At 43.5% G+C, this 60,647-nt stretch overlaps 2 protein-coding genes across 2 annotated transcripts; one reads left to right on the plus strand and one right to left on the minus strand.

Moving 5' to 3' along the window:
* Positions 1–10,778: 10,778 nt before the first annotated feature.
* On the minus strand, positions 10,779–11,737 carry LOC132020344 (gametocyte-specific factor 1-like). The gene is made up of 3 exons (XM_059404522.1): positions 11,645–11,737; positions 11,059–11,179; positions 10,779–10,792 (listed from the first exon to the last, which is right to left on the minus strand). The coding sequence occupies exons 1-3, from the start codon at positions 11,735–11,737 to the stop codon at positions 10,779–10,781; spliced, it is 228 nt and encodes a 75-aa protein (XP_059260505.1).
* A 5,712-nt stretch (positions 11,738–17,449) lies between these two features.
* On the plus strand, positions 17,450–57,201 carry NCKAP1L (NCK associated protein 1 like). The gene is made up of 31 exons (XM_059403329.1): positions 17,450–17,594; positions 18,631–18,741; positions 19,670–19,762; positions 23,401–23,457; positions 23,921–24,063; positions 25,059–25,149; positions 25,240–25,377; positions 26,176–26,224; positions 26,324–26,480; positions 29,550–29,606; positions 29,875–29,971; positions 30,545–30,654; positions 30,815–30,947; positions 31,335–31,416; positions 31,598–31,656; positions 32,112–32,257; positions 33,366–33,498; positions 33,785–33,904; positions 36,230–36,375; positions 36,706–36,837; positions 38,392–38,610; positions 40,457–40,587; positions 43,725–43,822; positions 43,944–44,037; positions 44,194–44,276; positions 44,546–44,626; positions 47,186–47,279; positions 48,153–48,269; positions 48,653–48,762; positions 50,741–50,830; positions 54,312–57,201. Exons 1-31 carry the CDS (start codon positions 17,493–17,495, stop codon positions 54,441–54,443), a joined length of 3,405 nt encoding a protein of 1,134 aa, XP_059259312.1. The 5' UTR covers positions 17,450–17,492; the 3' UTR covers positions 54,444–57,201.
* Positions 57,202–60,647: the final 3,446 nt, after the last annotated feature.

Here is a 60,647-nt window from a genome sequence, read left to right on the forward strand (position 1 = left end):
CTGAGGTGCTTAGGAAACTAGGCCTAAAGAGGATGAAAGGCGAAATGGCAGTATAACATGCCAAAAATGTGGTCACGACTGGAAACTTACGTTAGGAAGAAATCAGTGGGGCCCCACGATGAGCTGGGAAGGATTTATAGAAAAAAGAGACCGTGTCCTTTGAAAGCTAGACAGAAAAAAAAAAGGAAATGTTGAACTACGGATAGATCTGGTGATACTGTTTTTCAGAACCAAGAAAATAAAATTAAAATATGAAAACAAAATATGATAAATTTTTGTACTATCCAAGGTGCAGGAGGCAGTATGGGAGATCAGTCTGAGTGCTCAATTATTGAGACTTTTGGAACATTTCAGTGGTTTCTAGAGCCTAAATGTGACTTCGGAGAACTTGTCCTGATAGCAAGAACTGAATATAACTTATGAGACTATTTAGTAAACATAGATTGTTACCTTTTCTTTTTCTTTTTTTAAGATTTTATTTATTTAGGGGCACCTCGGTGGCTCTGTGGTTAAGCAGATACCACAGTCACCCAGGTGTCCCTACCCAGTTGGTGGTGGTGGTGATTGTTTTTAAAGATTATCAGCCCTTGGGCTGAGGAGATTGTGCTTCATAGTATTTGGCTCATATTAAGACCCTAAAAAGAAATGTGTTGTTAGATGCCCTGCCCAAGCCATTCATGTAGGCTAGTGGTTTTTAATCTTGTCTGTACATTAGAATCATCTGGGGAGCTTTTAAGGCATACTATGCCAAGTTCCTTTTCCAGACCAATTAATCAGAAAGGGCTGAGCATAGTTATTTTTAAAAAGCTTCCCAGATGATTCTAATATGCAGTCAGGGCTGAGAACCACTGACCTAGGCACTGTTTTGAATTTAGGAAATCTATTCTTTCACCCGAGTAGCCTGCATAATTCCTGTGAAGGAGGATCAAGCTGTTAAAGTGCTTCTTGAAAGATAATAGCTAAGAACGAAAACTTCATTGCAAGCTTAGCACAAAGCATTTTAGAGAAAGCTGCTGTTTTGGTAAATCAGTTTCAGATTGTTAGGAATATCTTAAAGTAATCTTTCTGAAATCCTAAACCTCTGAATTTATCACATCATTCATGCAGATTGGTGCAGCCAATGTGATTTGAAGTGCAATGTGATTTTTCAGGCTTTAAATTGCAGTAAGCTGGTGAAATTGTTGACACTGTTACTGTGACCCATGCATACTTTTCAGATACCTGCAGACTGAAATTTCTGGGCTTGAAAGGATGGAGGTGGTGGGTACCAAACTAGAACCCAAAGTCAGGCTTCACTGCATTTAGTAATGCCTTGTCAGAGTGACAGGATCCTCATTTGAAAAAGCTGTTCGATTTAGCATGAGGGAACAAGCCCACCAACTTTTATTTTATTTTATTTTAAGATTTTATTTATTTGGGAGAGATAGCATGAGTGGAGGGATGGGCAGAAGGAGACACAGAGAGAGAGGGACAAGCAGACATCCCCCCAACTGGGCAGGGAATTCTGATGTTGGGCACCATCCCAGGTTTCTGGGATCATGACCTGAGTGGAAGGAAGGTAGATGCTTGACTGACTGATCCACCCAGGCACCCCATGCCCACCAGCTTTTAAATAAGTAAACAAACAAAACAAAACCCCCAAACTGTCTTTCAGTGGAGACTTTAAAATTAAAATGTGCAAAAAAAAAGAAAAAAGAAAAACGCACCACACATCTATTCTTTCTATTCTTAAATGCTTTGTTCATTCATCTCCAACCAGGAAAGTTCCTGCTTTATCTAAGATCCCTGCTGAGCTTTCTTTCAGCCTGGCTTTCAGCCAGGTTGAATATATTTGAAAAGGGAAAAAACAATGAGACCAAGGCATTCATAAAGAGTCAATCTAGGTGCTAGCCAGGATTAATACCCTGGACTGAATCTGATCCTTGCTGGCTCTATCTGAGGATATGCTAGCATTTATCCCTAAATTATAGATTGTTTTTTTTTTTTTAAAGATTTTATTTATTTATTTGACAGAGATCACAAGTAGGCAGAGAGGCAGGCAGAGAGAGAGGGGGAAGAAGGCTCCCTGCTGAGCAGAGAGCCCGATGCGGGATGCGGGGCTCGATCCCAGGACCCTGGGACCACGACCTGAGCCGAAGGCAGAGGCTTTAACCCACTGAGCCACCCAGGTGCCCCTATAGATTGTATTTTTGAATTAATAATTGTAAGTTAAAAACAGAGACTCTGGACTAACAAGTAAAAAGACAGACCAGTGCCCTAGTGATTAAAAACAAACACCTTTTTTTTTTTTTTTAAAGATTTTACTTATTTATTTGACAGAGAGAGACATAGTGAGAGAGGGAACACAAGCAGGGGAAGTGGGAGAGGAGGAAGCAGGCTTCCTGTGGAGCCGGGAGCCTGATATCCCAGGACCCTGAGATCATGACCCGAGCCAAAGGCAGACGCTTAATGACTGAGCCACCTAGGCACCCTTAAAAAAAATTTTTTTTAAAAAATGGTTTATTTACTTGAGAGGGACAATGTGTGGAGAGGGGCAGAGGAAGAGAATCTTCAAGCAGATTCCCTGCTGACCCATGAAATCGTGATCTGAGTCAAAACCAAGAGTCTGGTGCTTAAGCAACTGAGGCCTCAGGCATATCCCCCAACCCCATGCCCCCTCAAAGATCTTTGTTAGAAAATGGGTTTTCCCAGCTTCTAGGATTGAAGGAATTCCGTAGTCTTTGAGATTCCTTAGGGATTTTCAGTGTTTTAGATAGCCAATAAAACTTAAACTTTGCTCATCAGAAGACTAAAATGTTAAATTTCTTTATTTTTGGTTTGAATGTCATCAGCAAAGTTCTGATTCTCTCACCTAATTATAAATTCTGATTGGTAGTTAAATGCATAATTAAAAATAGGAAAATTATTCAATAAACACAGTTGCAAAATATTTCAAATTGAAAGATCTAGGGGATCGTAATGGATAGTGTTACTGATGAGGATAGATTGGGAAGTACTGCTTTAGAGGAGGGTGAAAGGTTGGTGCTGGTTGTAATTTTTTAGGCAAAGTAGCAGGGATAGGTGCTGCTACCAGAAAACCAAAGAAAATAAATTTATGTTTGAAGAAAGAGTCCTTAATGGGAGTTTGGAATAAATAGCCAACATTTAGCTCTAGAAACACAGGCTAATACAAGATGAATGAAAAAACTAATAGTGATTTTTAAAAATTTATACTTTAAATTATTTCTGTGTCTTAATATGTAAATGTTATATACCTGTGTAATCCATATCGCCTGTAACAGTTATGAGTGGGTTTGAGAAATCTGTTCTCTATGTTTTTCCTTGACTTCTAGCTAGTTTCTTTTTCCAAGAAGTCAGCAACAAACAACCCTTCACTCTCTTTCTGGTGTTGATATCTAAAATGTAAATTGTTAAGTCAGAATTTTCAAATCATTGTTAGTATCATGTTGGCAAGGCTTTTATGAACAAATAGATGAAGAAATGAAATTTATTGAAAGAAGATCGTTGAAAAGATGGTAGAATGGCAGAATAATACTAAAGAAATTTTACCTACTAAAAGTTATGCCAAAGACTTGTCTTGCACAGAACAGTTCTAAAATTATAAAACTGCCATTCTTCTGTTATTTAAAAAAAATGTTAATGGGTGCTTGAGTGGCTCAGTGGTTTAGGCCTCCAGCTCAGTCTCAGCTCAGATCTTGATCTCAGGGTCCTGAATTCAAGCCCTGCTTTGGGCTCCACCCTGGGTGTGGAGCCTACTTAAAAAAGAGAGAACAGCAGCAACAACAACAAAGCAAAAATTTTAAAAATGTCAAATGTTTAAACCCAAGGGTCATTTTTTTCTGTAAAGTTTTCTAACCTCTAGGGGCACCTAGGTGGCTCAGTGGGTTGGGCCTCTGCCGTTGGCTCAGGTAATGATCCCAGGGTCCGGGGATTGAGCCCCTCATCAGGCTCTCTGCTTGGTGGGGAGCTTGCTTCCCCCTCTCTCTTTGCCTGCCTCTCTGCCTACTTGTGCTCTCTGTCTGTCAAATAAATAAATAAAATCTTAAAAAAAAAAGTTTTCTAACTTGTGTCTGATATTAGGTTCTTATGTTTTCTTGTAATCTCTTTTCATCCTCCTTCCCTCCTAGCGCTTAAACTGTGTTCAGGCCAGTGGTTCTCAAATTGTGGTCACAGACCACAGCATCACTTGGGAACTTGAGAAAATGTCAATTCTTAGGCCTTACCACAGTCCTGTTGAATCAGAGACTCAGCGGTGAGATGTCCTATCATCTATTTTAACAAGGCCTTCAAGTGATTTTAATTAAAAAAAATTTTTTTTTTTTTTAAGATTTTATTTGACAGAGAGAAACACAGTGAGAGAGGGAACACAAGCAGACAGAATGGGAGAAGGAGAAGCAGGCCTCCTGCAGAGCTGGTAGCCCCATGCAGGGCTCGAACCCAGGTCCCTGGCATCACGGCCTGAGCCAAAGGCAGACGCTTAATGACTGAGCCACCCAGGCACCCCCAAGTGATTTTAATTTTTTTTTTTTAATATTTTATTTATTTGTCAGAGAGAGAGAGAGAGCACGAGTGCCCAAGCAGAGAGAATGGCAGGCAGATGGAGAAACAGACTCCCTGCTGAGCAAGAAGCCTGATGTGACTTGATCCCAGGATCCTGGGATCATGACCTGAGTCAAAGGCAGACCTTAACTGACTAAACCACCCAGGCATCCCAGCCTTCAAGTGATTTTAATACCCACTGAAGTTTGAAAACCATTGCCTTATACTATAGTTGTCAACACTCCTCCTTTATAATGGACCAGAGCTGCTACAATTTTTTTTTTTTTTTTTTTTAAATTTATTTGACAGACAAAGATCACAAGTAGGCAGAGAGGCAGGCAGAGAGAGAGGAAGGAAAGCAGGCTCCTCTGTGGAGCAGGGAGCCCGATGCGGGGCTCGATCCCAGGACCCTGGGATCATGACCTGAGCCGAAAGCAGAGGCTTTAACCCACTGAGCCACCCAGGCGCCCCGAGCTGCTACAATTTTTAAAGAGACTAAAATATTGGAGGTTTTTTCCTTTTCTCATTTTATACTACAGCTGCTTGGGAAACCTGCACAAAAAGGCCATGTAGTATGGAACAACAATAGGATAAATCTGGGGAACCAATGAATTATGCTTTGGTATGTTATTTATGATATGAGTAATGAGCCCTAGTGATTTTTTCCCCATGGTTCATCATATTGTGAATGTAAAAGTGGAAATCTTAAACTTGATCATAGGGAATAACCTTCATAGCTACAAAGTCTTATTACTACTACACAAATATAGTTTAAATTGCTTTGATAGGACTTTTTGGTGAAGATCAGTGAATTTGGTTACCAATGTTTTTGAAAGGTTGATTAATTCAGTATAAATATTTAAGCCAGGTCACTGAGTTTCTTTCTTTCTTTCTTTCTTTTTTGTCTTAATTATCCTTTTTAAAAAAGATTTTATTTATTTATTTGAGAGAGAGAGCATGAGAAGGGAGAGGTCAGAGGGAGAAGCAGATTCCCTGTTGAGCAGGAAGCCTGATGTGGGACTTGATCCCGGGACTCCAGGATCATGACCTAAGCCGAAAGCAGTTGCTTAACCAATTGAGCCACCCAGGCGCCCACAGAGGCTCTTTTTACCCTATGTCTATGTAGATTCTTCACATTTAGCAACTTTGATTTTTTTGTGTGTGTGTGGGCACAGGACTATAACATAGTCAAGATCATGCCTTTCCTAAAACATCTTATAGTTTATTAATAGTAAATCACAATGAAGGGATGTTAAATGGAGACATAAACTACCTGTTATGGGAATATGGGAGGAATAGTTAAGACTTTGGGGAATCTAGGCAGGCTTTGAGGCAGTAACTTTGAAACTTTGTTTTTGTTTTTGTTTTTTTTAATTAAGTATTTTCTGTAAGTTTTTTTGTTTGTTTGTTTGTTTTTGTTTTTGAAGCTTTGACCAAACGTTATGTCAAAGGCCAAAAAAAGGTGATATTTTAGTTATTATTGTGCCTTCTTCTAAGAGGCTCAAAACTTTTTTTTCTTGATCTCACCTCCCTGAGACCAGGACTTGAGTCCTGTATATCACAAAGAATTGGATGTTTAACCAACTATGTCTCCCAGGGATCCCTTAAAACTTCTTAAAGTGAGTTATGAATAGATCTGGCACACGTATTTTGAATGACAACTGCCTAATTAGTGATGTTTTATCCCTTAAGACTAGGATGGCAACCTAGTTTTTTGTTTTTCTCAGGATAATTATTATTATCCTTTCATGGTCAAGAGTATCCTGGTTTGAAGGAAAAATTATGTAGTCACCCCAATTAAGACTTTTTGAGGGGAAGATTCCATATCCTGAAAATATGAGTATGGAAGACATCTTTATCTTTTTGGGCCATTTTTACTTGGACACCTTTTGATTTTCATATCGTTTGGTATTAATATACAAAAGTTAATTTAAAAAATTCAAAATATATGTAAGGCCTTAGTCAGGAGATAAAAATCTTTTTTTTTTAAAATTTTTTATTTTTTATAAACATATATTTTTATCCCCAGGGGTAAAAATCTTTTTTATATTATGTAAATATAAGGGAACAAGTCAGTAACCCTCCTTTGTAAAAGTATACTAGAATGTGTTAGACACTAAAATTATCTAGTTTTTCTCCCTTCTGTTTTCTGCTTTAATTGAAGGGGGGAAAAAAGATGATTTTAAAAGGATCTAGAAAATACTTAGGGATAAGACTTCTAAGGGCAGAAAATATCCATTTGGTTGTAACTTCTACTTTTAATTTTAAGTCTATATATACCTGAACCAGTCAGTAAACTAGCAAAAAACCAAGGTCATTAAAATTAGCTAGCTGAAAAAAAATTACAGCTAAAGTGGAACAAATTTTAGCCTGTTGTAAGTTGGGTCTTGGTTCAGTTTAAATATCACGTATGTGAATATCTACTACATGCATAGCACCGGGCTAGTGGTTTATGGTATAGCAAATATGAAGTAGCATGTGATTCCAGCTTCTCTTGGGAAGGTTTGTGAAATCCCTAGAAAGGGATTTTAATGGTTGAAGGGCAAGGGATGACATTTTTAAATGAACGGAATGAAAAAAAAAAGTGTATTTACGATCGGAATAAACTGCTGCAGAATTAAAAAGGGAGATTTGGAGACAGGCTCCAAACTCAGCTTGTCATAAAAACTATAGCTTTTGTTCCGTTTTTTTGTTTGTTTGTTTTTTAAAGTAGACTCCCCATCCAACGTGGGGCTTGAACTCACGACCCTGAAATCAAGAGTCACATGTTCTATTGACTGATCCAGCCAGGTGCCCCCCAAAACTGTATCTTTTTTTTTTTTTAAGATTTTATTTATTTGTCAGAGTGAGCACAGGCAGACAGAGTGGCAGGCAGAGGCAGACGGAGAAGCAGGCTCCCACTGAGCAAGGAGCCCAATGTGGGACTCGATCCCAGGACGCTGGGATCATGACCTGCACCGAAGGCAGCAGCTTGACCAACTGAGCCACCCGGGCATCCCCCAGAACTGTATCTTTTAAGCATGGGAGATTTGTACAAAACTGTTTGAAGAAGGTTGATCTGATGGTCACATAGTACATGACTTGGAGTAGGAGAAAAATAATTGGAGGATGAAGAACCTGATTAAGGAATAGCATAGCTTACATTGATACCTGTATTTCCTCTACTAATAAGGGAAATAGGCAAATAATCCCTCTAGGCTTTTGGTTGACAAATGGGGATATGAAAACAAGGAAGAATTAAAAAAAATCCAGTGAAGCTTGTCATAGGAAAAATATTCTTTATTTAAATAAATAAAAACATTTTAAGATGCCAACAATGACTGGAGTTGTTACCTAAAACATGACAGTTAAGATTTCCCCAAAGTTTAAAAAAAGACAATTAATTTTCTGCCTGCTGGCTCTTTAATCCACAGCTTCTCCATCAGTTTTTCTGACCTATGGGTAGAAAAAGAACATTAAGGTAATGTCATTTTGTAAGTGTTTTATTGGAAGGCCTAAGCTTGATGAACATTAGTTGCATTTGAAATAGAGCTCTAGATAGCTTTTTCTCCACAGTCTGACTTAAAGCCTCTGGGACTTTCGCTGCTTTCTATTATGGGGAAGAAGGACTTAGAATAGAAAATAGACTTATTATTTATTTTTAAAGATTTTATTTATTTGAGAGAGAAAGAGCATGAGAGGGGAGAAAGTGAGAGGGAGAAGTAGACTCCCCATGGAGCTGGGAGCCCAATGCGGGACTCGATCCCGGGACTCTGGGATCCTGACCTGAGCCACAGGCAGTTGCTCAATCGACTGAGCCACCCTGGCACCCATTAAATAGGTTTCTTTTCTTTTTCTTTTTTCTTTCTTTCTTTTTTTTTTTTTTGTTAAGATTTTATTTATTTGACAGACAGAGGTCACAGGTAGGCAGAGAGGCAGACAGAGAGAGAGCGGGAAGCAGGCTCTCCACCAAGCAGAGAGCCCGATGCGGGGCTCCATCCCAGGACCCCGAGACCATGACCTGAGCCAAAGGTAGAGGCTTAACCCACTGAGCCACCCAGGCGCCCCTAAATAGCTTTATTTTCTTAAAGAATAAAAGTTTGTCTAAGAATCTTTGAAGATTTAGGGGGCACCTGAGTGGCTCAGTGGGTTAAGCCTCTGCCTTCGGCTCAGGTCATGATCTCGGGATCCTGGGATGGAGTCCCGCATCGGGCTCCCTGCTCCGCTGGGAGCCTGCTTCCCCCCTCCCTCTGCTGCTCCCCCCACTTGTGCTCTCTCTCCTTCTCTCACTCTCTGTCAAATAAATAAATTATTAAAAAAAAAGAATCTTTGAAGATTTAGAATACATTAGTGGTATTAGTTAAAGCTATGTTAACATTGTAAAACTAGGATATTCGTTTTAAAAAGTTACTCTACCTTTTCTCCAGGACTTATAGTTGTTAGGATGTTTGCCATCCATAGACTGTTTTTTAATGTCTCTTGAGTCACTGTAGGAGATGGCCAAAAAAGAAAAGTTAGTTGGAGACCAGAACTAGAGATTTAGTCTAGATAACCATTCTATCTAGGAGATTTAAATTACTTTATCAAAAATAGCTGACATTGGGGCACCTGGGTGGCTCAGTGGGTTAGGCCGTTGCCTTCGGCTCAGGTCATGATCTCAGGGTCCTGGGATCGAGTCCCACATCGGGCTCTCTGCTCAGCAGGGAGCCTGTTTCCCTCTCTCTCTCTCTCTCTCTGCCTGCCTCTCTGCCTACTTGTGATCTCTCTCTGTCAAATAAATAAATAAAATCTTAAAAAAAATAGTTGATATTATTAAAGGTCAGAGTAAGAATTATTGATTTTGTGCAAGCTTCTGTTTTATATAGTTCCTTTGTACTTCCTGTCCCCCTATGTATGTGGTGGGAAACTCCACTGATGGCTTCTCTAACCCTTAGATGTACCCTTCAATCTTGTTAGGTTATTTCATGTAGAGTGTAGTAATTATTTTCCCTTCAAAGTTTTAGGAATTGAAACTCTTACATAGAATTGAGAATCTTATGTAATCAAGTCCTTAATGGATTAAAGTCCGAAGAGAGTCTTATGGAGGGAATGGAAGTACTCAGATCCCATGAATGCAGATCTTTCGAAATTCAAGACTGAAGTTTAGGCATTTGCCACGGCTATGGCCTAGTGGCCACTTCACTTTAAGAGTCAAACTTAAAGGTATTTCGCTCTCTATTCCGATAACTTCTATAAGATGATTTATCTTACCTTTCACAGACCAGCGTTTTTGGAGCAAATGTCTTAAGAACAAATGAAGGAGAATGATGTGTGTTATCTAGAAAGAAAGAGAGATGATGGAGATGTGATACCAGTACTATAGCATTTTTATATTGTTGCAGAGAAAGCCATCGGCAGTAGAGATTTGAATCTCCCATCCATAGTTGTTGCTGGGAATTAGCTGCTTTGCAAGGACTGCATTCTTATCCACTTGTCTGAGTATGGTCATATGACTGGTTTTGGCCAATGGAATGTGACTGGAAGTATTTTCTTCTGGGCCAAGATGCTTAAGGGGGACCTGGACCTCTGTTCTCTTTTTGTGGCAGTTTGGGAAGCCAAGTGTGGAAGGTGACAGCCACAGGATGAAAAAAGCCTGTGTTCTCAAGGCACAATCTCCATGGGATTCTTGCTCTGGGCTTATATATAAGGAAACATCTGTTATGTTAAACCATGATATCAACACAATTTGAACTTTGTTAAAGGAACTTGCATTACCCTAGTACACATATACATCTTTATTTAATATTAATCTATCTTGTGAGGTAGGTATTATTCATTTTATAGGTGAGGAAGAGGTATTTAAGAAGTAACTTTCCTTAAGGACTGAGCATATAGTTGAACCTCGATCTGACAGAAGAACTATTGAATTTTCTGTTTGTTATAACACGCTACATTTTAGAGAAAAGATATCACTTGAGATAGGATAAATCCAAACCTTTCAGACTACAAGTTTCAATTTATACCAATACTTTTTTTCTGTGGCAAGTGGCCAGATAGTAGTAAGATAAGATTCTTTAAACTGTTATAAGTGATCTCAGGTTTAATTAGACTCCCTTTTTGCTGGGTTGCCTCTTTAGAGACAGAGGAAATTCTCAGATTTATTTGATTGTTCTGAAGGATCTTGTGGGAGGAGTATTAAGACTTAATTTACCCAGGACTACAGTACTTAGCTACGAAGAACTTAGGATCCAAGCCTTCATTTTAAAACTGGGTTCACTGATTCACTCATGCTCACCTATGTTCCAGACATCAGGGTCAAGAATCTGATTGGCAGCATTAGAAAGTTTTTCATTTGGTTCCAAACTTGGAGAAATAACCTTTGGAAGATTAAATGGCTCTGAAATAAAACAGACCAGAAGTTACAGAAACAGAGTAGAAACTTCCTTTTGTTTTTCCTTCCTCTCATTTGGCTAAGACTTCTGTACATATGAAATATGGGGGGCAAGGGGCAATAGCACTTGATGTAACTTATCTGCCCCTCAAATTAAAAACAAAACTTACCATCATCTACAGCAGTTCTATTGACACAGTTAGCCTCATGTTCCTTGAGCCTTTTGATTGGGACCACATGGCAAGCATTATATTTGCAGTTAGCCATTTTTTTAGCTATCTTTGGATTTTTCTAAAAGAAAAAAAGCTCTTGTTAAATGCCTATTATACAATGCCTGTATTCCACCCTCCATTCCCTTCTGGAAATACTTAAGACAAACAATTTCCAACACTAAGAACTGCTAGTGCCTGGGTGGCTCAGTGGGTTAAAGCCTCTGTGGGTTAAAGCCTTCCGACTCAGGTCATGATCTCAGGGTCCTGGGATGGAGCCCCACATCGGGCTCTCTGCTCAGCAGGGAGCCTGCTTCCTTTTCTCTCTCTGCCTGCCTCTCTGCCTACTGTGATCTCTGTCTGTCAAATGAATAAATAAATAAAATCTTAAAAAAAAAAAGAACTGCTAAGTGCTACATATAGTCAGAAGCTTGTTCTTGAAACCAAATGAACAAACAAACAAAAACTTTAAATTTTATATTCTGAGCTTATTTTTCTCCCTCCACTGACTTAACTTTTTTTTTTTTTTTAAATCAGGAAAACTTACCTTTCTACATGATGCCAGGTGATACTGTAACCTGCTGGCTGGCATCCTGTGGTTTGGGTCATAAGGACATATTTCTAAGTCTTCTGGCTCCATGAGGCCTAACTAGTAAGAACTAAGGGTTGGAAAAGAAAATATTGACATTTAAGATCAGGTAATTTTGACATAGGCCTTCTTTCTGTTCTCAGAAGAGTGAGAGAGATGTGGGTATCTTGCTATGAAAGTTTGGGATGACTAAAGCAATAGCCTCAACAGTTAGATAATAGGAGAACTTTACTTCTTACATGCCTTGGAAAACCAAAAATTAATGTTTGCACAAATATTTTAGTCTTCTAGGTTGTTTTGAATAGAATCCTTTGCCCTCAAAGAGAGTATTATACAGGCAGGGCTCCTTGGAAAGCTCAGAGTACTGGGGTATGATGAAGTTTAACACGATCAACTTGAGTGTTGAGAAAGCAAGCCTGGGGCAGCTGGTTCTTTTACTGTTCAGCACTGCTCCCTCACATCTCTTTGCCAAATCTATCTAAATTAAGCTCTTTGTTAGGCAAGGATGCTACTTGTCAGATCAGCGTAGCCACTTTGGGGGAGTGGGGCTTGGAAGAATGAATAGTACCATGTTCAAGTTCAGGCTACTTTACAATTATCTGAGAATGCCAGTCTGAAATCTCTAAAGTTGTAGGTATTAACATATGAAGACTCTTAGAAGAAAACTAAGAATATACCATCTCGAATCTGCCACATTTCACTGCCAATAGGAGGCCTACTTTCCCTTATGGCTAGCTGTCTTTAGCTACCCAGCAGACATTCACTTCAAGGACTCCCAAGTTTCCAGGCAACAGCTACAGCTGAGATTTCTGCAAAGCAGGGACAGACTAGTCTGATGGGGGAGGGAGATCAAGGCAGACTGGCAGAAGCAGTAAGGATAGAAAAGTGCCTGGAAGAGCCCATTTCAATTCTGCTTTGTATCATGCCTAGGGCATAGACAAAGGGCACAGAGATAGACTGTTAAATGTCAGATTTTCCTGAGGGCATTTAGATGATTAAGTCTAGGGATTTAGACTCAGTACCTTTCAGGAACGCAAGCCAGGGTGGCCCTTTAAAGCTTACACTGCATATTAATGATAATATTAGAGCCATGAACACTTACTGTAAAGTAAATTGGCTTTCTGGGAAATAAAGGTTGCAGTATAATCCAATATTGTGTAGTTATCTTTAGATTCTTAAAGATAGTGGAAGAAGAGCTTTAATCCTGATACCTAACTATTGATAGCTGAATATCTCATGTTGGGAGGCCAAGATTATAATGGAGGCCAATTTGGTTTAATACATGTTGGATTTGCAAGAGGATTCCAGCCTCAATGCTACCTTGACAGTTAAACCGAGTCTAAACGCTCTTGAGTCCTACCTTATTCTCGAAGCAGTGACTCTCAAGAATCTGAAGGGAACTGTCTGAATCTGAAGAGGCAAACAGTCCTTCTGGAGGTCAAAACAAGGCAAACAGGTGAAGTTTGGGGAGAAGGAAAGCAGAGTGAATACCTTTGTCAAGTGATGTGAATCAACTTTCTGTTCAAGCTACTCAACTCCTCTTCTCCCACCATATGGTCGATGGTTTCTCAGAGGTTTGGAAGTTTTTGATGTCATAGTTAAGTCTTGAAGAAGTGGTTTTCAATCTTGGTTGTGCAAGAGAATCAGAGTAGTTTTAAAGTGACAGAGCTGCCAGAACTCTTGGACCAGAATCTTCACAAATGGAGTCTGGCTAACTGTGGCTTTAAAAGAGTTCCACAGGGGATTCTGATTTGTAGCCAGGGTTACCAGGCTGTGCTCTGGGGTAACTAAGCTGTCCACAGGAGGGTTCTTCCAGTTTCCAGGGGGAGCTGCTGCATAGCTTTTCCAGTGAAGTTTCTCTCAGGACTACCAGTTGGAATGATTGGTCCCATCTTTAAACCTGGCCTTTTTTGGGGCGCCTGGGTGGCTCAGTGGGTTAAAGCCTCTGCTTTCGGCTTGGGTCATGATCCCAGGGTCCTGGAATCGGGTCCTGGGATCGAGCCCTACGTCAGGCTCTCTGCTCAGCAGGGAGCCTGCTTCCCCCCACCCCCCACCTGCCTGCCTTTCTGTCTACTTGTGAGCTCTCTCTGTCAAATAAATAAATTCTTAAAAAAAAACAAAAACAAAAACAAACCTGGCCTTTTTCTTTATGGGGTGCCAAGTAGAATTTCACAGAAAGTACATAAGCTCACTATATCTTAAAAATCCCTAAGTTTTACTTTCTTTCTGGCCTTCTTAATCCAGTGTACAAGGTCTTGAGCCAAATGTTTACAAACACCACCATATCATATAACTAACCACTTCTACGGGTCTATGAGGGATGACCACTGTTTTATAGATCAGGAAACCAACTCAGTGGTGATAGATATCCTAAAGTTACAAAGCTAGTGCATGTTTGGTTGATATAATTAATATTTTTGAGGTAATACATGTAAAGCCCTTAAAGTACCTGGTACATAGTAAAGAATGAGGTTATCACTTCACATGTAGTAACTTCTTTTTTTTTTTTTTTTTTTTTAAAGATTTTATTTATTTATTTGAGAGAGAGACAGTGAGAGAGAGCATGAGCGAGGAGAAGGTCAGAGAGCGAAGCAGACTCCCCGTGGAGCTGGGAGCCTGATGTGGGACTCGATCCCGGGACTCCGGGATCATGACCTGAGCCAAAGGCAGTCGTCCAACCAACTGAGCCACCCAGGCGTCCCTAGTAACTTCTTTAATCCACAAAATATCTACATTTGATATGAATGATTCTTAATATCCTCTCCACTTGGCAGGCAGGGAGACTGAAGCTGCTGAGTGATAGAGTTGAGATGTGGACTCAAGCTTTCTGGCTCCAGACCTGGGGTCTCTGCCTGTAAGTCATAAGGCTTAGGCCACTGGACTCAACAATATTCAAGCCCAAAATTCTGTCTGATGCCAAAATGTAGGCTTTTCTCCAAGTACAAGTGATTTCCAGGCTCCAGCAATCTTAGAGTTAGCTGAAGTGGCAGGGTAATAGGAAACAGGCATATAAAGGTGGGACCTAATTTAGATGTGAAATACACTATAGAGACCAAGTTGAAGTTTAGCAAGGGCTCAACTTAGGACTCTTTGAGCCAGCTTCAGAAGATTGACTAGGATTTGGGTCAGCAAGAGGGAAAACATACATAAGTGTGAAAGGTAGAAATGAACATGGCACATGCACAGTAGACTACTGGGTTGGTCCCTGCTAGGTTGGGAAGTATACAGTAGGGAACAGGAGAAAACTAGATCAACTTTGTAAGGAGACTCTTCAACATATTTTCAAGAGGGTAAGGCATACGAGTGAAAAAGATCCAGTAGAACTATACTAACCTGTAAGAAGGCTGCTGCTGTCCTAGGGCTGAGCTTCCTATGCTTTGGTACCCCACAGCCTGCTCTTAATCTCCCCCATCAAGGTGAAAGACCAATAGAAATCCTGCAAATGACTCTAGTAAATCCTGGGTTTCTTTGATAGCAGCAGGTGATTCAAATCTTCTGGGGGTCAGTAGTACCTTATGCCGGGTCTCTAGCCTTCTAGGGACTCTAACCAGTCAATAAAGTGAAAGGCAGATTCTATTTTCTAAGTGTAAAGTTTCCATTAGAGATGTTTGAAATTTCATGTGTTAAGCACTGCTGTCTTTTTGCTTCTTTAAAAAATATATTTTTGGGGCAGCTGGGTGGCTCAGTGGGTTAAGCCTCTGCCTTCAGCTCAGGTCATGATCCCAGGGTCCTGGGATCGAGCCCCACATCGGGCTCTTTGCTCAGCAGGGAGACTGCTTCCCCATCTTTCTCTCTCTGCCTGCCTCTCTGCCTACTTGTTATCTCTGACTGTCAAATAAATAAATAAAATCTTAAAAAAAATAAGTATATTTTCTTGGGAACAAACATATTAAGTTTATGTATTTAAGTTTATTTAGGTTTCTGTATATAATAATACTAATCAGCTCTCCCCCATCCCTCCACCCCAGGATTTACTGGGACAATGTAAGAGCCCGGGATATGGCAAATGAGAGTGATTGAAAAGCGGAAAAAGTATTGGAAAGGAAGAAGACATTATGGCAACTCCATATAGAATTTTTCTGAAGACCTTCTGCTTTTTGCCTTGAAAGAAACTTGAAAGTGAGTCTATTTTCTTGAGTTAGGGAGTTAAGGCCCCGTTGGAATGGCAAGAATATTTTAGTGTTAAAATTCATTCAGTCTCCTAACATTTAAAGTCTGCTATTAAAATCTGCTGTTAATCTCAGTTAATTTGGTTCTTCATGGGGCCTATTTCCCAAGTTAGTCTTAATAATTTAACAAATAAATCAGCATATTTACTGAGTGGTTACTGGCTCCAGGAGGTAAGTGTTTCTCAGCATGTTTCTGATAGAACATTTGTCTCAAAACTTTCCAGGGTACTTACAAATGCAGATTTCTAGGCCCCACTGCAAACCTCCCAATTCTGAATCTCAGAGGATAGGGATTGATCTCAGTTTCTTAAGCACCTTTAAGAAGGTCAGGCACTGGGATGCCTGGGTGGCTCAGTTGGTTAAGCAGCTGCCTTCGGTGCAGGTCATGATCCCAGCGTCCTGGGATCGAGTCCCACATCGGGCTCCTTGCTCCGCAGGGAGCCTGCTTCTCCCTCTGACTCTGCCTTCCACTCTGTCTGCCTATGCTCGCTCTCGCTCGCTCTCTCTCTGACAAATAAATAAATAAAATATTAAAAAAAAAAAAAAAAAAGAAGGTCAGGCACCCATTTGTCAGATGGGTGCCTGGGTGGTTCAGTTAGTTAAGTGTCTGCCTTCGGCTTAGGCTCAAGTAATGATCTCAGGGTCCTGGGATTGAGCCCTGCATCAGGCTCCCTGCTCAGCGGGCAGTCTGCTTCTCCCTCTCCCTCTGCCCCCCCACCCCTGCTCATGCTCTCTCTCAAATTTAAAAAAAAAAAAAAAAAACCACACACACAACAAACTATTGTATTAGAGCAATGGTTCTCAAACTTGAGAATGCATTGGAATTACCTGGAAGGCTTTCTGAAACACAGAGTGCTGGACCCTACCCTAGAGTTTTGGATTCAGTTGGTCTGGGGTGGGTCCTGAGAATGTGCATGTCTAACAAGTTTCAAGGTGATGCTGATATGACTACACTTTAAGAATCACTGTACTAGAGTATTGTGAAAGATATGAAGAAGTATTAGATACAATTCCTATCATTAAGGAGCTTATGATGTAGTAGGGGGAGATAAGATATATACTTGAGAATATAGCGAAGAATATGGTGTTCTGTATAATAATTGACACTAGATGGGGCAATGAGGAAGAGTTAGGATTTAATCTGGGCCTTAAAAGATGGTTAGGCCTAAGGTTCAGCTGAGAATAACAGGCAATTTCAATGGGGGTATATAAAAGAGGAAGTAGTATAAAGGTGTATGGGCGTGGGGTGGTCGATAGTTTTTTTGTCCGGTTGAGCTTTTTATAGGATGCTAGTGAAGGGTTAAGGCCAAAAAGGTTCGTACCAGGCTGTGGAAGAGCCTTCAAAGCCTGTTCCTTTCCCTTGCCTCCACCCGCTTCATAGTTTTACCAAAAGTGCTGCACCGCTAAAAAGAGGAAATGTCTGCTGCTGAGTGTGCAAGAGGAAGCACAAGAAGATTCTGAAGGTCTGTGAGCTGTAATGACTGCTTTTACCCATGAGCCAATTGTAGAGGCAACAGGAAGACCAGCGCACCAACCAGGCTGTGTCCCTCCGCCCAGGGGGTGTCACCACCCAAGCTGAAAGTGTTTGGGGAGATTCGACATTGCTGTCTGGATACTCCTCTCTCTCGGAGGCCATCATGTCTTTGACCTCTGCCTACCAGCATAAATTAGCCGAGAAGCTCACTATCCTGAATGATCGAGGTCAGGGGGTTCTCATCCGCATGTATAACATCAAGAAGGTAAGCATGAGCAACTGGACTAGTGCCATTTATTCCAGCAATAGTAGGGCAGGGGACTCTGGGGCCGGCAGTTCCAGGGGTTAGACACCATCTTCTTTCCCCACTGGTTTAACTGGCTTTCAGTCACTTGGATTATGTAGGCCAGCCTATGAGGCGGAAGGGAGGCTTTTTCTAGGTATAATTCTTGCCCCAGTGAGAGTCTGTTTTCTGCTGGGTATACGGGGATAGGAAATAATTTTGTTCTGAGTCACTTAATAAATGTTTGGGGTCTAGAAGTCTGGGTCTCATTGTTTATTGCTGATCCCCCATACTCTGAAGATATCCAAAGTTGTTCTATGGCAAAAACTTTTCCATGGACTTTCCTACAAGGAAAAAATAGATACAATATTTCAATAAAATATGGGTTGGTGCCTTCTGAGGTACACAGTGTCTGAGAGTTCATGCTGTAGTGTGTGTGTGTGTGCTTAGGATAGGAATTCTGGAATTGAGAGATGCTGGGGACAGGATCAGGCTAGGGGGCAAGGGACTGGCCTAGGGAAGTAAAGAGATAAAGATGGGCAAGAACAGGCAGTTTCTGGAAGAGAAAATAGAGAGAGGGAACTTTCATGCATTTTGTAATAAAAATCACCAGGAACTTGGTTTCTGTGACACAACATCCCCCACAAATGCCATTTGGGATGAGACACTTACATATGGACATTGTGACACATTCACCCATGAAGTCTAACTCCCAAGCAGCTGCTTTTCTCACTCCTTCCGGCTTTAGCTGGGGGGCGGGGAGAGAGTTTCCTCTTAGCACTGGGGCCGAGCAGACACTGAACTCCTCTTGGTAAGACAAGATACCCAGGTTATTTAGCTCTACTGATAGTTGGCTTCATGCCCTGACACTTGTTTCTCCTCTACTGTTATGCTTTTGTAATGAATTCCCAGATTCTCTTTCCATAAGAAAGACTGTGTGAAAATGAATGCATCAGGAAGAAGTATGTTTGGAGGGGAGGGAGAAAGAGTAAAAATATGGTGTGTTTTATTGGTACAGACTTGTTCAGACCCCAAATCCAAGCCACCTTTCTTACTGGAAAAGTCCATGGAATCTTCTCTCAAGTATATCAACAAGAAATTTCCCAACATAGATGTCCGAAACAGCACGGTGAGAACCTGGTTCCCCCTGTCCCTTTCTCTGAAATAACTCTACACTTGGGTGGCTTAAACTTGCCTCTTTTGACTGCCTTTCTTAGAAGTTGGCAAGGGATGGAGTAGCCTTCTTTCAGTTTTCTTGGGCTCAGTCACAGAGCTTCAGGTTCTTGTAGTCTTGAGAATTCTGAGATAAGTTGGGATCCTTGCAGGGTAAGCTAGAGCAAAGCATTTCCCCTTTCTCCATTGCAAGCTTCATGAGAACACTCTGTTCTTATAGAAGAAGACAGTTTGATCAACCCAGCAGGGTGCATATATTTTCTGCTGTTTCTCTTTCCAGCTGTTTCTTTGCTAATTACCTTAGAGTTATGCCTCTCTTGAAATATCCCTTACTTCTCCCTTACTAAAAGCTCTAGATTTCTTATCATTGTACCTGTAGCATTTTCTCACTCTGCCTCTTTTGACTTTAATATAAATGGTAAGCCTCTTTGACTAAAAGGGACCTTGAAATTTCCTCTCTTTTAGCACTCTGTATCTAGTCAGGATCACATGCATCATTCTTTCTAGAGAACCTCCCCTGTTCAAAACCTTCAGAGCATCGGATATTTTCCAACTTTGTCTGTCAGTGTACTTCAAGCCTCTTCAAGACGCTTTCTGTAGGGACGCCTTGGTGGCTCAGTCGATTGAGCATCTGCCTTTCGCTCAGGTCTCGATTCTGGATCTTGGGATTGAGCCCTGAATCAGGCTCCCTGCTCAGCAGGGAGTCTGCTTCTCCCTCTCCTTCTGCCATTTCCCCTGCTTGTGCTCTCTCTCTTTCTGTCGAACAAATAAATAAAATCTTTTTTAAAAAGTGTTTTAGGTATAACTCCTATTCTTCTTGGGTTACTTTGATCAATTGTCTTCTTATTTTGTGTTTTAAAATTTTTGTTTTGTGTTTCTCTCAGCAACATTTAGGACCAGTACATCGGGAAAAAGCTGAGATAATTAGATTCCTTACCAACTACTACCAGTCATTTGTGGATGTCATGGAATTTCGGGTGAGCTCTACCACTCCAGGTCCCCAGTGTAGGCATTATCCTTCAGAGGTTACTCCTTCTTTAGTAAATGTTCATTTTTTTATTAAGATTTTATTTATTTATTTGACAGAGAGTGATCACAAGTAGGCAGAGAGGCAGGCAGAGAGAGGGAGGCAAGCAGGCTCCCTGCTGAGCAGAGAGCCCAGTGTGGGGCTCGATCCCAGGACCCGGAGATCATGACCTGAACCAAAGGCAGAGGCTTAACCCACTGAGCCACCTAGGTGCCCCAAAACATACTTTTGATTTACTAATTTTACTTCTAGAAATTCTTTTTTTTCTAGAAATTATTTTTAGAGAAACAATCAGAAGTGCAAAGATATGTAAAAGAATATACTCTTTAAAAAAAGAATGTATTCTGCTACGTTACAATAGGGACAAGTTGAGGGGTACCTGGGTAGCATTGTCGGTTGGGCTTCTGACTCCTGATTTTGGCTCAGGTCTTGATCTCATGGGCCCTGGGATTGAGTATGGCTTTGGTTCAGTAGGGAGTCAGCTTGGGAATTCTCTCCCTCTGCCCCTCCCCGCACTTGTACATGTGCATGCATGCATACGCACACACACATTATCTCTCTCTCACTAATAAATAAATCTTAAAAAAAATGACAAGTTGATAATTGATGTATCCAATATATAGAGTATATGCCTACAAATGAATATACAGCTGTGAAAGATGATAATATATATTTATGTCAATTGGCATAGAAAAATGTTCTTTGTATATTCGTTTTTTATTCTTCATATGTTCTTTAATGTAAAAGCAAATTATAATACAGTAAGACATAAGATGTCCCTAATATGTATATTTACCTGGATAAACATGCATATAAAGAAATTTGAACTTCTAATTGATGGAATTTTGAATGGTTTTAAACATTAATTAAAATTATGCCCGTTTGTATTTTCTAATTTTTCTGTGAGCATGTATTGTTTCTGCATTTAAGAAATGACACAGGGGCGCCTGGGTGGCTCAGTGGGTTAAGCCGCTGCCTTCGGCTCAGGTCATGATCTCAGGGTCCTGGGATCGAGTCCTACATCGGGCTCTCTGCTCAGCAGGGAGCCTGCTTCTCTCTCTCTCTCTCTGCCTGCTTCTCCATCTACTTGTGATTTCTCTCTGTCAAATAAATGAATAAAATCTTAAAAAAAAAGAAATGACATAAATTTTAGCCATTTGAGCAATCCAAGTTTGTGATGGTATCATAGTATTTCTTCAATGATGCAAGAGTATGGAACCCTGCTTTGGATGCCCTATATCTACCTGAGGGGGCTAATCCAAGCCACTCAACACATAATGAAAAGAGAAGTGGGGCCACAGAAAACTGTAAAACCTGAAGGAAGTTCAGGTCAGAAGTTATTTATTTATTTATTTATTTGACAGAGAGAGAGAGAGAGATCACAAGTAGGTAGAGAGAGAGAGATCACAAGTAGGCAGAGAGAGAGGGGGAAGCAAACTCCCCGCTGAGAAGAGAGCCTGATGTGGGGGTCGATTCCAGACCCTGAGACCATGACCTGAACCAAAGGCAAAGGCTTAACTCACTGAGCCACCCATGTACCCCAGTTCAGAGGTTATTAATCTTGGAATTGAGAGTAGTGGTTAGGAAGAAGGTAGGCATTGGTGGGGGTGGTTGAAAGAAGGCTGGATTCATATGAAAAAGTCTCTCACTAAGAAAAGCTGGAGTCCAGAGGGGATTTCAGGACACTGTTGCATTGGTAAAGTTCTGAGGCCAAGGTGTATGGTATGGCTCATTTAGGGCAAGAGGGATAATAGAGACACTGAGATGTTGTGCATTGTAAAGTAGATAGGCTCTGAATTATCAGATAGACCCGGTTTTGAATTTTAGCTTTAATACTTACTAGGGGGTGCCTGGGTGGCTCAGTAGGTTAAGCCTTTGCCTTCAGCTCAAGTCATGATCCCGGGGTCCTGGGATCAAGCTCTGTGTTGGGCTCCCTGCTGAGGGAGCCTGCCTTTCCCTCTCCCTCTGTGTGCTGTTCCTGCTGCTTGTTCTCTCTTTTTCTCTGTCAAATAAATAAGTAAAATCTTGAAAAAACAAAACAAAACAAAACACTTACCAGGTATATGATCTTAGACAAGAAACTCTTTGAATCTCAGTTTCTTTGTAAATTGGATTAAGATTTACTATGTGAGGTATTTGTGAGAATTAAATGAGATAATGCATGGAAAACATCTAGCTCAGTATCGAGCATATAATAAGGTTAGAGGCCAACAAATGTTAATTCCATTAACATTAACTTGTGGGAATTGAGCTGCAAGAAGTTGCAGAAAGGCCCTCCTAGTAATTGAGGCCACATAGAGCTAGACAGGTTCAGAAGTCATGTAGTATAGAGGGAAGATCATGGGCTCCATGTTCTAATTCTGATACTATCCCTCACTAGTTTGTGATCATGCGTAAGAATAAATTACCTATTAAGTACTTAGCATATAGTAGGTGGTCTATAAATAGAAACATATAGAGAATTGGGTAGTAGTTCCATTTGTTAATGATTAATGAGAATAGGAGATGGAATCCAAGAAAAAACTGGGTCTGATTTCTGGTATCTTAGAAAGAGCCTATCAGAGAATGGGGAGAAACGGGAACCCTCTTACCCGGCTGGTGGGAATGAAGCTGGTGCAGCCACTCTGGAAAGTAGTGTGGAGGTTCCTCAAAAAGTAAAAAATAGAGCTACCCTATGACCCAGCAATTGCACTACTAGGCATTTGCCCCAAAGATATAAATGTAGTGATCTGAAGGGACTCCTGCACCCCAATGTTTATAGCAGCAATGTCCACAATAGCCAAACTATGGAAAGAACCCAGATGTCCATTGACAGGTGAATGGATAAAGAAGGTATATATATATATATGAATGAATGGTGGAATATTTTGCAGCCACCAAAAAAATGAAATCTTGCCACTTGCAACAATGTGGATGGAACTAGAGGGTATTATGTTAAGTGAAATAAGTCCATCAGAGAAAGACAGTTATCAAAGATTTCACTCATATGTGGAATTTAAGAAACAAAACAGAGGAGCATAGAGGAAGGGATGGAAAAATAAAGCAAGATGAAATCAGGGTGGGAGACAAACCATATGTGACTCTTAACCATAGGAAACAAACTGAGGGTTGCTGGAGGGGAGAAGCGTGGGAGGATGGGGAACCAGGTGATGAACTTTAAGGAGGGCTTGTGATGTAATGAGCACTGGATGTTATATACAACTGATGAATCACTGATCTCTACCTCTGAGACTAAGAATACACTGTATGTTAATTAACTGAATTTAAATAAAAGAGCCTATCAGATGATCTTCATTTTGTAATCCTCTTTTGTGGAGGAAGGGGACATTGGGATGATAAAGTCAGAGTGTCCATAATCTATTGATGAACTGTGCCTGTGGAAATATGAGCATTTGGTAGGGTAAGTTTGATAGGGGTCTACTGCTGGCTTTCTGAGAAGGAGCTCCTTCTATTCAGCAATGCTTCCTTATGTTATTTGGTGGCTGTTTAGGACCTATATAAGGGAAGAAACTTTCCCTTAAAATTCTAGTATTACAAGTCATCTTCTCTTTATTCTTTATTCATTCTCTTCTCCAATTCTACCCCCAGGATCATGTATATGAACTTCTCAACACCATTGATGCCTGCCAGTGCCATTTTGATATTGTAAGATTCTTTTAATTCTCTCCTATCCTCAGAGCCATAGAAAAGGTCTTGGTTGGGACAGTGTGGGTTGGGAAGGGACTGGAGGAATGGCTATTCCTTCAGGATTATAATTTAATATACTGTATTATTCATACTAGGATTGTAATTCTTTTATATCAAGTGTTAAAGCTAAAGTATATTTGTGTATATTAAGTAAATCAGCCATATGATTTAATATAAAAATGACAAAAATATTCTTATTGCCCTTCTTCTAACCTCCAAATGCTACCATATCTCCTGGCCTTTTTGTGTCTTGAGCTCACTTTTAACCCTTGACTATTATTCTGATTTTCTCCTTCTCATCCTGCCAGTCTTCCTTCTAAAGAGACCCTCTCAGAGTCTCTTTGGCACTCTCTGGAATGGTTGGCGAATTAGGGATTAATTGGCATTGCTGTTCTTGGGTTCCTATGTATTTTCCTTGTAGAATCTCAACTTTGACTTCACTCGGAGTTACCTGGACTTGATTGTGACTTACACCTCAGTTATTTTACTTCTGTCACGGATTGAAGACCGCCGAGTCCTCATTGGCATGTACAACTGTGCCCACGAGATGCTGCATGGGCACAGGTGAGTGAAGGGGGTACAGGAGATGAAGAATCTCGTACATGGTGGTATGAGGTACAAGGATATAAAGGAAATAGAAGCCATGTTTTCTCATTTGAGAACCTGTAATCTACGTGATGACCCAGGCCAAAAAAAAAAAAAAAAAAAAAAACCAAAAAAACAAACAAAAACCACCCCCCCACACAAAAAAATACTTTTAATGGCATACTTCAACAAGTGTACTGCCTGTTTACATATAGTTAACTCTTGAATATCTGTTAGTGGATTATCCAATTTGCATTGTCTCTGATCAGTTTTTAATCCTGGTCTGGCTTCCACCATGCTTTTCAGGTTATTGCAAAAGGAAATGAAAGTTGTTTTTTTGTTGTTTTGTTTTTTGTTTTTAGTATTGGTAGGAATAATATCAGCAAGGTAAGGCCATTAGAGGTAAGTAATATATGATAATACATTTGAAGCCAAGTATAAATGGATTTTGGATTATCTGAAATTCTGTGCCCCTCCATTAGTGCAAATAAAAGTACTTGAGGGCTAAAAAAATGAAAACTAGAGGGATCAGAGGAGGCTGTGACACATTGTTCTATGTATGATGTGTATTCCTATTTGTCTACATGAATACCTAGGCACATGCCTTACCCATTAGCTTGAATAAATATATATCTTTTGGGGTTGCATACAAATTTGGGTCTAGGCATATCACTTGAATTACAACTAATCAACATGAATTTATAGAGTATCTATCCTATGTTCAACACCATTTTGGGTGCTTATAAGAAACTTTCAAGGACCTGTCCCAAATTATATAGTTCTTTCGAATAGCTTAATGCACCTGGGCCTGGAATGGGTTATCTATGTATGTAATTCACAGTTCAGTATATATATCTTTGGAGGTAGAGGGGAATGTTAGCCCAGGTATGCATCTTTATCCTACATGCAAACACGAGAGTTTATATCATGGTTAAAGGAGACCTGTAACTCTTCTTTCCTATGCTTTCTTCCAGTGACCCCAGTTTTGCCCGTCTGGGGCAGATGGTCTTAGAGTATGACCAACCTCTGAAGAAGCTGACAGAGGAGTTTGGGCCTCACACAAAGGCAAGTTCCCTAAGAGAGTGGGGAATTCCTCCGGTGGAAGTATATCGTCCTCATCATTGACACTAAGGATTCATTTGTTTCTCCCCACAGGCTGTGAGTGAAGCCCTCCTCTCTTTGCATTTCCTTTTTGTCCGGAGGAGCCAGGGGGCTGAGCAATGGCGCAGTGCCCAGCTTCTGAGTCTTATCAGCACTCCCCCGGCCATGATCAACCCTGCTAATTCAGACACGGTAGGTTCCCTTCTCCTCTTGTCAGGGATGGCATTCTTTTTGCCAAGGCCATCTCTGTAGAGGGTGCTTCTTTCAGGAAATATCACCTCTAAGAGTGCTTTAAACCTCTTCTAGGATGTGTATCTAAATTGATCACCTCTTGTAGCTAAAACTCATGGTTGGGTTGGAGCTTTTGTTTGGACAGGGATTAGTGTGTGCTTGCCCATAGAAAGAATTTAATACCTAATCATAGAGTGAATGGGTAGATGAAAGTGAGTCATTAGACACTATTCAGCCTAGCAGGAACTTGAACATCAATTAACACATAGTTTTGTTCAATTACTATGGGCCCAACAGCCGTGCTTAAAGAACTTAGTGTCTTGTAGGGGAACATATGCCATACAGTCATAAAAAGACAAGGGATGGTACAAGATGAATGAGAAATGTCAAATGAGTGATTTCTACTTGAAGTGGTAAAAGAATCCATAAGAGGGAGAAATCATGTGAACGTTTTGAGTATTGCTTTTATGAACTGTTGAAGAGAAGTTATGTTAAACCTTTTATTTGTCCTGACTTCCAGCCTAACCTCCTCTTTTTTTTTTTCTCAACTGTATTTGTTTTTGCTTCTGGTTGCCTCACTTCCATTATTGGGAGGTTCCCCAGCTTTTGGCTTATCAAAGTACCCTGATCCAGGCTGGTAAAATAAAAGTTGGTTTTGGTACTTAAATTTAGTTTGACGCCCTTATCTTGACAGCCTCAGTCTTTAGGGAAAGACCGAGTTCAATAATGGCTTGACCATCTCTGCCTCTCTTCTCATAGATGGCCTGTGAGTACCTGTCTGTGGAAGTAATGGAGCGCTGGATTATCAGTAAGTTTTATGGGATGAGTTGGGAATCAATTGTAGCAGCACATTACATGGATAGAAAATTCTAAAAGTCTTCCTCTGCACTGTTCTACCCACCTGCAGTTGGGTTTCTTCTTTGTAATGGCTGCCTCAACTCCAACAGCCAGTGCCAGAAGCTGTGGAAGCTGTGCCTACAGGGCTCCCTGTACATCACCCTCATCCGGGAGGACGTGCTCCAGGTGCACAAGGTCACCGAAGACTTGTTTAGCAGCTGGAAAGGGTGAGATGTGGGAGCCAACTAATCTTATTTTAAGATTTTTTAGGGGTCTTGGGAAGAAGGAAGACAGAAATTAAGGGAAGAAAGCATTCTTAGGAGGAAGGATCAGTTTTTTACCTTACATAACATTAACAGGTCAGAAAAAAAGAAAAAGAGGGCTGAAAAATGTTCATTGGATCTGGCTATAAAGTTGGTCTTAGTGTCCCTCCGGCGGACTTCAAGTTGAGTACTGAAAGCTGGGTTGTGATAGGTTTAGAAGCAAATGGGAGATAACAAATTTAGCAAATAACTCTTATTTATTTATTTTTTATTTTATTTTATTTATTTATTTATTTGACAGAGAGAGATCACAAGTAGACAGAGAGGCAGGCAGAGAGGGAGGAAGGGAAGCAAGCTCCCCGCTGAGCAGGGAGCCCAATGCGGGACTTGATCCCAGGATCCTGAGATCCTGACCCGAGCCGAAGGCAGCGGCTTAACCCACTGAGCCACCCAGGTGCCCAGCAAATAACTCTTTGAAGAAGTTTGTATAAGGAAGAATAGGGAACTATAAAGAGAAAGAGGTGTTGGATTGAGGAAGGGGTCAAATACTTTTATTGTTTTTTTACAGTTGTAAACTAAAATTCAAACATGCACAAAATACAAAGTGGAAGTTGTCTATAGTCTCATCTCCCAGAATAGTTTGGCATATGTCCTTCAGATGCTTCTGTGTATATATAAACATGTAAAGCTGTGCATGTGTTTTCAACCTTATAGAAGCAATATTTAAAGAGCAGAGGATCCACACTCTGTTTTACATTCTGCAGTTTGATTTTTTTCACTTACTCTATTTTGGGTATCTGCGCATATCAGGCTGTAGACAATTATCTTATTCTTTTTAACAGTTGCATAGTATTCTGTTATGAGGTTGAAGCATAATTTATTTACCTAATCCCCTATGATGCACATTTGAACTGTTTCCACTGTTCTTTCTTTGTGACATAGTTGAGACTGTTTCCTTTTTTAAAAATATCGTTACAAAAAATTCTGTAATGAACATTCTTAGACATGTATCTTTGTGAACATTTCTATTAGGTAGATTCTCAGAAGTGGAATTGCTAGGGTAAAGGGTATGCATATTTCAAATTTTATTTTATTTTATTTTTTAAAATATATTCCATTTATTTGAAAGAGAGAGAGAGCATGTAAGCAGGAGGAGGGGCAGAGGGACAAGCAGACTCCCTGCTGAGCAGGGAGTCTGGTGTGGGGCTCAATCCAGAACCTCAACATCATGACCTGAGCTGAAGTCAGACACTTAACCTACTGAGCCACCCAGTTATATTTCAAATTCTAATAGCTCCTACCAAATTGCCTTCCAAACAGATGTATTATCTACAGTCTGTGAGAATACTTATTCCTCATACACTCAACAGATGGTATAATCATTAAATAAACCATTCTCAGCGTTAAGAGAGAGTAAATGTAGGATTAATAATTAGAAGTTACAGGAGTGGTTTTGGGTTTGTATCTGCATCCATATCTACATACCTATAAAACTTTTTTTTTAAAGATTTTATTTATTTATTTGACAGAGAGAGAGAGAGAGACAGATGACAAGTAGGCAGAGAGGCAGGCAGAGAGGGGGAAGCAGGCTCCCCACTGAGCAGAGAGCCCGATGCGGGGCTCGATCCCAGGACCCTGAGATCATGACCTGAGCCGAAGGCAGAAGCTTAACCCACTGAGCCACCCAGGTGCCCCCATACCTATAAAACTTTCTAATGATTATTGCTTTTAAGAAATGGAAGACATGTTTGAAGAACAACAACTAAAATGTTAAGATTCATAGCATAGGGAGTTGTTTGGCATAAATGATCTAATTTGATATTCATGTTACTTATATTCAGGTATAAGTATTAAATTTTATTTAGTAGATGAGACAATGGAGCTCAATCTAATGTCACTCAGTTAATATGGAATTACGAAATAACTCCAGATTTTTTTTACTCTTAATCCTGTTGCTTTCCATCATACCATGTAGAGGTTGAAATAAATATCCCCCAGGAATGCCACGGAGTTGAATCCTGATTTAATTAAGATACTTTCCAACCCTACATTTCTTTGATTCTGTGCCAAGGTCAATAGAGAGCTGTTTGGAGAAGGGAAAAGACAGGTTATGATGTTTGACTAATGCAGTGGCAACAGTGATGCCCACAAGAGGAGACAGATAGAAGGAACATAGGGAAAACACAGAGCCTAAGGTAATGTGGGAGTTTTGAGCATGGATCACTAGGAGAAAAAAGAGACATGGTCAGGAGAGTCAAACATAACAGTGAACAATGAAAAGGCCATTTAGTGATTCAGCTGTTCACATGGACTTTAAAGAGAGCAGTTTTTTAGTGTCAAAGGCCTTGTGGGATTCAGGGGTCAGTGAAGGGTGACGAAGTAAAAAGCATTTAAGGATCTCTTTGGAGGAGTTTGGTAGTGTGGGAGAATGGGAAAGTTCAGGAGATGGTTGGGGTCAAGTGAGGGTCTTTCAGGATGAGGGAGGATTTGAACTCCTGTGTTGGAAGAAGAGGATCAACCAGCCAAGACAGAGAGTTTAAAGTGACAAAGAGATCACTGATAAAGGAAAATTCTAAGAGGAGATGGGTGGGACCCAGCAGAGAGCTGGAGTAACTGTTCTTACTTAAGGACAGGGCCCATGTCATATTTATGCTCGGCCTCTTTTATTTCCCTCAAACCTGGAAGAGGACTTTGGCCTGACAATAAGGCAGGAGCACGGGACGAGAAGTCCAGTCCCAGCTTTGCCACTAAAACCCTGTGTAACTCCTGGCAAGTCATTTCTCTTTCCTAGAGGTGATTTTCTTCATCTGCAAAACAGTGAAGAGAACAGGATAATCTCTAAGCTCTGTGAGTCTCTTATCAAGGGGCGGGGGGAGGGGGGGCACAGCTGGGTTTGCACAGATCCTGTCAGTGAGGGCTGCCCTTGCTTGCCCTACATAGGCTGTGATTTGGAATCTCTCAGGACTGGGAAGGTGAGACAAGGCTTCTAATCAGTGGTGTGGCCCACGCTGCTGTGTTTGTGTCAATCCTCAGGTATGGCAAGAGAGTGGCAGACATCAAGGAAAGCAAGGAACATGTAATTGCGAACAGGTAAAGGTGGGGAATGGGCCCTCCAAGAGGGGATGGAATAGGAATCTCTCTGGACTTTTGTTCTCACTTAAGCCACCCCCAGGTTCTGTACAGCTTTATTGCTTCAACCCAAGAACTTGCTGCTGCCCCACAGATTCTTATGTTTTCTTACGAAGTCTAACTGTGGCACTGAACGTTCTTCCTACCTGACCCCCCTTCCTAAATGCCTTAGGAAGATTTTTAAGGATGGGAGAGGCATTAGTCTCTAGCTTCCACTTTCTTTTCTTAGTGGCCAGTTCCACTGTCAACGACGCCAGTTTCTGCGGATGGCCGTGAAGGAGCTGGAGAGTGTGTTAACTGATGAGCCAGGACTGCTGGGTCCCAAGGCAAGAAAGAGAAATGTTGACTGGGGGATAACAGCCAATGATAAAAGTCTCTCTGTGTGGGGGGGGTTGGGTGGCGGTGTGGAATGACTTGGCATTCAGGAGTTTTTGTATTTCTGAGGCTTTCTTGATCTGTTTGTATATGTATATGCTGATTCATTTGAATCTTCTGGGAGTCGCCCAAAAGTTCTTGAATCTCTTTTTGGGGCACCATCAGGGGGTAGTATATCATAGCTATTTGTGTACTTGTCTTATCCTCTATTTGAACATGAACTAATTGAAGACACAGCTTGCTGCTTTTTTTTTTTTTTTAAATCTCATAAATGCCTAGTAAATATTTCTAAGATTTAATAGGATGAAAAAGAATCGGCTGTGCGCTAATGTCAACATATGACCATATCTGATTCTGTTTCCTATGGGTTTTTTTTGCGGGTCTCTGTGTTCATTATTGGACACTATTGCTGGGGTTGGCTACACAATGGTATCCATCCATCCATGTTTTGTCATGATAGTTCTTTGTGCTTTGAAATCTGTTTTCCAGGTTGAAAATTCTCATAGACCCTGTCCTCTCCTTAGGCCCTTTATGTTTTCATGGCCCTGTCCTTCATCCGTGATGAGGTAACCTGGCTGGTTCGCCACACAGAAAACGTCACCAAGACAAAGACCCCTGAGGACTATGCTGACTCGTTAGTACTCAACATGGTTAAGAATCTTGACCTTAGATGGCCCAGGGAAAGGGACAGGGAGACATCAAATGACCTGGGAGGTCTCAGTGTCTGCATTGCCTTTGTCTCAGTTGATATTTCTAGTCTCTTAATCTCCCTGTTCTCACCCTTGACTTCGTAGGAGCATTGCAGAACTGCTTTTCCTGTTGGAGGAGATCAGGGCTCTGGTCCGAAGACACATCAAAGTGATACAGCAATACCACCTTCAGTACCTGGCTAGATTTGATGCTCTTGTGCTGAGTGACGTCATTCAAGTAAGTTCAGTTGCCTCTACTTTGGAAAGGTCAAGGCGATGCCCAGTCATTTCCCCTTGGGGGCCACCCTGGCTGAGTCTCATGCTCTGTAGATTGTGTGTCAAAAAGCCCAATTTTCTTCTCTACATTTGGTAAAAGAGGAAAAAAAAACCCACGAATAATCTCCGCAGTCTTTTTTTTCCCCCTCCTACATGAAGCTACATAGAAATAGCAGAGAAAAATAAAGAGAAATTGGGTTTAGCAAGACAGGGAAGCCTCTTGCTTAGCTCTTTCTCTGTGGTGCTTAGCAGCTCTTGTATCTGCATGCACGGAGTGAGAATTCTGGTTCTTGATTCTATCCTGGTGGAAACTCTACCTGCTTCATGGCAACTCCAACTTCTCTTTTAGAACCTGTCTGTGTGTCCTGAGGAGGAGTCCATTATAATGTCCTCATTCGTCAGTACTCTCTCCTCCCTGAATCTCAAACAAGGTAACTGGAGGGTCGTGGAGGAGGAGAGGTCTATATAAGAGCAAACATCTATTGTTCTAGAAATATTGATCCCAAGCCAGGGAATGGGACAATATGACTTTGAAAAGGACCTACCATTCTGTGGAGTTGGATATAGGGTGCTGTTTTCTTATTTTCTTTTGAACTTCTGTTTTTCTTGCAGTTGAGAGTGGAGAAAAATTTGAATTCTCTGGTTTGAGGCTGGACTGGTTCCGTCTACAGGTAGGTCTATTCCTGCTAATGGTTCTCCATTCTGAGAGTTCTCCCTCCCCAACAATCCCTTCTATTTTATTTCCTAATCTCTACTGTATAGAGTGTTTCAACATTGAAAACTGCTGGTTGAAGGGCACCTTGGCTCAGTTGGTTAAGCATCTGCGTTTGGCTCGGGTCATGATCTTAGGGTCGCAGGATCAAGCCCTATATCAGGCTCTCGGCTCAGTGGGGAGCCTGCTTTTCCCTCTTCCTCTGCCTGCCACTAACCCTGTTTATGCTCTCCTTCACTCTCTCTCTCCATTTCAAATAAACAAATAAAATCTAAAAAAAAAAAAAAAAGAAAGAAAGAAAGAAAGAAAACTGCTGATTGGCAGGACAAACCCTAGCCAAACTGTAGTTCCAAGGTGGACAGTTCTTTTCATTGATCTTGTTCTTCTTCATTCTTTTCCCAACACCAACCATAGGCATATACCAGTGTGGCTAAGGCTCCCTTGCACCTGCACGAGAACGCTGACTTAGCCAAGGTGATGAACCTCATTGTCTTTCACTCCCGAATGCTGGACTCAGTAGAGAACATACTGGTGGAAACTTCTGACTTGTCTACTTTCTGGTATGTCCTTCCTCCAAGCTCTTTATCGTTTGACCTGATCTCTTCCCTGGCCTCTGTGGAGAATAGCAGTTCCTTCCTATAGATGGGAAAACCTTTTATCTTTGGGGCCTCCTTACAGACAGATGCTCCAACTCTCTCATTCCAGCTTCTACTAAGTGATAGGAATTTGAGGATGGCTTCTTTTTGTTTTGGCTTTCTTCAGGATAATTACTTGGGATAATTCATTAGTGTGGCTTTTCCCACATTATTATCTTTGGAAACTTCTTCAGCTTCTTTTTATTCTTGGGACATTGTGATTTAAAAGAGACATGGAAAATGTGGAATTTTAGTAAAGAGAGCTGAAAATAATTGAGAGAGCTGGAGAACAGGGCCTTTGGAGGATGAAACTTAGTTTGCCTTCCTAGGTATCATTCAGCATTTATCAAGTGCCCACTGTTGTACATAACTGTGTCCTTTGGCAGATCAAACAAGCAGCACAATATGTTGACTCTGCTTTCTGCATTCCGTGTAGGTGGGGAGATAAACACTCAAATGTGAAAAGGACATCAACATATTAATTGCAAACATAAGAAAGTGTATAAAGAGTGCATGACGTTGAGAGGATATAGGGTTGAGGAAAGATTAGTATCACCGAATTAACCTGAGAAAGTTTCCTGAAGCCTGATTGGGCAATTTTTGGGAGGGATGTGGATTAATATTACTGAAGGATTTCTAAATTAGGAAGAATGGCCCAAATTGTACAGAGGTTCTGAGGGAAGAATAGCAAATTTTGTATAGGGGAGCGAAGATCCGCTCTAAACTGCCATGGGGTCCAGAATAAAGGTCTAAAACTGTTAGGTTTCTTGGTTTCCTGTCGATGTTAAGAGTAGGGAAATTGTAGGGCACCTGGCTGGCTCAGTCAGTAGAGCATATGACTTGTTCTCCGGTTCATGAGTTCAAGTCCCATGTTGGGCATAGACCTCACTTAGAAAAAACAAACAAGAGTATGGAAATGAAGGAGGGAGGGGTAAAGATCAGTAAATATTTGCTGAAAGAATGAATATTCTTTCTGGCTGGAAGGGATCAGCACCTAACCCTGGTTCTAAGTCTCCTTCCCCTTTCTCTGCAGCTTCCATCTCCGCACCTTTGAGAAGATGTTTGCCATGACCCTGGAGGAGCCTACCATGTTGCGTTATGCCATTGCTTTCCCCCTGATTTGCGCTCATTTTGTCCACTGCACACATGAGATGTGCCCAGAGGAGGTGGGTTCCCTGGACTCCAAGCTCTACCATTCCTCTAATCACATCTCAACCTTATTCCCCAAAACATAATTCCAAACGCTGGTTTTGGTCATAAGAAGGGCACATAGGTATGTGACATGTGTCCCTAAATATCTCAGCTTGATGTAGAATGTGTCCTATCTCTGGGTCTGAGTTTCTTCTTCTGTAGAAGGAGTGGCAGCTCAGGCCAGGGGATCAGAGCAGATTATGAGGAAGAAGTGGCTGTTTTGGTGATGACAGTTTCTTCCTTGCTTCCTTTTTCCCAAAGTACCCCCACCTGAAGAACCACGGCCTTCATCACTGCAACTCCTTCCTGGAAGAGCTGGCCAAGCAGACCAGCAACTGCGTCCTAGAGATCTGTGCTGAACAACGAAACCTGAGTGAGCAGGTAGGCTCAGAGTTCTGTCTCTATTTCAGTTTCCCTCTGTTTCCCTTGTCTTCCTCTCAAACACCCAAGTTCTCTAGCCCTGTCTCCCAAGTAGGGCTAGGGCTTTTGTGTACTTGAGTTTATGGCAGGTTTCTTTTCTTGGTGTAACCCTTCAGTCTTTACTCCTTTACTCCCTCAGGACTAGATAGAGGTGTCTAAAAAATACTCTTATTTGAACAGCTGCACACCAGCAAAATCTGTGCTCTCATTTGAAGACTTCTGGGAGATGAGTTAACGTTCTGACTTCGTTCCTCTCCTCTCTCTGCTCTGTGTACACATAGTTAGGACAGTGGCCCCTGACATCACATCTTGTCTCCCCTTTCTGTCCATCTGCACCCTAATCTGGGGCCCTGTGAACATTTCCAGGCCCCTCCTCTGTGTTTATCCTCAGGACTACTTTCTGGTCCTTATCTGCTTGTTTTCCCCTCTCTCCCTTTCCTTGACTGACTCATACATAGCACCTGGTCATGCTGAACTCAATCTAAATCTCAGAAAATTTGAAAATGAGGAGCTTCTTCTGCTGTTGCCCTGGAGTCTTCTAGGTTTCCTAGACTACCCACCCTTCCTGGGTTTGAGTCAGGTTTTGTAGCAACTTTGGGAGAAGGATGAGCCAGGATGTGTGTGTGTGTGTATGTGTGTGTGCATGTGCGTGCGTGTTGTGTATACATACGGACAGTTAATATTATTACTTACATAACCTTTCCATCTTCTCATATGTAAAATGTGCATAAAAATAGTTCCTTCATAGAGATATCCTAGAGATGAAATGAAGTTGAGCATGTTAAATATTTAGTACACGGCTCTCAGTAGATGTTAGCTGCAATATTATTTGGTACTTACTGGGCTCTAAACTCTGTGCTGGGTTTTAGGATGGGCCCCAGAAGGAGGTGACACAATCCCTGCCCTTGGGGGAATGTCCTGATTTAAGGGAAAAAGGAATGCAAATACATATTAGAAAGAAATTTAAATAAGGAATGCAAAGAAGATAGGCAAGTAAGTAAGATTATGAGTATATTCATCACTCAATTTGAATACCTACTACATGCAAGGGACACACTTAAAGAGATTTGCTCAGTGCTCCATCAAGGATGACGAAAACATGATTGAGTAATTGTTTTCTCAAACACCAGAACTTTTGCAACCAAGTGAGTGTTGCTCCCTCCGTAATTATCGTTTCCAATAAGTAATTGGTGATGTTGCCATTACTAATGGGGTTATGTCTTTTACTACATTCAGAAATGACTGCAGATATTTTGGCACCATTTCAGGGTTGACATATCTTTAGTGTCGCATCTTTTAGTGTGCCTGTGAAGTAACAAAACCAGTTTTCTCATGGCTCTTATGTTGTTCTGAGAGTAATCCTGAGTGGGGAGTTTCCAGACATGTTCTGCACATGCTCAGCAGCATTGGGTTAAATGGAGAGGGTTCTAAGATGATTACCTTGAAGAAGATACTGGAATATATAATGCTGTCTTACGTTTTCTGTGCAGTTGACTGGGTTGGTTGAGAGAAGGGATACAGAATTGGTGTTTAAACTATCCAGCAAGAGGGGCGCCTGGATGGTTCAGTAGGTTAAGCCTCTGCCTTTGGCTCAGGTCATGGTCTCAGGGTCCTGGGATTGAGCCCCGCATCGGGCTCTCTGCTCAGCAGGGAGCCTGTTTCCCCCCTCTCTCTGCCTGCCTCTCTGCCTACTTGTAGTCTCTCTTTCTCTGTCAAATAAATAAATAAAATCTTAAAAAAAAAAAAAAACTACCTAGCAAGAAATATGCTATTTTGTTAAAAAAAAAAAAAGGAAAAAGAGTTCAGGTCATGTTGTGAGCTCTGAGTCTCTGGAGAACGGCGGTAGAATGGGTGGCTGACTCCATGGGATGGAATATATGGAAATGTAGATGGTCATTCCATACAAGCAAAAACAACTCTCTCCTCAGGTTGGAAGATTCAAGAAAGTGCAGTTGAGTGGAGCTCTTAGATCCTATTCTTTTACTTGAATTTTTTCATAAGGAAGGACTCTTTCTCAGGATGTGGGCAGGGACTTGATGATCTGATCCATAAAAGACACTGCCATTTTGAGCCGTTGAGCCCTAACCATGAGGGATATTTAGGAAAAACTGAAAGAAGAGTGTGCAGTTCAAGTGGGCCCCCCTTGGAGGAAGAGATGCTAGAAGCAAAGAAAGAGAAAGGCAGAAAATGAAAAAAGAGAGCTTAGTGGAGGGCCTGTTAGATGAGCTTCTTGACAGTTCTAGGAAGGAATCTCATTTCTCTACTCACTTGTGCCTGTTCCTACAGCTCCTGCCTAAGCATTGTGCTACTACCATCAGCAAGGCCAAGAATAAGAAAACAGTGAAGCAGAAGCAGAGCCCCAGGAAAGGAGAGCCTGAGAGGGACAAGCCTGGAGCTGAGAGTCACCGGAAGAATCGCTGCATTGTCACCAAGTGAGGATCTGGGCCCTTGAGGGCCAAGGTGGCACTCCTCAAAGAAGGGAGAGCAAGGAAGAGGGAAGGACGTATAGCAAGGGAACGTGGAAATGGTGGTGAGGAACGACAGAGAGTGGGGAGAGTACTTACATGTGAATTTTCTCCTTTGCCTTTGAAGGCAGCATCGGTGTGTACTGGTCTAGGAGTCCTAGAAGATGAAAGGGTCTGAGGGTCACATATCCTTCCCAGATATGAGCAGGTAGTGCCAGACCCTGGCGCTCATCAAGGCTCATTTTGACGGGCCTTTGATTGGTAATCAAGGCTCATTTTACTTTCTCAATTTCCCAGCATGGACAAGCTACACTTAAACTTGACAGAATTGGCACTGACAATGAATCATGTACACAGCTTCTCTGTGTTTGAACATACCATCTTCCCTTCTGAGTATCTCAGCAGCCATCTGGAGGCCAGACTCAACAGGTACCATTCTTTCCTTGTCTTCTATGCTGGCCTAGTAGGATCATTCTGAAAGCTGGATTCTGTTCGATTCATCTTGGTGGTCATTCTGATGTGGCTGATCTGGCATAGGCCTCAAGTATCTTTATTAAAATCCAACTAACGAAAAGCGTCTGAGACTTTCTACAGGCAGTTTTGGGGGACAACCAGAACTGATCACCACTGGCTTAGTAGAGTGAGAGGGGTTTTTGCAGTCAGCAGACCTGTGTTGACATCCTGACCCTCGGGAAATACACTGGAGCAAGGATTCTGACTTTTTTTTTTCTTTTTCTTTTTTTTTTTTTTAAAGAATTTATTTATTTGACAGAGAAAGATCACAAGTAGGCAGAGAGGCAGGCAGATAGAGAGAGAGGAGGAAGCAGGCTCTCCGTCGAGCAGAGAGCCCGATGCGGGACTCGATCCCAGGACCCTGAGATCATGACCTGAGCTGAAGGCAGTGGCTTAACCCACTGAGCCACCCAGGTGCCCCGGATTCTGACTTTTTGAGCCTTAGTTTCCAACCTTTTATTTTTATTTTTATTTTTTAAAGATTTTATTTATTTATCAGCGAGAGAGAGGGAGAGAGCGAGCACAGGCAGACAGAATGGCAGACAGAGGCAGAGGGAGAAGCAGGCTCCCTGCTGAGCAAGGAGCCCGATGTGGGACTCGATCCCAGGACGCTGGGATCATGACCTGAGCCGAAGGCAGCTGCTTAACCAACTGAGCCACCCAGGCGTCCCAGTTTCCAACCTTTTAAATAAGGATAATGATATTTACCTTATAATGAGAATTACCTTGTAATTGAGCATTGGTATAGAATTAAAGGTAATACATAATGAGTATAAATTTCCTGACATACATAGATTTTGATAAAATAGATTCCCTTCCTTCCACTGTGCCTCTCTTTTCACTACCCCGTGACGTAGGAGAAACATTTCTGATACTGGATTTGAGCACTTCAGTTAGCAATTAGGGAAATGAGTGGAAGAATTATTTTGAATAATCCCTTAGTCTTCTATGTTTTGTTTTGAAATATGTAGTATATTCCCTCAAGTTGCCAGGGAAGGCCCACTTGAGAAAGTGACATTTGAGTAAACTCCTGAAGGAAGTGAGGAAGCCAAGTGTGTGACGATCTGGGAAAAGAGCATTCTAGATAGAGGAACTAGCCAGTGCAAAGGCTCTGAGGTGGGAGCTTACCTGGAATGTTCCAGGGACACAGGGGAGGCCAGTACGCCTGGAGCAGAAGCAGCCAGGGGCAAATGGGTCGTATGTGAGGTTAAAGAGGTTGGGAGAGTGGCACACTGTGTAGGTGTTTCTGTGTCATCGTAAGCACTTTGACTTTTATTCTGAGTGGGAGGGGGGACCTGGGCAGGGTTTGAGCAGAGCAGGAATGATAAAAGTGCCTACCTTATTGGGTTGCTATGAGATTTAAAGGAGATCCTATTTGTAGTTAAATCACAGCACCGTGCCTGGAAGCAGTAGAAATGTGCCGTTACTGTGTTTGATATTGTGACTGTGATTATGATTTTTGTCACCCAGAGCCATTGTGTGGCTGGCGGGCTACAATGCCACGACCCAGGAGATCGCAAGGCCTTCTGAGCTGCTGGCAGGAGTCAAAGCATATATCAGTTTCATACAGACACTGGCCCAGTTTGTGGGTGTTGATGTTTCCCGAGTCATCCGCAATGCCCTCCTCCAGCAGACACAGCCATTGGATTCTTGTGGGGAACAGACGATCACCACTCTCTACACAAATTGGTCAGTGTTGCTTATCCTCTTCCACCTCCTTACCTCTTTGTTAGGACTTTTTTCATTACATGGTCAGAACTCGGTCCAGGCATTTTAGCTCCCAGGGTCACAGACCCCCAAATATAGGCTTCTTTCTGCTTGAGGACTAGAGCAATAAGCGGGAGGGCAAACCCAGATCCCCTTCTGTCCACAGGGGACCTTCCGTGTAACATCCATTCATCTACTCTGCAGAAATTTGAACTTTTCCCTCCCCCACTCTTTTTTAAGATTTATTTATTTATTTCAGACAGAGAGAGAAAGAGAGAGAGAGAGAGAGCACGTGCACTAGTACTTTGGTGCAAGTGGGGGGAGGGACTCAGGGAGAGGGAGAGGGTCCCAAGCAGACTCCCCATTGAACATGTGGCCCAATCCAGTGTTGGATCCCTTGACCTGAGAGCATGACCCTGAGATCAAGACCTGAGCTGAAATCAACAGCTGGACGCTTAACCGACGGAGCCACCCAGGCGCCCCTGACCCTTTTCCTCTTAAGCTCCAGTTCTTAATCTTCCTTTTCTGGATTCTCACTGTTTTAATTTCAAATGCTCTCTCTTCCTCTTTCTGAAGTTCTTTTATTTCTCTTTTTGTTCAGCTTCTTTCCCAGAAAACTATCTAACACCGTATCTCCAGAATACTGTTACCTCACCTCTGTCATGACCATGTCAAGTCTAACAGATTGCTTTGAATAGGAAGGGACCCTCCTCTCCAAAATGAGAGGAGGTAGGAATTAGCAATATTTCGTTTGAGGCTTTAAGGATGGAAAGGAGCTGGAGTCCTACCTCCCCAAGCCACTGGGTGGCGCTCTGATTCCAATATCAGTTCAGCAGGAGCCTGGCGGCTAATAACCCCCTGAGCTGGGGAAAGACTGGCAGGTGGCCACCCCCTACTTCCACCTGATCACTGCCCCAATAAAATCTTATTTGTAATGTAAAATCTCCCAGTTTCAAAATTTTGACAACAAATTCAAATTAAAAGAAAAAATAAACTCACCTTTGATGGCTGGGTTTGGCCCACCCGTGGTTAGCTTGTGACTTCTGTAGGACCTGGGCCCAGAGCCAGTGGCTGGGTGAGTGGCGTCCGTGCCCTCCTTTGCTGACAGTGGCTGGAGGCCTTTCCTTTTTTTTTTTTCTTTTAAAGATTTTATTTATTTATTTGACAGAGAGAGACACAGTGAGAGAGGGAACACAAGCAGGGGGAGTGGGAGAGGGAGAAGCAGAAGCAGGGAGGCCAATATGGAGCTCGAGCCCAGTACCCTGGGATCATGACCCCGAGCCCCTGGAGGGTTTTTCAGCTTGCCTGGAGGTCGGGGGAAATATCTGGAGACCGGATGTCCAGTGTTCACAAGGCTTCTGTCTGTGCGGGAGGTCTGACTTAGGATCTGCTTCCAGAATCCTAGGTTATCGGTCCAATGTTCTTACTGGGGAGGTTGAGGCTAAGTATGTTTCAAAGGACCCCAATTAGTAGGAATTTTTTTCTTGTCAGTTTGGGCTTGTCTTACGTGACAGAGAAAGGCCAAGGGTGAGGGGTGAGAACAGTTGGAAAAAGAGCAGGGGTGAGGGAGGGAGTGCCCACTGTTACATTTGACAGCCCAGTGAAATACCCTGTAGATTGGAGGAGAAGCAGAATTACATTACTGCCAGTTGTTTTTGAGCCAATAGCTTGGGGTGATAATTAGAGTGTTTTACTGTCTTCTTTGAGTCTCTTCTCCCCATCCCAGCCTTTGGCAGAGTTTCTCTTCCTGAGCCCAGTGGCAGTGGTAGGGAGCAATGGAGAAAGGATTGAATGCTAATCTTGTGTGTTTTCTTGGCCAATCTTGTAGGTACCTAGAAAGTCTGCTTCGACAGGCGAGCAGTGGGACCATCATCCTCTCCCCAGCCATGCAGGCCTTCATCAGCCTTCCCAGAGAGGGGGAGCAGAACTTCAGCGCAGAGGAGTTCTCTGACATCTCTGGTGAGTCCAGGGCCTGGTCTCCTTGCAAGGAGCTGAGCCTTTCGCCTCAGTACAGGACCTCAGCCTACAGAACTCATCTAAATTCTCCTACCTTCCCAGAGGCTCATTCTGTATGCTCCTCGGCATCTCTGTGAGATTACATGTTAGGGACAATAAAGAGAATTCTAAGTGAGACCCAGAATTGAGGAGTGGCCTGGGGGTGGCAGGTGGAGAGGGAAAATGGGAGGAGATGTAGGAGCTAGACAAGGCCACTCAAGTCAGTGAAAGGGTTTATTTTTAGAAGGGTGGTGAATATTTTCCATTTCTACACAGAATAAAGAGTGGGGCATATAATGAGGTGTAAAGGTTGAATGTAAGGCGGACATTCTGATATTTGGAATTATTAAATAGAGTTCTGATGTCATGGCATCTTCTATCTTAGGGATAAATTTTAGGGCCTTACTTAGCTAGAGCTTGGATTGCTAATGTGTAACAATGATGATAAAATAACAGATGATGTTCACTGTGGGCTATGTTCATTGTGGGCTAAGTTCTGAACGGTTCACATGTATTAGTTCCTTTAATCCTCACAATGGCTTTGAGATAGGTACTCTCAATACCATCATTTTACAGACGAGGACACAGAGACCCAGAGAGCTGAAGGAGCTTGCTTAAAGTCACCCATTCATAAATGGTAGAACTGGGATTTCAACTCAAGGCAGTCAAGTTCTAGAACCTGGGTGCTTAGTTATATTTAGTACTGCCTCCCAATGTGTAGATGTGCTTTGGTGTCTCAAGGCCAGTGGGAAAAGATTGTGGACTGAATGAGTTCTCTTTTTTAAAGAGGGCTGGCAGCCATATAGATCCTTTCAATGGATTTGTTTTACTGACTGATTGATGAACTATTGTACTGCTTCCACCTTCCTCTTACCTCCGTATAAATCATGGATCCTGCATGTTGTCTGGGGCATGTGGGGGATCTTTCCATGATCCTGCCTTCTCCATTCTTCCCTTCCTTGGTTGAGGGGAGGTGTTATGGAAGAGCACACAGCTCTGTTGTCCAACTCCATCCCCTTCTTACCCTCAGTCGGACTCCATCAGTAAGCAGACCCTACTCTTTGCCCGTTGGAGGTTTCAGATGTCCCCTCTCATCAACTCCACCCACAAACTGTAGGCAGCATCTAAAATCAGCTTTAGGTCTTGCTGACAACTGATGAGCAGCAGGAGGTAAGCCTGGTTCCCCCTTCTACCACCCCCACCCCAATTTCCCTGAGTTACCATGGTGATGGGGCAATGCTACTGTAAAAATAGATAGATGGAAAGAGAAGGATGCCCCAGGGTTGCAAGCCTGGAGTTGAGAAGACTAGAGTAAGGAACACTGGTGGATCTGAGCTGGGGGATGGGTGTGTCTTCTCTCTAGAGCAGGCAGTTCTGCTCCTCTTCCTCTCTGCCAGCCATTTTAGCATTAGCAAGTTGACCAGGTAGGAAGTGTTTTTTCTAGTTCTCAACTCAGTTCTTCCTACTGTAAATAGGAGAGGCCTATGGGTAGTATTTCATCCAGATAGGGCTCTCACCAGTTCCACTTCCTCTGTCCTTGGTAGACCCCAAGATCAACTGGGCCTGACTTCAAGGACTAGAGGATGAGCCTTGATGTCTTCCCCTCTGATCTCTTAATAACTATATTAAACTCAATTTTCTGCTACTGGTCTCTTGAGGTTACTTTTGGTCTCTTATGGTTTTCTCTCCTGGGATGGCCCACGGCCAAAGATCATCCACGAGCTCCTTCCTATTTGGATTTGTCTCTAGTGTTTCTTTCTTTCTTTTTTTTAAGATTTTATTTATTTACTTGACAGAGACAGAGAAATCACAGGTAGGCAGAGAGACAAACAGGGAGAGAGGGGGAAGTAGGTTCTCTGCTGAGCAGAAAGCCCAATGCGGGGCTCAATCCCAGGACCCTGAGATCATGACCTGAGCCGAAGGCAGAGGCTTAACCCATTGAGCCACCCAGGTGCCCCTCTAGTGTTTCTAACAGGGGATTTCCCCAGCCAGGTTTCATTTAATTCACAAACAGCCAGAGACAGGGTGGGTAGGGATAGATAACGCATCTGGGCAGACTAGAGGAGGAGGGATTCAGAGGAAAAAACAACTGGGATTCTGGGGATGTGTGTTGATTACAAAAAAGAAAAGGTAGCTCAAGGATAGAAAAATCTGGACAGTGAGGGAAGCAGAGGTGGGGAACATCGAAGACCCCAGACCTTAGATAAGGAACCAGTTGTGGTATCTACAGTAAGGGGCAGTAGGACATCACGGTAGGTTTCAGGTACCAGCCCTTAACCTGGGTAAGTGACCTTGGACAAGCACTTAATTAACTCTCCCATGTCTGTTAAACCAGAAGGATGTGTCATATACTTCAGAGGGCTGTCAATAATTATCATAATGACAATCCTTTAATCATAAATATCTATGTTTCTTTTTTTTAAAAAAGATTTTATTTATTTATTTATTTGACAGAGAGAGAGATCACAAGTAGGCAGAGAGGCAGGCAGAGAGAGAGGAGGAAGCAGGCTCCCCACTGAGTGGAGAGCCCAATGTGGGACTTGATCCCAGGACCCTGAGATTATGACCTGAGCCAATGGCAGCGGCTTAACCCACTGAGCCACCCAGGCACCCTATCTATAAGTTTCTAAGGTTTTTATAATGGTATCTTATTTACTCTCATATCAACTCTGTGAAATATTCAGGGCAAATACTAACTTCTTCATTTTACAGAGAAGTAAACTGAGGCTCAGATAGGATCAGTGACTTGTTTAAGGTCTTACAACTCATAAAGTTAGTACAGCTAGCCCAGCAAGAGCAACCCAGGTACCACAGGAAGGGACTTGGAAAAGTGTAGATTTCTGGAAGAATATAAAGTAAATATCACTTGTGGTAAATCTTTGTGTGAGTACCAGAGGGGAGAAGCTGATTCATCTCACAGGCAGACCAGACCTGTCACCAGAATAATTTCGCAGGACTTCAGGCCACTTTTGCTCCCCAACTTCCCACTTCCTTTCCTGGATGAAAGTCATTGTCAATGTTCAGAATACTCTCTACCTGTGTTGTCCACATCCCAGTGCCCCCTAAAGCCCCCCTCCTGGACCTCTATAACTCTCTTGCAGAGATGCGGGCCTTGGCTGAACTCCTGGGCCCCTATGGCATGAAGTTCCTGAGTGAAAACCTGATGTGGCATGTGACCTCTCAGATTGTGGAACTGAAGGTACTCTGGAAGCCAGGCCTGGGGCAAGGGATAGGAGTAGGAGATGGAGGTGGGTGGTGGGTGGGAAGAGATACCACGATTTCATCTTTCCCTGCTTAATGTCCCTGTGTCCTGGCTGCAGAAGCTGGTGGTGGAAAACATGGATGTACTTGTTCAGATCAGATCCAACTTCAGCAAGACTGATTTGATGGCTTCTTTGCTGCCCCAGCTGACAGGTGAGCACCTTTCTGATGGGAGAAGGAACTGTGGAATGGCATTGCTAGATGACAGGGGTCTGGGGAGGAGATCTGGGGGCTGGGCTGGGTCCACAGAAGCAAAGCTATCATTGTTCTTCTAAGTTCTACATTTCCAATGCTCTCCATTCTCCTCAGGGGCTGATAACGTGCTGAAGCGCATGACCATCATTGGAGTTATCCTCACTTTTAGGGCCATGGCCCAAGAGGGACTTCGGGAGGTGAGCTGGGACCTCTGAGGGAGGGGTTGGTATGACAAGTCGTGGAAACGTATGGTGAGCATTGAGAAAGGAGGAACTTAATTTGGTAGAGGTCCTAGAAGATCTCTGGGGATAAACAAGTGCAGAAACCTAGGGGCAGACTGAAAGGGACAGTGTGGGAGGCTGGTGGGGTCCTCGCCTAAGTCTCGGCCCTTTTTTTGTTTGTTTCCATCTATCTCTGAAGGTATGGGCCCTGTCCTGGGGACTCATTTATCTTCTTTCTCTTCCAGGTGTTCTCATCCCACTGCCCATTTCTTATGGGTCCCATTGAGTGCCTGAAGGAGTTTGTCACTCCAGACACAGACATCAAGGTATGGGACAGTGCGAGGTAGGATCCACTTAGGAGATTTTGTTGTTGAAAAGGATGTAGCCAGGTCTTTTGTAAGGGCATGGGGCAGCTCTGAGGAATACTGTAGGGAGACGAGGCAGCATTTGAATATGAAAACACTGGAAGAGATTTTGTGGAGTGAGGAGCACTGGTCAGACAATATTCTTAGAGAGAGAGGCCAGAGCTGGGGACACATGAGGGGTTGGTGAAATGTGGAAGCCTGGCTGACCTGTGGGAGGTGGGGAAACATTGCTGGGGAAAGCTAAGATCTAGGATAGTATCTGTAGGTTTCCCCCTAAAGTGTGCAAATTAGATACCCTCTTCAGTCAGGAGCTTAGGTACTTCTTTGTAAAAAGATTTATTGCTTCCACCCCCACCCACCCTGCCTGCCCTCAGAGTTGCCTTTTTTCCTGGCCCTTCCTTTTTCTTTGCTCTAAAACTTTTGGTTCCTCTACATCAGGGTCACCTGGCTCAGGCCCCCATTTACTACAGAAATGTAAGAAAGAAGGGCTTCTGCAGGCACACTGAGTAAACAACCATTTTTCTGCACCTCCCACATGTCAGCTGCATCTTTTTGTCTTTTGAATCACCTCAAACAAACAAGTCTCTTAGGTAGGATATATAGCCAAAGGCTGGGAACAAGAGCATTCAAAGGCATAGAACAGGTCACTTCTCTTACAACTGATTCCTTTAACAGAGAGAGAGAGGCCTATGATTAAGAGGGAACTGGTTAGCAGAAAAAATTAAAATTAGATATTGAGAGGGGTGCCTAGGTGGCTCAGTCGGTTAAGTGACTGCCTTTGGCTCTGGTCATGACCCCAGGGTCCTGGGATTGAGCCCCACATTGGGCTCCCTGCTCAGTGGAGGGCCTGCTTTTCCCTCTCCCTCTCCCTTCTGCTCTGCCTGCTTGTGCTCTCTCTCAGTCTCTCTGTCAAATAAAGAAATAAAATCTTTAAAAAAAATTAGGTATTGGGGAAAAACTTCCTTACGTTGAGATAAAAAAATCTGTGAAATCTCCCCCTCTCTCTGCCCGATGTTAAGGGTGAAGCAGTCATGGGAGCCGTGTGGGTTTGAATGGCTGCCCCTTCTGACCGTTCTTTCATGATGAACCTGGCTTTCTGGCAGCTGCCGATGCTGGGAACGAATGATCTAGACTGTCAAGAGCTTGTCTACCCGTATCTCCTGGGCAGCACTGAGTTTTAGGCTCTGCCTGCTTGTGAAAATAAGCAGGTTGGAGCAGAGAAGGGGGGGGATGGTGGCCTGTCCATCAGAGATTCTGTTATGCCTGAGAGGAATGTGAAGATTAGGGAAAGAGAAAACAGTAGCCCCTTCAGTCATCCCTTTCTTTCTCAGAACATCACACAGGTTGTGGATCAGATCCCTGATCTCCCCAGCCACGGTTACCACGAGCACGGTCATTTAGCTAAAGGGAATTTAAAATAAAGGGCAGTGTGGAACGTGGCAAAGCTTTGCCTTCTATGTGTAGATGGAGGAAAGGAATAAGGTTTATTGATCTATTAGTGACTCTGAGTATGTAGGGTAGATGTTTTATACAAGTGGTCTAGTTTAATCTCTACAACAACTCTGTGAGGGATTATCAACCCAGTTTTACAGATGAGAAAATTGAGGCTCAAAGAGGTGAAGTAAGTTTTAGTCAAGGTCACACATTTATAAAGTGGTCCCCCTGGGATTTGAACCCAGAGCTTCTCACTCCAAGGCCTTTTTCTCCCCTCGGAGGCCATGAGGTTTTTTGTTTTTGTTTTTTTTAAGATTTTATTTATTTATTTGACAAATACAGATCACAAGTAGGCAGAAAGGCAGGCAGAGAGAGAGAGAGAGAGGGAAGCAGGCTCCCTGCTGAGCAGAGAGCCCGATGTGGGGCTCGATCCCAGGACCCTAGAATCATGACCTGAGCTGAAGGCAGAGGCTTTAACCCACTGAGCCATCCAGGCGCCCCGGCCATGAGGTTTTAAAGGACTGTTTTCTAGGTGGTGAGATGAGCCATAGGTCTTCGCTCCCGTCTGAAAAACTAACTGCTCACACCAGCGTGTGTGAGCCACGCTAAGCCAGTGGTGTTACTAAAGGAGGGAGAGATGGGTTTGGGCTGAGGTGTTCGAGGAGGGCTTCACAGACCCTATGAGATTTGAGTTAAGCCTCAAAGGACGGGTGTCACCAGGCTATAAGTAGAGGACAGGAAGGGACACTGTGGAAGAGGGACGCACATGAACCAAAGTCTGGAAGTCAGGAAGTGAGGTGTAGTTTGAAGACAGTGCATCGGTAACCTGGGCCAGGTGGATTGTAGGAAGCACCTGAGGGAAAAATAGCAAGTTGATGGGTACTATGGGGTATCTCAATGCTGAACAAAAGCATTTGTACCTTTCCCCTGTAGGTTATGGAAAGCCATGAAAGGAATACCTAGATAAAATGATAGCACACCAGAAGTCTAGGATCTGTGATCCAGGAATCCCCAGCTCCCTCTAGCTTCTGTCAAACACTTCTCTCCTGGGAATCCTGTCCAGAATGTTGTTTTCTTCTCTACTAGGTGACCCTGAGTGTCTTTGAGCTGGCTTCTGCTGCAGGAGTGGGCTGTGACATTGACCCAGCCCTGGTGGCTGCTATCGCCAATCTGAAAGCTGGTAAAATTGGGGGAATTGGGCAAGGGAGGGCTTGGGCTGTATTTCTAGGTGGGCAAATGTCAATGTCAAAGAAGCCTTTATTTAGGATTGTGAATTCTGAGCCCATAAGCTGGGAGCTAAAGAAAGACTGAAAATGTAGTCCCTAACCCCCAGAAAATACTTAGGCAATTTAGACCCCTAGCCAGGTTCCAACCAATGGACCTGTCAGTTGACTAAAAAATATTAAATGAGGGTCTCTTTGATGCTTGACAAGGCCTCAGAGGAACTTATAATCTAGTAGGGGAAATCAGGTTAATTCAAATGAAACCATGAGAAAGCCATCCGCAGTCACATAAGATTTCAGGCTGAGCTGTGTGGTATACATCTAGGTTCCCCAGAGTGATCTGGTACCCTCCCTTCCCACAGAATCACCCTGACCCTACTCACTTCTTCCCCTGGACTCCCATTGTCTCTGACATTTCACATTTCTTACGCGCACTCAGAATGGGATGAAACCAAGGGGCTGGCATTAAGCCCTTTCCAAACTGCTAGACTAGCCCTTCTCTCTTGGTTTCATGAGCCTCTTTCCTCTCCTTTCTGCCTCTCCCTCCATTCCATCTGGCAGCTGACAGTGAACTCTGACCACTTGTCTGCAGAGCCCTTCGCTAAGAGCTCTGCTCCGGTCACCAGAGGAGGCCTCTAGGATTGGGCCCCTCATGACAAGTGGGGGGCTAATCCTGTCCCCTTCAGCAATGACTTGCCTGGAGTGCTTTTGAAAGTGTTTCATAGATGTTTCCTTATGTGACCCCCACAGTTCTGTGAGTAGGGTCTCTGTAGAAGATAACTCCTGTTTGCTGACCTTACTTCTCTCTTTTCTTTTTTCCATCTTACCAGATACTTCATCCCCTGAGGAAGAATATAAGGTGGCCTGCCTGCTCTTGATCTTTCTTGCAGTTTCCCTCCCACTCCTGGCCACTGACCCCTCTTCCTTCTACAGTATTGAGACGGATGGTAAGTAAGGACTACTCTGAGTAGTTTGAGCAATCAGTACTACTTAGGTCAGTCTCCTGGGGTAGGGAGATGAGATGGAGACATTTACCTGGAGAATCCAGGCTTCTGACTCGGGTATAAAAAGTTCTGTTTCAAGAAATACATGAGAATGAACTATCCGTAAAATTCAATTCCAGTGGAAATTTTTAGGAATATCTTTCTCCGAATATCCTAACCATGTCCTCATATTTCTTAGGTATATCATTCCTCACACTCTTCCTAGTGCTTTTGGTGTCAAACAGGGGTGGCCTAGCCTGGAAAACAGAGAGACGACCAGCTGGGCTCAACCTGGGGCAACTCACTGTATTCCCTTTTGTTTCTCTCTCCTGTCAATCATAACCTAGGTTACAACAACAATATTCACTGCTTGACCAAAGCCATCATCCAGGTGTCTGCTGCCCTCTTCACACTCTACAACAAGAATATTGAAACTCACCTCAAGGAGTTTCTGGTGGTGAGTGGCCCTAGGCTATAAGGCATGGGAGGTTCTAAAGTCTTTGGGGATGAAATGGAAGATTGCACAGTCCAGCGGGAACTGGTGTGACTTCAGTCCATAGATAGCCCTTGTTGAGCGGGTCTTGGAGTATAACCTCTCCCCTAATTCATTCAGTGAGTGAGTGGCCACTCGGTGAAAGGCAGGAGTTTCTTCTAAATTCCCTGAGAGCTGGTGTTTCAGCCTCTGCCGGACTACTTGGAAAGAGCATTGGACTGAGCCAGCGAATCTGAGTTCTAGTTCTGGATCTGCCACTAAGATGCGTGTGACCTCTGAGGAACCAAACTTTTGGGATCTCATTTTGCCCATTTATTAAATAGGGAGGTTAAACTGAATCTATGATTCACTACGTTGGGGTGCCTTAGACTATCCCAGGGAGCTTGTTGAAATAGAGGTTCCTGATCCTTATGCCAGATGTACTGAATTAGAATATCCCAGGGTAAGGAGTCCAGGCCTCTGTTTTTTAAAAAATTAATAAATTGATTTTTAAATAAAAATAGATAATTGTTTACTTTTATTAATAAATTCGTGACCCGAGCTCATGATCCTGAGCCAAGATGAAGAGTCGGAGGCTTAACCGACTGAGCCACCCAGGTGCCCCAGGCCTCTGTTTTTAATAAAGTCTCCCAGAGATCAGCTGCACGATCAAATTGGAGATGCTGAGTTTTAGAGCCTTTAAGGCCCTTTCTAACTCTAATCTTGACAGAAAATTCAAATTTTTTCCACATTCTCAAATTGGAGCATAAATAAGAATTACTACTGAATTTCTGATTCAGTAGACTTGAGGTGGGGCTGGAAAATTTGCATTTCCAAGTTCCCAGGGGATGCTGATACTGTTCATCCTGGGATCTCACTTTGAGAATCCCTGGTCTCCATTTCTAGGACTGGAGCTTTTAACCAGGCAGCTGATTCTACAGCAGGTCACATCCAATTTATTCAAGAAAAAAATTGTTTTAGAAAACATTTTTAGCCAAAGTTTGACTCCCCGTAGCTATCACCATTGATCTTAGTTTTGCCTCTGGAAAAACACAGAATAAGTAATCTCTTTCCATTGTTGAAAGAGGCCCTGGAGTTTTCCATCCTAGTTCTCCATGGAGGAATTCCATCCATATACTTTTGATACATGGTCCATTACCCACTGCCAGCTTGAGCATTCTCAGAATGGGGAGCTTACTCCTTTGTAAGGCATGGGACTGACTTAAGAACTAGGGCCTCCTTTGTCTCCTTTTAGGAGCAAACACACTAGATCATATTCTCTCCGGAATCATACCATTATGCTGGAAGCTGAGTTAGAGGGTCTCCATTTAAATGGGGTCAGCCAGCCAATCTGAATGGGTTGTGAGCCTCTTAGATATGAAGAATATTCACAGCAGATCTCTAAGATGGTGTGAGAAGGGACCTGCTTCTCCTTTTTCCCATTTGCCCTGTTTGTTTGCAAAATGAGAGTAACCTGGGCCTGGGGTACAGTTAATCATGTCTCTTCCTCCTCCTTATTTGATCTGTTGGGGGCCTGGAGGTGAATGGGAGGGGAACAGCCACTTGGGAGTTGACAGGAGGAGAATTCCAAGAGCTCTGCATCTGAATCAGAGGCCCAGCCCTGTCTCTAGTCCTGTGGGGAGTCAGCTGTAAACAGCTTGGTGACACTGCTGTCTGAAGGCTGCCTAGGAAAAGAGATTAAGCTCCTGCCTTTGCTCTAGGTTCTGTGCTCAGCCCTTTCGATCTCTCCCCCAGCAGCCTGCTGCTGTCTGCCCTGCCTGGTTTACAGGCCATGTGTGGCTCTCAAGTCAAGGGGTTTGCTCCTTTTCCACTGGGAGTCTCCAGGAACATCCCAGCACTTCTTAACTCCCCTCCTTGATCTTTTCTTAACTTCCTGTAGCCTGAGGCTATCCTACTCTGACCTCCATAAAAATCTGCTTTCTTACAAATTCTTCCCCTACAGGTGGCCTCTGTCAGCCTCTTGCAGCTTGGCCAGGAGACTGACAAGCTTAAAACACGAAATCGGGAATCCATTTCTCTGCTCATGCGCTTGGTATGTATCTGGTTTAAGTTGGTCTGGGAACAAAGAGAGCAAAGGCCAGACGGGGGACCCCTTTTGAGGGTTTCTGGGTCTCTGCCATTGTCATCACTCAAAAGCATGAACTCAGAACTGAAATCTACCTGACTCTCTGGGTCTAGGCCTCACATTCTGGTTAACATTCCAGACTTGTCCTATACTCCCAAGGTAGAGTCTTCGATGACTTCCTCTGTAGCACAGGGCCTTCCTGGCCGCTGGCTGGCTGGGCCCTTTTTTCTCAAGTCTGTCCTGCTGGGGCAGCTGTGTCCCTCATTGGTTCACTTCGTGTTTGATTTTACTTGACCACTCCCTACTGCTGCATGTCTTGTCCTTAAAAAGTACTGTGGAGAGAGGGTGCTGAATAACACAGAGCTGAATGGGGGGGGGGGGGGGGGAGGGGGGCTCAGAAGAGGGAAGGAATTTTCAATGAAGAGCTGCAAGACAGAGAGCCAGGTGGGCCGTGAATCAGGCAGCTCCTATCTCTTTCCTCCCAAGCTGTGGGCTTCTCGCTACTTTGGCAGAAAGTTCTGGGAACTCTGACTCAGTTAACTTAAAAAAATCTTTTCCTCATGACCCTGTTTTCCTCTTCAACACGCTTACTCACTCTTTCGCTCTAAAAGTCTGAGTCTCTAGGTTCGTGAGGCACTAAGATACAGTCAGGAGGACTCCCGCCCTTGTGTTTCAGAGGCCCTCCGGCCTGCGGGGACAGGCTATGCCCATCTGAAGCCAGTGCTCCACCCGGAAGTCCACGCTAAAGATTTCTAGGACCTCGGAATTCTCCACTAAGTGGCTGCAGCCTATCTGCAGGGCTTACGCAGAGTTGGTGCCGAGTTTCTTCCCCGAGTCCATCCTGCCAAGGCAGGCAGTGCTACTGGTGCCTGTACCCCTAGTGCCAAGGGACCTATGGCTGGAGTTCAGAGGCACAGATGGGAATTTCCGAATGTGTCCACAAACGCCCCGCAAACCGGGCTGGTCCACTCCACCTTGTTCTCGGAGAACTCTGAGGAGTCCTAAGAATTCTGAATTCAAACCTGGCCTTTCATGAAATTATAAAGGGAGATTGTGAAGAAAAAGAACAAACTAGTTTGTTTGATTTATTTATTCCCATGCTACGTAGGCTTCCTTTTGCACTCTCTGCCAGGCCCACAGATGTTAGGCGCAGGCAAGCCTGGGCCTCCCTGTGGGTCTCCTATAAGTGCACAGGAATCAAGTAGGAGCTGTGTCTTAGCTAGACACAGCTGGAGAAAGGCCTCGATTGGACTGACTAAGGATTATGATGGAAACAAGAGGAGAACGGATGTGAGGGCTGTGTGGGGGTGTGCGGTGAGGGGAGAGAGCTCAGTAGAGACAGATGAGGCCAAATGCCAGGAGTATGCTAGAAAGGGCACAGTCTTTGGAGCAGCATGGCCTTGGGCAAGCTAATTAACTTTCCTGAGACTCTGGTTTTTTATCCATCAAAGTGGGCAATAATCCTTTTGACGAAGTGGTTAGGATTCATAAGAAAATATATGTGAAAGTGCCTAGGACGTAATAGATGCTCAATGAATGTTAGTCCTCTCTCTCTGCTGCTTGTTTTAGTTTCTGGATGATCTAGTTGTGCTCCTTCCTATCCTTGGGCAGTTTTCACCTCTGTAAGGTTGGAGGTGGCGATTCTGTGTTGCCGCTCAGGCCTGCCTCCTCCTGCTTTGTTGCTCTCCTCCACCCTCCCATGTGGGAAGGTTTCTGCCCCTGGTTGCATCATGGTGAGGCTGCAGAGTAGCTGGGACAGAGGTAGGACCAGGCACTTTCTGTGAAAGGGAGAGACCAGGGGACTAGCTGCTGTAAAGCAATTTAAATGCAAATATTTTCTTACAGAAATACAGGAGAAGGAACTGTATTCTGAGTTAAGAGGTGACTCATGTAGTACCAGCTCCTGGGCAGGCCCTTCTCTCTCTGGGGTCTTTCTGTCTTGGCTGTGAAGCCTGGGCAGTGCCATGCCCCCCGGGCAGCCGGCTACTTCTTGGCATGGTTACATCGGGAGAGGAGATGATTCTCTGAGAATTGTGGAATCCTAGATGTCAGGATGAGATCAGATCCTGGCTGTTAGTCCAGTCAAACTGATAGGTGAAGGAACTGAGGAGAGGGAAGGAAAGACGACATTCAAGGTCTCCCCCAAAATCTGTGGGCAGATTTGGGCCGAGAACCTAAGTTGCTCAGCCTTTGCTGTAGGGCTGTTTCCACTGCCTTGAATTTCCTCCAGTTAGGAGCCTTGTGATTTTCCGTGCTTAATGGAGCAAACACTAGGAAGTCTTGGGCCTGTGGATCCTTCTTGAAGCTATCACTCATTTCCTTGTACCTGAGGGTCATATCCCAGAAAAGAGACCTTATTTCTCTCCTGGCTTAAGGTTTGAAAGTCTTGCCTGGCCAGAAATTCCTCTGTTAACCAGCCTAAGATCCGAGCTACCCATCCTGGCAGAATTTTCCTTCAGCCTGCAGTGCCTGTTCCTCTGAGGCTGATGTGTATATCGTGTGTGCCTGTATTTGAGAATAACAGAATCTCCGACATTTTAAAACTTGAAAGAGAGACAACCATGTTAGAGTCCATAAGGTTAATTCTCTTTCTTGAGTGAATTTTCAGGATTTGAAACACCAGACATTTTGGGGAGGGCCCATCTGTGTGAATTGCCAGAGGATATGGGACACTTCTCTCCAGTGTGTGTTTTTTAGTCCCACAACTGCGCGGATGAGGAGGGCACTGAGGGAAGCACCACGCCCTGTTCCTTCCTCAAGGATGGGACCCTCTAGCACAATGCTAGGTTGTGGGGCTCTTTGCTAATACGCCCCCTGCCCTCCACTGCTACCCTCAGTCTTATCCAGGCATCTCGAGCTATCTTTCTGCTTGGCTGTGGGGGCTGCTGGGATTACCACAGCACACAGGCTTCTAATTAAACTAATTAATCATGCCTGCTCCTTTATGCAGCATCCTTACTGCTCCCCAAGCACTGTACTGAGGGAGGGAGGATACTGAGACCCAGCACAAGAGGACCCATGTGGATTCCAGGCCCTTCTTTCTTGGCCTGCCATGGTGATTGTTTCCTTCTCTGCAAAGCTTTGTTATTAGCACTTTAATCCAACCTTACTTGCTTCCATGCTGCCCGCCACATTTGGTTTGGCATCCAGAATGGGAGAGAATGGGAGTCTTTCTGCCAGCAGAGAAGTGATTCTTTCCTTCCTTCTGCTCCTGAGTCCTTCATATAACCCTGATAAGGGGCCCAGGGACCATTATAATGAAGCCGAAGAGGCCACATTGCTTTCCTAAAGCTAAACCAAGTGTGGGAAGAAGGGGGTGTATGATTTGGAACGTTGTTCACTCATAACTCTAAGGGCCTCCAAGGGCCTAGGGAACTGAGTGAAGGAACAGGGTATCACAGAGTTATATGCTAGCTGTGGTTCTCATCTCTTGACCTGTTCTTTCCAGGTAGTGGAGGAGTCCTCCTTCCTGACCCTGGACATGTTGGAGTCCTGTTTCCCTTATGTCCTGCTTCGAAATGCCTACCGGGAAGTATCCCGGGCCTTCCACCTGAACCGAGTGGCAGCCAGTATCCACTGAAGGACCCTTTGGATCTACCTAGACCCATGAAGCTACAGCTGTTTTCTCAAGAGATGGGCTCAGGAGTCAGAGCTGATGAACAAACATATGGAGGAATAGTCCAGGGCTGAGAAATCATAGAGAAATGGGTCAGGCTGGCTGGGGGTGGGGTTGGGGGTGGGGGTGAAGGACAGTTTATTGGAAAAGTGAGGGAATTGGGGACCACGTGTGTGAATTTTTACCATGAAAAGCACGAGTGACACGCAAGTATGTTTTCTCTTGTGACTAGCACTTGAGCTCTGACTGGCATGGGTCTCTCAACCTTCATCATGATTCTAGGCTAATGCTGGCGGGCAGAGATGATCAATCATCATATTAAACCATAATGAGCTTATAATCCTCCCACTGGAGCTGCTATTGTCTCCTGCACATTCATTAGGACGATTATCTCCTCTCTTCCTTTTCCAAATGTGTTCAGCAAACATTCAGCTTGCTCCTACTGCAAAGCAGCAGCAAAGGAACTCCCTTTTTCCTTTGTGGGGCTCTCTCAGGAGTCGTAGGTCTTGTCCTCTGCCCCCAGCTCTACTGCCTCCATGGGCAGTGAGAGGTTATCACTGGCCCCAACCCCCCTCACCTGCTCTCCCACACCTTGTGGGGAACCAGTAAGTTCTTCCATCTGTTTCGCTGGAACCCCGCCTGCTTTTTCTTTGCCATCACTACAACCCAGAGCAGAGGGTCAGTCTAGCTGATATGAGGTCACATGACAACTAATTGGATCAGAGTCATGTGGGTCTCCCTCCCAGATCATTTGGGGGTACTCTCTCTCCTATCTGGAGCCACTAATTTAACCCAAATCCCCTTGTCATCCTGGGTACAGCTGTTGCTCCAGGCAGGGATTTCTCTTCTAGATCTTAAACTTCATAGACCTCATTAGATTATAGGGCCCTGAAAGTGGGTATACTTGAGGGAGTACAAGCTGTTTCAACTTGGGCCTTTTCTGCACTAATTAGAATTTCAAGTGTCACAATGCCTGGGGCGTTCAAGATAGCACTAAAGCTGATTTAGTTAACTCCATGGCAGGAAACAGTGGCCCCATCCATCATTTTGGTGCACCCATGGCCAGGGAGGACTGGAGCAACAGATCTTGTGTCACAGGTTGAGAGTTGTTGAAGTGTGCAAATATAATTAACTAGCTGATTAATTAGGGTCATGTCCATATTTGCATGATAAAAAAGGAAACAATTGTTGGTTTTTAGCAAAACCATCTGGGGTTCATTAAAGCCATTTGATAGCTGTTTTGGGACTTTGTATGCATGTTTGATCTTTATTTCTCAAGACCCAGGCTCAGTCAATACTTTTTTAACTTGGGACTCATAACTGATACACAAGCTTTTCTTAGCAACGATTGTCTGATCTTTAGGATAGAAGCAACAGAGCATCCAGCTTCATGACATCATCAGCGGGTTGGCCTTCTTTGCTATGGAAGGGCTGTTATGTTCTAAAGGAGTGATTCAGGGTCAGGCCTTTTGAGACTGAGGGCAAAGTTGATGAGCAAGGAAAGGCTCAGAAGCATCTGAATGACTCCTCCTAGACCCTCCCCTCTCTTCTGGGATCTTGTTCTTGAGGAAATGGAGACCTCTGTTCCATGCACGTGAAAAGCTACTTGAGAGGAGCCTCCCAGGGGATAGCATAAGTTTCTGCAGGGGCTAGAGGGTAGACATGATCCTTTTTTTTTTTTTTTTTTTAAGATTTTTATTTATTTATTTGACAGATAGAGATCACAAGAAGGCAGAGAGGCAGGCAGAGAGAGAGGAGGAAGCAGGCTCCCTGCTGAGCAGAGAGCCCGATGGGATGTGGGGCTCCATCCCAGGACCCTGAGACCATGACCTGAGCCCAAGGCAGAGGTTTTAACCCACTGAGCCACCCAGGTGCCCCAGATACTTTTTTTTTTAATTAAAATTTTTATTGAGAGGGGGTACCTGGCTGGCTCAGTGGATAGTGCCTGTGACTCTTGATCTCAAGGTTGTGAGTTCAAGCCCCACGTTGGGCATAAAGCTTACTTCAAAACATTTATTTTTTTAAATTGAGGTGGCTAACCCACAGGCACTTGTAAGAAATAACACAGAAACACTGTGTTATCAACCATACTTCAACGTAAAAAGAAAAGAAAAGAAAAAGAACACAGAGAGATCTTATGTACATTTACCACTTTCTCCCGTAGTTAACCTCTTGGATAACTATAATATACTATCATAAACAGGATATTGACTTTGATACAATTCATGAACTAATCCAGATTTTCCCAGCTTTACTTATACTCATTCCTCTGTGTGTATGTATTTAGTTCTGTACAGCTTTTTCTTTTTTTCTTCTCTTTTTAAAAAGATTTTATTTATTTATTTGAGAGAGAATGAGTGAGAGCGAGAGCACAGAGTGAGAGGGACAGAGAGGGAGAGAGAGGTAGAGCAGGGACACCAATGTGTGGGGGATATGGGACTTGATTGTGGGGTTCGATCCCAGGACCTGGAGATCATGACCCAAGCCGAAAACAGATGCTTAACTGGCTTAGCCACCCAGGCATCCCTGTACAGCTTTTCCCATGTAGGTTTGTGCATCTGTCACCAACACGGTCAAGATCCACAAGGATCCCTCATGTTGCTTTATTACAATCACTTCCTCTTCCCCTTCCCTAACTCTTGGCAGTAGAAATCTGTTCTCCTTTTCTAAGATGTTGTCATTGGACCTGATATCTTTTTACAAATATATAATCACACACACATTTCTGTTATGTATACTTTTTCAAAGTGCTCTCGCATCCTTTATGACAATTCTGCAAGATAGCTGGGGAAGGCTTCCCTATTTTAGGCCAGTAAATAGATTCAGAGATATTTAATGATTTAATGAAGGTCACATGTTTAGCAGTACATCGAGAACCGGGACTGAAGCCTGATCTCAATCCTAGCTAGACATTTTCTACCTGACCAGACTGCCTCTTCATCTGGGAAGACTTGGTCGTTAGAATCCAGAGACTCTAAAATGAGCAAACAGAAGGTGAGGGCATGGTGGCTTTACTGAGTAAGGGACAGGCAGGGCTAGGCAGGGAGAGCTAGGTAGTGGTCTACGGAATCAGGTTTACAAAAAAATCCCCCAGATGTGGAAGTTGTAAGGAAACTAAAGGGAACAAACCAGACCATCTTGTCCCAGGTGTCAGAGGTGGGGTCTTCTTATAACAACTACTTGTGACCAACAAAGAATTACCAGACCCTAAAAAGGAAGTAAGCCATTGAAGGTGTTATCACTAATCCTTACTTGGTGGTGCTATCAGTAGAGATGTTAAAAGGATTGAAGTTCCCTGGTTAGCCTTCAATAAAAGATCAACCCTAAAAGCCCTCAGTGGCCCCCGGTCTGGACCCTTCTCACTCCTGAGAGCTCTCTGTATCCTCACTCAATAAAACCTATCACTTTACTCCCTCTCCTTGGTCAGGCGAGATTCATTTTTCAACTCATTTTTCAACTCTGTGAGACAAGAACCTCAGTTCTCCCGCTTCATTACCACCTGAAACAAAAGGTGAATGTCTCCAGCTGAAGGGACAGATGTGGTGATGGGACCCATCAGCATTTTCAGCAGTAGGCTTCCCTGATCTCTGACCCCTGAGAGCTGGGGACACAATCACCCATAAACAGGCTCTCAGATCCCCAGCTTGTTTAATTCAGGCCTTAAAAGGAAATGAGGAATGACTATCAGGGAGAAATTCTGACTCCAATTGTTTTGTCTTGCAGGCAGAGAGTAAGTTCTAGCCTCAGCATTTTCATTAGTGCAGTGTTTTCATTAAAATCTCCATTAACTTGTTTGCGGCAATGAGCTGGAATTATCCCTCCCACCAGGCCTGGGGTGAGATGCTTGCCCAGGAGCTCCCTTTCCAGCAGGCAATGCAAAGTCTGCTCCTCTTAGGATGGTGTTCAGTTCCGTGGGCAGGTTGGGCTGGGCTGGGCCCAGGGGATCTTACCTGGTGACCCTTTGCCTGGGAGGACTAGAACAGCTACGAATTGAGCCCTGGGGCCCAAGAGGGAAGGAGGTCCCAGCTAGGGCTAAGACTTCCCTCACGTAGGTCCTTGTGCCTCTCTCTGTTTTTCTCCAACAAAGTTCGACTCTGAGAAGCAGCAGGCACATGGCTGAAAAGCACTCACGAGGTTGGGGGAGGAGTGTTCTTCCAGTTCTCCCCCCACAGGGCCTCCTGCTCCTCCTAAGTACCTGTCATCAAAAGAAAGGAAGATGAATCCCCCCTCAGCCCCCATACCTCAGTGAGTTGTCAAGTCCTCTCCCTCCCACCTGAATAGGAAGCGGGAGCACAGGCCAGGCTGCGGGTTGAGGAAGTCAGAAGTTAACTTGAGCTGAGTTTGCAGCTCTGGAGAGATTGAGGAGCAGGCTTTTTCTCTTGTCACTTTGGAAGGAGAGGATTGTGAGGCCGCCCCTTTAAATAGCATTCCCGTGGGAGGCACATCACATCCATCCGTCACTGCTGCCAAAGCATCATTTTTGGTCCCTATCAAACTCAAAAGCTAGTTGGGAGGAATTGTGGGGTTGGGGGAGTGAAGACGGAAGGGTCTCCAAAGGGTAGGGGCAGTTTGGAAGGCGAAAAGGAGACCAACGAGGCTGGCAGAAGCTGCCTGGAAGAGGGGTGGGGGTTGGGACCAGAGGACAGGGAGAGAAAAATCGCGGTCTTTTGAGCCTATGGATGGAGCAGACATATCTGGTTTTTATCTGTGCAGAGGTAGGGTAAGGCAGACACGGGATTAAATTGCCGCAAGAAGGATGAGGTTGAGGTTAAACACCAGGACTGGTGACTAAAGAAGGAGAAAGAGAGCCACAGGATGGAAAAGCACAAGAAAAAGGTTAGGAGGCTTGGCTCTGGCTTTGCTGCTTATTCTCTGCGGGGACCACATCGTTTTTCTGGGCTTAGTTTTCCCACTCGTTAAATGGAGAGGGTCAGACTAGAGGGACTCCGAAGTATCATTCATGAATAACTTTTGTTTCGGTGAATTTTCCTTCCCTTAAAATGGGTAAGGAGTTGGGGGCCTGGGAGATTAGGGTGGGATATTCCACCGTGTTGACAAGACCTGTCGAGATCCCTCTGGAAGTACAGCTCCTGCCTCTTTTCCACCTCTTTTTGTTTAAATGCCTACCTAATATGGGCAGCTCCTTAGCTCTGATTCTAATTTGCAATTCTTTTGTAGTTTCCAGCCCATTCTTTCTCAGTTGTTCAGGGAGGTGGTTGCTCTCAAGAGTTTGAGACCTGGGATTGTGTAGGAGTCTGATTGGGGTCTGGCTGCAGCTTTGTCTTGGCTGGGGTTCTTCCTTAGGCATGGAGGGAAAAGGGAAGCAGAAGCTAGGTGGACAGAGACAGGGGGGTCCCACACTCTTTCCGCTTTCTGTCCATCTCTGACTCTGCCGTCTCCTTCTTCCTTGGTGCTTGCTGGGAGCTGGTTTTGCTGATACCTCTCTGTCCAGCCAGGTCTCAAGGACCGACCTAACCTCATTACCTGAAAGGCCATTCTTTTGCGCTGGAAGTCTCTACCCTTCCACTTCCCTTCTGCTCTTTTCTCCTCCATTGCCTGGGAAGGGGGTGGGGAGCCTCACCCCAATATTGAGAATGGAGTAAATATTTTCTCCTGATCATCCCTCCTTCCAACCTCCAGAGTTCTTGAAATGAAAACTCACATTCTGGGATTCTGGATTAGTGGCCTGTTCGGGATCTGGCTGTTAGTGAATACAGCTCCACTTTCTGTTTACATAGGATTTCCCCACAACACTAAGGTAGGTGGTTATCAAGGAAGAGAACAATTCTAAGGGATCCTAAGGTGGTTCCTGCCAGAATCCTAGGTAGGATTCAGCCGGAGGGAGGAGGCTAGCCCTGTTACAAAGTCTTGAATTCAAATTTCAGTTCGCTAATTCTCCAAAAAAGTTTAAAAAACATTTTATTTATTTATTTGAAAAAGAGAGAGATGGAACACAAGCGGGGGAGGGGCAGAGTGAGAGGGAGATGCTGACTCCCTGCCCAGAGGGGGGCCTGATTGCCCTGGGCTAGATCCCAGGTCCCCGGGCTCCATCCCAGGACTGTGGTATCATGACCTGAACCAAATCAGGTGCCCAACCCACTGAACTACCCAGGCGCCCCTCATTCTACAAACGTTTGAAGCAGCTAGACCGTACTGTGCTGGGCCCTT

The sequence above is a fragment of the Mustela nigripes genome, chromosome 6 (genome assembly GCF_022355385.1).
Source record: "Mustela nigripes isolate SB6536 chromosome 6, MUSNIG.SB6536, whole genome shotgun sequence".
Taxonomy (NCBI): domain Eukaryota; kingdom Metazoa; phylum Chordata; class Mammalia; order Carnivora; family Mustelidae; genus Mustela; species Mustela nigripes.

Coding starts and splice junctions, on each gene's coding strand:
- LOC132020344 (XM_059404522.1), bottom strand. CDS start 11,737: ATGGAGCCAGAAGACTTAGAAATATGTCCTTATGACCCAAACCACAGG. Junction 11,180..11,644: donor ACCTGGCATCATGTAGAAAG/GTAAGTTTTCCT, acceptor TTTTTCTTTTAG/AAAAATCCAAAGATAGCTAA.
- NCKAP1L (XM_059403329.1), top strand. CDS start 17,493: ATGTCTTTGACCTCTGCCTACCAGCATAAATTAGCCGAGAAGCTCACT. Junction 17,595..18,630: donor GCATGTATAACATCAAGAAG/GTAAGCATGAGC, acceptor TTATTGGTACAG/ACTTGTTCAGACCCCAAATC. Junction 31,417..31,597: donor CTCCCTGAATCTCAAACAAG/GTAACTGGAGGG, acceptor TTTTTCTTGCAG/TTGAGAGTGGAGAAAAATTT.